We start from the raw sequence: 72,089 nt of genomic DNA on the forward strand, positions 1-72,089 counted from the left end.
AGGATCATGCATTGCATCCATGTGTTTGTGCTTTCTCAATTTCAGCTCTGTTAGTTTTAGTTGGTTGTTTTTCATTTCAGTTGGCTGATTATATCAGCTTTATGATTTTTCTTCTCTGTTTCAGTTTCTGTTTGTTGTATTATGTTCAAATATTAATGAAAGGATATGCAATGCTTGTTCTCTTTATGCATTTGTTCTGTTTGATGAATCCAAAGGGGGCAAAATTTGGAAAATGGATAATTGATCACAATAAACTAAACATTAAAATTGGAATCAATAATCAAATATGAATTTGAACCCATATTATTTATAAGGGGAGCATGTGTATATGTGTGTGCTTGCTTGTGTGCATTGCTAATGTAAATGTTTTTTTAGGTTCACAAGTTTCAAGCTAAGGTGTCACTTCATCAATTTTATGGTATCCAATAAATGGAAACACTTTGTAATGGAAGATAGAAGAAGATAGATGGAAGAAGATAAAGGTTGGCTTCATCAAATCAGGGGGAGATTGTTGACATGAGAAGCCAAGGTGGTTTGCTTCTTGAAGGTTTGATGAAGATTTAATGAAGCTCTTTTGAACTATCTTGAAGCCATTACCATTGGAATGAAGCCTACATTCATGAAGGAAAGGAGATTTGATGATATTCATGTTGATCAAGACTAGAGCTTGTGCTCTCCACATAGTTATATCATTAAAAAAAGTGTATTTGATGTTTGTAATTTATATTGTAGACCTTGTAGCATTAATTAGATGTATTTGGTCTTAGGTGTGTCTTTTAATCTCTTGAATGGTTTTCAACAGGTTAAAATGTTTCTTTTAGTCTGTTGAATGGTTATCAACATGTTAAAAGATTGACTGCAGTAGTCTTAAACTGCAACAAATTTAATCAATTGATTTAGATTTTAATCGACTGATTTCACTTAAGTCAAGTGAAATCAACCGATTGATTTGAAAATCAACCTGTTGAATTTCGTAACAGTTTGTCTATAAAAGTTGTGATTTTCGAAAGAGAGGTATGTTGATCATTTCAGAGCACAAATTTGTTCTAGAAACTTGTGAAAACTCTCTCCTTCGTGATCATACAGTTTGCAGCAGTTGAAGATTGATCTTGGATCAATTCTTGGAGCTTTTGGCTTGGTTTGAAGCTTCGAGAAAGGGGTTTGTGGTAGGTTGGGTTGTGCTACCACTGAGGTTTGATCTTTCTCAAGCTTTGTGTGTGTGTCTGGTGGTTTTCCAAGTCTATAAGAGGGTTCTTGTTGTGCTGGTGTGACTCTTGTGTGATTCAAGAGTCTTTTGTGTGGTTTTTGCATATTTTGAAAATGTAAGGGTGGATACTTTGTAAATCTTTTGAAATAGTGCAAAGTCAAGCACAAGTTGCCTTGACAAACTGGATGTAGCTCAGGTTTGAGTGAACCAGTATAAAAATCTCGTGGACTCCCCTCTTCTCTAACCTTTCTCTTTTGCATATTCATTTTAAAGTTTCAAGAACTTGTGTTTTAATCATCTTTTTCATGTTCTTGCATGCTTTCATGACATATGCAGTATTGAGCATGTTTGCATAATCATTTAGAACCTATCTTGATAATTCTTGAGCATTGGTACTAATTTAAAACTCGAATTTGCATTTATGCATTTTTCCCAGTATTTTAGTTGACTACTTTCCTGTTTTAATCGATTGATTATACCAGAACAGAATCTGTTTAGTAAAATCAATTTGTTAACTCTGTTTTTGATCGACTAAAAGTATATTGTCCAGCACCTTTTGCATCCTAACTTGGTGATCTAATTGATTCAATTAAAGGTGGTTTTCAGCTTCCAAAGATAGCCTAAATTTTTAACTAGCCAATTCAACCCCCCCCCATTCTTGGCATTTCAACCATTTCAAAACTAACATAAAATTCACTTCATCATCCCTTTTACCCTAATTCCATTGCGCAAATTGTATAAATTCTTCTACGCCTCGATCATACTCAACATTGATGTGTGGTGAAGTAATCCACTCTCGATCCACACATATATATACTGAAATTGTGTGAACGATCACTTCACTTTTGTATTCAAGGTTTGACCATATCCCATTCAACAAGATTTACTTTTTAGAGTTTATTGGTACATGCCAATTTTAAAAAATATCTTAAATTTGACGAAATTTTGCTAGCATTTCATATTGGTGTTTAGGTTACATGAAATCAAAATGATTATCAACCATAATCAAATATGCACCCAAAGATTAATACAAAACACAGTTGGCAAATATTAATGAATTTTAAGATATGTTTATTAGAATATTTATGCACTAATAAACTTCTAGATAATGATCAATCTTCTTAAACTATCAAACTAGACAATTCAAGATTTAATACATAATTAGTATTTCCTCCTTTTATATTTATTTCAAAAAAAATTATATTTATCCATAAAACTTGGAGATAATAAATAATTTTTGTATTAAATTTCAAACGGTAAACTAAGGCTAACTAAATAACAATTTCAGATAAAAAAATTTAAGCAAATATAGTTATGAATTATGAACCTGAGAGCACATAACAAGTTGCAATAAAGTTGGAATCCAAAGCAATTTTGAAATGGGAATAACATGGAGCTTCTGAGTTGTAGACATGGAATCAAAGGGAAGAGATCACAATGGAGGACTAATAACAGCGATGGTTGACGAAAACCTAATCCAATTTCATAAATATGTTGTTATCTTTATGAATTTTCATTTTTTTTTCAAATGAACTATGGTCGCAACTCCTCTATACTTTCATCAATTTTTCGTCGTCTCATCACGATTTGAGTTGTGATGGATGGCAACTCCACTAGGGACAACTAGAGAGTCAAACCTATTTAATTGTGTATGCAAGGTTGATGTGTCTTTTTTCTATTTGTATATTCTTGTCTCTTTTGATGTTTGGAATAATTGTATTGCTGGATATTGAATCCTAAGGTATACATCATTGTTATATATGTCAGGGACTTTTCTAGCTATTTTGTAGGTAGGGAGTTTGGGTATGCATCATTCTCCCTTCACACACACACCTTGTTCATATCATGAATGAAGCATCCTTGGGTTTAAGTAAATAGAATTAGAAGGGATTTCTTAGTGGTGACACTATGGATGTACTTTGTGTGTGATTGTAACACCCGGTCGGATATTATGAATTTAAATAATAAAATAAAGAAAACATAAATAAAATATCATTTATTATAACATCTTTTCCCAAAACACGGTAAAATTAAAATCTTTATCAAAAGCGCTAAAAGATAAAATCCATAAATGCGTTCAACGAGAGTCTGGTGGCCACTGCCACTATTTTAGTTCTCTATCGCCTACTAGTACCGCGTGTGCTACTGGTGTTTGGCATTTTCGACAGGTTCTAATGAATCTCAAGCACACAATACACTATACATAAGTCAATCTTAATTGCCCAGTCATAATCTTATGACTGAACCACAACTCCTCATATTCACCTACAAAATTTCACAATTAAGATCATGCATGCACCCAACAGACTATGGAATTTACCATACACTGATTGTTGGACCAATTGGAACATACCACACGTATTCTCAATCAAGCATATCAAATTGCACATCATAACAATTACCAGTAGGAAATATACCTTATCACAGTCAAGGAAATCATCACTTTGACACTTTATAATCTCAATCCTTACATAAACATACTTACATTTAATTCCATTTCATGCATATGCTTTATTCTCACACTCTACAACCAATTACTCAGTATTATGTACAAAATCACCAGATAAACTCCAACGAACATGAATCACAGAATAAAAATCAGAACATTTGAATGTCCTTATGTGCCACTTCGTGGCAGTTCATGTGCCGCCAGGCGGTGCATACAATTCTAGAAAAAATCCCAAATTTTTTGCACCTGCGTAAACCCTAAAGTCCAAAATCACAATTCCAACACTGATTCTGACATAATTTTTAATGTTCAAATATCATACAAGTTCATGCTTGTTCAATTTCAGATTATTTTTATGAACCATATCCTAAATCATAAACAAAGATCACGTTTATTCATCCCTCAATCCCAACATTAATTCCAACCCCTAATTAGATCACAATTCACACCAATTTCATATTGTCACCACTAAAATCGTGACGGGACAATGAACCAAAATAAAATATTAAAAAAGAGAGAGAGAGAGGTTTGGAGTCGCCACCATAGTTATTATAGGAAAATATAGAAAACCATAAAAAAACAAGGTCTACGAAAACAGATTTTGGGTACGGGAGTTGATCACGCATAGGGAAGGTGTTAGCATCCTACAACGTGCGTTCTAAAACGGTACCTTTAATTAAATATAAATATGGATGTGGTTTTCTTTAAAAGTTTATTTTCCAAAAAAAAAATAATAAATAAAGATGACAAAGAAAATTCAAAAGAAACAAAAAAAGATATTTGTTTTTTTGGGCCCAACAAGGATGACTCCTTGTTCCTACGTATCTCCATTCATAATGGAGAATCAGGATCACGTAGTTCTTTTGAAAAACTTTTAGGAAAAAAATTTGAAAACTTGATTTTTTTTTTTTGAGTGAAAATGTTGATATTTTAAATTTTCAGAAATATGTTGAATAAAAAAAACATTAAATACGAGACTAGTGCAGATGATCATTTAAAAAATATATTTTTTATTATAGTATTTCTTTTTAAAAGCAAATTTTAATTATTTACTTAGAAATGAAAGTCAAATTTTAATTTTTTATTATAGGCCATGAAAAACCATGTATGCACTAATAGCTGCTGTAAAAACATCGAATACCAAAATCAAATCATTCTCAACGCAAATAAAGATTAATACAATCTTATCAATACTCTTCCCCGGAAGAATCGCACCAAACGAAATTTGCCACAAAAACAAACGTCTTGATGATGTTGGCAACAAGGTGGGGTGGTTGAATGAGTAATTTCAGAAGTGAGGGAGTGGGTTTTTGGTGCTTAAGATTATGGAAAAGAACTCAAGAAAAAGATGAACTGTGGGTTTTGGGTTTTTTAAGAGAGGTCTCTCAAGGTAAGAAAAATTCCTCTATTCTTTTTTGCCTCATGGGTTTATATACACAACAATTTAAATATAAAATAACCTCATAAAAAGGTTCGCCTTAAATACAATGAATTTTAAAAGGCAAGAATTGGTCTTAATATTATCACATTATGGGAATCAAATCACAGAAAAATCAGAGCACAAAATCAAATATGATCTGGACAAATTAATTATAAAAAGATATTCTTGAGAAACATATTACTTTTTCCTCATCTGGAAAAAGAGTGTCACAAAATCAGAGCACAAAATCAATTACACTTGGGAAAAAATGATTCTAAATATTAAAACAGATTCTGCTTCTAAAAAAGAATCCCATCATTAACTTCTTGATTTGGAGCAAAAATGACAAAGCATAGAGCGGGGGTGAGAAAATAAAATTTTGGGCTGTTGTTAGTTGCAAGAAAAAACGGTGTGGGTGTATAGAGTATTTTGGGCTAAAATATAAACAAAGCCTCAAAAGAAAATACATAAAAGATTAAAATAGTCTTTTTTTTTCTTTTTATTTATTTATTTATTATTATTATTTATAAAAAGAAAAACCAAAGAAAAATTTTACTTACTTTTTATTTATTTATTATTTTTTAAAAAAACAAATTATTATTATTTATTCTATTATTTATTTAGCCGAACGAAATTGGGTGTTGACACATATAACAACATCAAATTTCCACACAATTGTACAAATATAATCAATTCACAAACATCAAAAGAACCACTAAAAACCTTGAACTGGGTAACCCAGCTCGCGTCGCCTGGCGGGAAGCATATAGCCGCCAGGCGGTTCATCCCCAAAACCTAGAAAATTAGGTTCAGACACATGTGTCGCCTGACGGATCATCATGACCGCTAGGCAGTTTCTGAGAAATTTCTAGAAACTCGCACAATTTAGAATTTTGGCTGAAGTAGAGGTATTCACAATTAACATACAACACCAAATCATATACATGTAAATTTAAAAACGAAAAGCAACTCGCCTAACCTAGTTCCTTGTTCAAATTGACAATTCAAGCGTCCTTTTGTGATCTCCAATGGTCTCTCCTTGCCTCTTCAATCAATAACATTCAACCTTCCAGCAAGGCAGCTCTAGTACCCTAGAAATCCTATGCCCAAGAATCACCAAAAAATGCAATGTTTCCCTCTCTTCTAATTCCCTTCTCTCTTAAAATTATTGCCCCTTAATTACCCTTTACTCCACCAAAACGAAAATTAATTAAAGATTTGGTTAATGACTATTCAATGGCTATAAATAAGTGGTTTCTCGGCTCTCTAAGATGGCTAGGGTTTCTCTGTTATTTCACCTTCATGCCCAAAAAGAAATTTAGCAAAAAGAAAATGGACTAGTTCACACAGGACAAGGTTCGAATACATAACCACACAATTCCAAAGCAACACACAACCAACCAACCAATTCATGTTTTTGTGAAAATATTACATTATCACTTATCACGCTCAAACATATTATTAAAAATTACACAATTAAAATAACACACAAATTGGCATACACAAGATTTAAGCCCAAGTCCTCTCAATCACAACTAAGTACTCTTAACCACTTGAGCTAGTACTTTTTCACATCATGAAAGTTAGCATTTAATGTCATAAAGGCTCCCACTACCCGCATTTATTAAATAATTATTTATTTAATTATTTAAATTCCTCTAGTCTTACAGTGATCATTTTGAGAACCCGAGCTAGAGTCTATTATCTTCATTTGTACTCCTACATCTAGTTGACTCCCAACTGTTGTGGGAAATGTTGTAACGAGGGTTATAGCTCTAGTGGGCTTGATCCAAATTTAGGGAACCATCCTTGTGAGAGTGGATGTACTTTGCCTTAGACCTTAAGTGTCAAACTACTATTAAGGCACAAAAGGGAGATTGTTTGCATTCTTTATCCTTCACATTTTCTTGTACTTATTGATAAATGTATCACATTCTTTACAAACACATCATGTGATTAAGTTCCCTTTGGGACACAAAAATGCATAGTATCCACATTCTATCTTCATTCATTCATGGTACCACGTTCATAGTTTTTCATATTCATAACATCTTGCCTTTGTATGGAACATTACATTGTATACATACCATGCATTTATATGTTGTTGTCATCTACATACGCATAGATTCCAAACTCATCATAATACCTTGCATTCTCATGTCACCTTGCATAATGTATAACATGCATCTATATGTTGTCATACACATCCATATAGGCGACTTTTCAAATTCATAGCATCTTACATTTTCATATCACTTTACATAATACACAACATGTATCAACATAAAATTCATAGTGTAACTTGTTTTGTGATGCATTTCAAATTAAGAAGTATCTTTAGTTGGTTGTAAAAGTATAAAAAAAACTTTTATTACATACACCTATATGTATATTAACATTTTATTCGCATAAATATTATGTATGTTTCACATACGATCATAAAAGTGATGTATTTTTATTTAGTCTGGTATGTGTTAAACAAATGCAAAATAATTTTCTTTACACAAATAAATGATACATTAGACAAATAGAGAACCTCTCATAGAACTAACTTTTGAGGTGTTACAAATTGAGTGATAAATATATTTTTCACTTGTTTGATCACTTTATATCTTGGAGGATTTTGTAAGACCCGGGAAATTTAATTAATTAAATAATTAATTAATTAATAAATGCGGGTAGTGGGAGCCTTTATGGCATTTAATTCTGACATGTATGATGTGGAAAAGTACTAGCTGAAGTGGTTGAGAGTACTTGATTGTGTGAGAGGAGTTTTCCAAGTCCTACATATGCTATTTATGTGATTATTTGATATATTATTATTTTAACAATATGCTTGATCATGTTGAGTGATAATATAATCATAGAATTATATGAATTATCACAAAACATGAATTGGTTGAATGGTTGTACATTGATTTCACATTGGTATGGTTATGGGTTTGAACCTTGGTAGACCCACATTAAACTTTCTTTTTGCTAAAATTAGTTGTGGAATGAATGTGAAAGGGCAGACAAGGGAGGCTGGAAAAATCGTCCATAATGACATATTGAATGGAAATTATCATCAACATTAAACCATTTTCGTTTTAGCACATTAACATATCATTAAGGCACCATTAAAAGGCAAATTTTGGGTGAGAAGAAAATTTTTTGTGGTTGCCATTGTTGCATAGTTAGAAGAGTACGAAATTGGAGAGTATATTGTGATAATTGAGTGAAAAGAGAGCTAAAGTGGATCAAAGAAGAAGCTAAGAACCTTCAAGTTTAGCAAGGAAAATCAAGATTAAGGGAGCTTTACGCGTTAATTTTATATTTAAGCATGAATTGTATGATATATATATATATATATATATATATATATATATATATATATATATACATATGTATATATATGTATATATATGTATATGTATATATATACATATATATATATATATATGTATATATACATATACATATATATACATATATATACATATGTATATATATATATATATATATACATATATATATATATGTATATGTATATATATGTGTATATATACACAAATATATACACATATATATATATGCATATGCATATGTATATATATATATATATGTATATATATATATATATATATATATATATATATATATATATATTTTGATAAAGTCCTGGCGATGAAGTCCTGTACCACTAGGCGACATAAGCCTACACTTAGTTTTTTATGTGTTTCTTTGAACTGCCTAGCGGTGATGAACACTCGTCAGGCGACGCGAACCAATTTTGGTTCGATTTTGGTGTTTTGCATATTTTGGAATGATTTTGATCGGAGGGAAAGTTTTAATTGTTAAGGGATGATTGGATGTCAAATTTCGGCGAAATACATATCATTGATAGCCAAATTGGATGGAACATGGTCAATAGGCTCTTAGGGTGTGGTAAGCTTGGGGTGTGATGCTGCGAGATGATTTGGTGGTAAAATTCTAATGGGAATCGGTAAGGAATGAGGGTGGTCAGTATTATAGTCCAAATGAAGGTGAATTTGTGTGAGGACTAGACGAACTGGGCAAGGAAAAGACAGGTTAGGGAGTCTTGGAAGATCTCGCAGAATGGAGAAGTTCAGGAATGCGCAAAACTAATAGGTCGCCTAGCGGCGTGGGGCCTGCTGCCAGGCGCCATCGCATAGGCAGCCATCAGTGCATGGCTACGGGAATTTTGGGTTGCTTTGAGATTCTGGAAAGTTAGGTGCTTACTAAATGCAGGGTTAGAGACAGTATTTAGATATAGGCCTTGGTGATGAACTGTACAAATGAGAAGAGGGAATTAATCCATTCTTTTGTGAAGTGAGGGATTTTTATAATGCAGTAGGTGCAGAGGAATATAGGGTGATATTCAGTGAAGTGTAAATTTTTATTACGAGTGACTAGTTAGATAATACAGGGAATTCATTGTAATGTGTTAGTGATATGAGAAGTAAGAACTCATATAAATATTTATAATAGATTGGATGGATCCACTTAAACTTGTTAAACCTGGAAAAGAGGTTAATATCTTGAGATAAAAGCTGAAGCAAAATGATTAAGACAGTAATAGTAGCGTTCCAATTTATTGGCGAGTTGTGTTCATATCGGTTTTAGAAGGCATAAAATGAAGATGAGATCAAGTGATAGTAAGGATGGCTAATAACATGATTTTAATTGAGAAGTACTTGACTTGGTTATTATGATGGTGATAGAGTATCGTAGGCACTCTTATTGTGCAAACATATAACAATTAAACTGGTTGGGTGAAAATGTTCGTGAAAAAGGGAGCCAAAACTTAAACCAAAATTCGTAATGTACAATTATTGATATGGCGTCTGGTGGTAATACGCAAACCGCCAGGCGATAGAGGAGATTCAGAGGGCAGCCTACACGCGTCCTGCCAGGAGATAGCTGCAGATCAGTGGGCACTAAGGTGTTTGGCGCTTGGCGGCACATGTCCCCCGCAGGCGGTCTGGAAGCCTGATGTGCCTGGTGCCTAGTGTGCTACGCTAGGCGATACCGTGAAGCAAAGGTGTTTTGCTTTCTTTGATGTGAGTGATCTACAAGGCTTCTAGGATATCTTAAAGTATCCCTTGAGTTGTGGCTCGGAACATATCCCTGGAGTTGTGGCTCGGGATAGGGGTTAAGCACGTGGTATTCCTTGAGTTGTGGCTTAGAATAGCATCTCTTGAGTTGTGGCTCGGGATGACGGATGAACATGAGGAACTCTTGAGTTGTGGCTTGGGTTGGCGAGTGTTGCCGGTGTGAGTGTGCACATTGTGGCGTGTACGGATTAGGTCCGGTAGATTGCCCTCCTCAGTAATAAGCTGACGAGTTTGGTAGTCTTAGAACATTACGAATGTTATTCATAATGACTAAATAATAAAGTTTTAAATTTCCCGCGTTTTTGGGAAATGATATTTATTAAATGGACGGTATTTATTATTTACTTATTTTTATTAATTAAATCCGTAATATCCGGTTGGGATATTACATATTTGATCTTTGTAGCATGTATCATTAGTTATGTTTAGTAACATTTGATTATTGTAACTAGTAGCATTTAATCAAATCTATCCATTCTAACTTTTCTTTGAATAAAATTACTAGCTTCTTATCCCAAAAATATGTAAAAGTAACTTTATTTAGTTGTTGCATAACACAAGACGGTGGCTAAAACAAAGTGCAGAAAAATATATTTCCAAAGTAGTAAAACTTAGTTTTTCATGTAGTAACCCTTTCAAAATAAAGGGCATTGTTTATTTACATTTTCCTTTAGAAACACTTTTCTTAGCTTTCTTTTAATAAAGAAACTTGTATCGCTTTTATTTGATGTTTATTGTACATTAATATCTCATCCTAAATGATTGGAAAAATCAATCAAAGAATCTTAGGAAAACTCATTTTATTTTCAACCAAATACTAGAGGAGAGGTTAATGTAGAATAGAAGTCCCATATCAAGTGGAATCGACCACTTTTAGTGTAAAATAGCAAGGGCCTTGTTTAGATGGATAGGGGGCTTCGAATTTTTCTTGGTTTAGCTTGGTTTTTTCTTTGATTTTTAGTCCCACATCTTCTACAATGTGAAATGCAATAGGCTTATGCATCTATAAATAACACCTTTTGCTCCCTCTTTTAACACACCTTTGAATGAACTTAAATTGATATGATATTTTTGTAATCTTCTTATTCTCTTAGGTCATTAAATGGGAGAGTTCTTCCCCTTCTTTTCTCTAGTTAACCTTTTATGAGAGAGGAAAATATGAGTTCCTCAAAGAACTTGGAAAGTTTAAGATTTTCGTCTTCCGCTATATGGAAGAGAATGTGCATTTTTCCAAGAAGAAGAAGAAAAGAGGAAAAGAACATGAATAGTAAAAATGCAACTTAAATTTTTGGGCCAAAATTAAAAGCTTAAAAAAATAACACCACTAGTGTTCAACTCAACAAGCTACAAGGAAGAGGTCTTCAATACCTCATATGTCAACAAATGGTTATCTTCTCTAGCAAGCAAAAGCGTGATTGAAGATCATTAAACCTTCATTCACTACATCTTAGCCAAGAGTGGTTGTTTGGTACAAAATACTTGATTGTTAACCAGGAGGGGTTTTTTGGTAAAGAATACTTGGTCATTAGCCAATAATGGTTGTTGTTTAGAGAATACTAGGTAAATATAAAGGAATGACCATTGTTCAGAGAATACTCACTTAAACCAGAAGTGACTAGTGAAAGAATTCTTGTTAAAGTAATAAGTGACCTGTTGAAAAGTACTTGAATAGAGTTAGTCAAGAGTGTCATGGGAAAAAAATTATTTGATTGAGTTAGGAGTGATTTGGTAAAAGAGTAGTCAATGAGTTAGCCAAGAGTTGGTGTGAGCCCAAACAATACTCAAGGGATTAGTTAAAGGAGAAACTACCAAAGAATATTCATTTTGTATCTCGCAATATTAATCTACTTAAAAGACTTCAATCAATTAATTGAGAATTGAATGTAGTTTGAGTGATAAAATCAAAGAATCTAGTGGCAAATGTTGACCAAGAGTTTTTTAGGGGCCAAAATAATAGACTTCTTTGATCATTTGATTGGATCATTAATATAATGCTTTAAAAAATGGCTCCTATATAAAACAATTGGATCATTAGTATAATGCTTTAAATGAATCTATTATTTTATTCTTAATCAATATACTTTTTTTAAATATATTAAAAAATAAGTTATCATAATCTAATAAAAATTTAAGAGACGTAATTACACTACAAAAAAAAATTGTATTTAACGGGGGTTATTTAGCGAAGGTTAATATAACCTTAGTAATGGATTAACTTAACCGAGGTTTTTAAAATCTCCATTAAATTCCAAAGGTTTAGTATTAAACCTCTATAAAATAGTGTAGGTTTTCAAAACCCCCGTTAAATTACAAAGGTTTAACTTTAAACCTTTAAAAAATAGTTTAGGTTTTTAAAACCTCCCTTAAATTACAAAGGTTTAGTGTTAAACCTCTATAAAATAGTGTAGGCTTTCAAAACCTCCGTTAAATTACAAAGGTTTAACTTTAAACCTCTAAAAAATAGTATAGGTTTTTAAAACCTCCCTTAAATTACAAAGGTTTAGTATTAAACCTCTAAAAAGTAGTATAGGTTTTTAAAATCTTTGTTAAATTACAAAGATTTAGTTTTAAACCTCTAGAAAATAGTCTAGGCTTCTTTCAAACTCCATAAAATGTATACAATTATTACTTATAATATTTTTGCTAATTTATTTCTATGAAAATATTTGTAATGTTCCTTAAAAATTATTTATTAAAAAAATACATGTAGATTATTTTCTTTTAAAAAAAGCCTTCCACAATTAATTCACGTGAATTTTGTTATATAAAATTATCCTAAAGTAATTATACTTATTATGATTTATTTTTTAATAATTAAATTAAGTATTATTATCAAATTAAAAAAAAGGTGTTTTATTTTTATGATAATATTTATTTTAAAAAATATGAAAGTAATTTTATAATAAATAAAATTAATTTGCAGCAAACTAATTTTATAAAGACCCATTTTTCAAATTATTAAATTATAAGACATTCTTCCTATTCTTCCTCTCACATCTGTCAAACATTGTTATCTTTCCTCTTCAACTACTTCACACGACCACGACACAGTAATTTACGCACTTCCTAACAACAGTCTTACGCATTTTGCTTTCTCCTTTGCTCTTGGCAACATTTTTCTCAGTCTTTCGCTCCTGGCACAGGTTTGAACTTTGATCTCAGTGGTTCACTCTCTTTTAGGTTTTTGTTTGCACTTTCATTTTCTCTTCTTGCTCTCTCTCCCCTCTCATATGCTCTCTCCGTGATTCACATTATTATTGTGATTTTCACATGTTATTGAAATGGTTCTATTGTTAATTGCTATTTTATTTTTTACAGGTTCTAGTGTTCTGTCTTCAGAGGTTCTACAATTTTCATAGGTAGGTTTTCTCACTTTTTCTTTAATTTTCATTTCCAGTTATGGTTTAATTGTATCTTTTTTGTGTAACTCTCTCACAGTAACGTAATCTGCAGAAAACATTGTAGTCATGTGGTGGTTAGAGTTGGAAGAGAAGGTGATGTTATATATTTTAGTGCTATAAGTAGAGGTGGCTAAGTGGATAGTAGAAAACTTTTGCAAATTAAAAGTTCAATACAAAATTTCTAAAATCTTGCAAAAGCACTCTGTGTTAAGGATCATCATAAGATTTTAGAAAGGATAATGGTTGATCTTGCCTTTATGAATAACTTTGAAAGTGGATAATTTTTCTAATCTAATGCATCGAGCTAGATAAAATTTTGAAAGTGGATAATTTAACTAACCTGATGCACTTTATTTGCTTTGGATCCTGCATTCCGTGGAAGTGCATCCTGCATCCCGTGGACCATTATCTTGTAGAACTAGTTCAAGTACAAGTCATTTTATTACACATAGATATCTTTCTTCTGTTACAGACTTTTATTGCACATAGATATCTTTCTTCTGTTACATAAGTCTGCATCTGCATGTATATGTGACAGTGATGAATTGTGTATCTCGTTTTTTCACAGTGAAAGTCAGCTATACGGGTAAATTCTGTTTTACAGGTACATGAACTATAAAATCAGATGTTATTGTACATATCTGAAGCATTGTAAGAGTTCAGCATTTAAGAGGTCATAGAGCATATTGTATCTTCTAAAGAGGTATTAAAAACTTATGCTTTAAGTCTTCTTGCTAGTGAATACTGAAAATTTGATATTTCCCACTCTCATGTTTGATGGAGTTAGATTTAAATTATTGATTACTCTTAGCAGTCTCATGTTTGATGGAGTTAGATTTAAATTATTGATTACTCTTAGCAGATGAAATATGACTGGGGAAAACATTGCAAGTATTTCACTGTCTAAAATTAAATTATTTCTCCTCTCAGAGAATAAAACACGGATTGTTTGGTAACACTTGACAAATAGACTAAGAGCAAATTAATAGTTTGGTAAACAATCACTAGGTGTAAGTGGATATAAGAGTTTTATATTCTCTATCATGGCAGCTACAGAGCCAAATTCTACTACTAAGTGACCGGTTAAAATGCCACTGTATAGTGAAGTAGCTGACAGAAGGTCACGGTAGTTGGGATTGTTTTGTGGCCTAGTTATAAAAATAGATCCATGGTGATGGTATGGTGAAGGACGGGAAAACTTGTACATGAAGATGGGGATGAAGTTGGATTATTTTGTTTGTTTCTTTGGTTGAAGAGATGGGTTTGGGTTAGGGTTGTTAAATACTTCTTTATTTTTTATTCAATTTCTTCTCAGTTGAAAATCGTGGCCCCTGATTTGTTGAACCAAATATCTTTGTGGTTGAATATTTGAATCCACGGTTACATCCCAACCACATACAACACAAAAATAAAGCCCAATAATATGAACACGCTAAAGAGTTCTTCTAAACATGCGTAATCACTCACATTCTTGGAGGCCATACCAGTAGTTGAATCTAAAAAAAATGTCCATACTTGCCTCTAAATCTTGTCGTTGGCATGTTCTTCTTGCAAGGGTGAATTCCTTTTCCCATAGGTATTGTTTTGGATCATATTCAACCCTGTATATTTGACCAAGTGATACCCTGATACTGTAATTCAATTAGCTGGAGAAAAGAAAACCACGGGTTGAGCATTGGACGTAGGGGCATTTAGGTAGTTGAACACTAAAAAAAATAGATGAACTAAAACATGGCAGAAACGAACATTGTTATGTTTTTTTTTTCCTCTACTTTCTGAGAGAGAAGAAGTATCACGTAAGTTGCACTTGGTGAAAATATCTTTGAAAAGATGTACCACCTGATATAGCAGTCACCATGAGAAAAGAAACAATAAAACATTACATGTACAAGATCAAAAGTCAAAAGTAATAACCGTACGTTAAAAAAGAAAAATAAAGATATTTAACTATATTACTGAATTACCTATTTCCAAGAACTGCATGGAGTTCAATGATCATGTTCTCCTCCTCTTGTGAGAATTCTCCTCTCTTCAAATCAGGCCTCAGGTAATTTATCCACCTCAACCTGCAACTCTACCCACACCTCTGCAAACCTGGCATGCAGAATTAAGATTAGAATGAAGTGACTCCACTCCTTCATTGTGCACGCTGCATCAATGAAACGATATAGTATGTGTATGTGTATATATATAGATAATAGATATAGATATACTAACAAGTTTGGGGACTGAGCTCCAACATCCATGACCATGTTTGGTGATGTAATCCAGAAGCTTCTCATCTTCCTCTGGAGACCAAAGGTCTTTCCGTAACTTCTGTTTGTAGCAACAAGAGTGTCTTCCCATGTGTAGGTGATTAAGAAAGTGTTGAATCCAACAATGGTTTTTGTGGAAACCTACATGGAGGAAGAATGAATGGCGAGGAAAGTAAAGGGTGTTTTGGTGGAGTGAGGGGAAGAGTTATGAAGGTTTGAGTTAAACATAAGAGGGTTATTATTATGGTGAGAGAAGCAAAATGAGAAAATAAAATGGCAGCATGACAGGGAATGAAATAAATAGGAGGAGCCTTAGAGAGGAGAAAGTTGTAGCAAGAGGTGATTGGACACTGCCATTTTTATTTATTTTTAATTCATTTCTTACTTTCCTCAACTGGGCACCTCACGGGACAATCTCTGGCCCCACCATCCAGGTCATCATGTTTGGACGGTCTTCATTCTCCCACGGTTTCTATCCACTGATGTATATGTAGATGTATATATATATATATATATATATATATATATATATATATATACTACATGCACTTATATACCACAACAGAGTATCCACTGAAGTTTCGTTTTTACCTATGTATGTACTATATGTCCCATTGCCATTTTCTCAAGATTTTAACACACAAAAGTTCTGATCTTCGTGTCACTGTATGTACCAACTTTTGGTAATTGCCATATGCTACAAAGCTAGCTAAGAGGGTTCTTACTTTTCACCGACCTAGGTGGTTATGGACCATGCTGCTAGAGCTTCGAGAAAAGAGAGTGATGAATAAAAGAAAAAGTATGTGTGGAAATTGAAGGAGGGTGTTGTAATGTGTACACCTTTGATTCTGTGGGGGTTGTTGTGGTTGGAGTCGGAAGAGGAGGAGTCGGAGGAAGAAGAGGTGGTGGTGGAAGAGGTTGTGTTGATAGCTTCCATGTTGCCAAGGGAGAAATGAGGGGGTGTTGTTGTTGTGTTGGTTGTGCTTATATAGTGAGAGAGTGAAAAGATGCATGCAGCAGCGTGAGTTATAACGGAAGATGTAGAATGTAGAGGGAAAGGGTACTTCTAGGAAAGTGGGGTTTTGTATAGTTGGTGGGTGTGAGGGTCTAACTACTATGACTCTTGAGATGCGATTTGTTTTCATATCTATACTCATTCTTTGACCATTTTCTCCTCTTTGAAATTTCCTCACCACCTTCATTTTCCATTTCTTTATTACTACTCCATCTCATCTCATCCACCTTTTTAATTATTCTGTCAATTTCTCCTTACTCATTTGGCGCTTTCTTATTCATAACAGTTAGCCTCTATTTAGGCATCCTCAGGTTACAATAACAAACATATTCTATATTCCATTTCACACACCCTATCATTTTTTATTCCTACCATAAACACTCAAAATATATATACTTGAATTTAAAAGATAAAAAAAGGGGTTGAATTTAAAAGTGATTATCATACTGAAAAATTGAAGTGTGATAGAATATTAGGTTTAGGGGTGGAAGTAGTTGTTGATTGGAGTTTAGGGGTAGAAGTAGTTGTTAATTGGGTGCGTTTAAAACATGAGATGACAGAAAAAGTTGAGCTGTTTAGCACATAAGAAACGTTTTTTTTTAATTTTTTTTAATGTAAAGAAATGGTAGTAGTAAAATAGAAAGATTACTAAAAAGGAGAGAGGAAGTGGGGTCCAAAACCCTTTTTGACTACTTTTTGTTTGGGTGAGGGACATACAGATACATCTGTAATGTAAAACACAAAATTCATCTCTATCTATAACCAACCAAGTAAATCACTCAAAGTGGTGTGCACCAATGAGTGACTGTATATAATAAAATCTTGGTTCTCATATTTTTAACCAAAATCATATAAAACTATTTTAAATAAAAAATAGAGATAACTAAAATGAAACATAGCAATAAAAATCACCCTATCTCATATTGTGCTTTCCTAATACTAAGAGCACCATTTTCATTGAAAATGAAGATAAGCCATATATATAACAATACATATTCACTGTGTCTGAAAATTGTTTTCTGAAGCCAACATCCCTAAAAAATCATAATGACACTGTATTGATAAAAAAATCGCATATATCTTAGTCTTGGTTATTTTAGTTCACATAAATATTGTTTCTTTATTAATGAAAATCAACAAATTCAACTGCATTTCAATTCAAATAATCATATAATAATTACAAGTAATTATTTAATTATATTATTGGAGATTACTTTAATTTTATCAATTCAAATATGAATTTTGGCCTCAGTTAATTTAACTAATTTAATTCAAAGTATATGTTGACTGTAGTTAATTAAATTAATATAGTCACATGTTTTCATCTCTGAAGAATAAAATAAGTAGTTATTTTTGAATGGAAGTAATTGATTATATAATAACTCCAGATGGTTAAAATAATTATTAGAAATTGATATTTTCATTAATTCTAATTACGTATTTTAAAATAAACTAAAATAACTACCTCAATTTAAAGTGGTCTGAATTAATTTAATCTCAATATATAATCTTAATTGTTTGTGAGTCATTTTGTATAATTGCAACAATATTGTTTAAATTTACAGCACAAACTACTATAAAGTGTGGTAAATGTTGTAGAAAAGTATGAAGTTATATTTTTCTGTCCCAGAACCTACTAAAATACAATCTACAACAAATCCTAAGCAACATCAATCAACGATAGATAATCAAAATCTGCAATAGATAATGATATCATCTATACCTTATGACAATACTTTTTTCCCTTCACATTTGTCCTCTGACTAGAATTGATACAAGTCTTGGATTTGGATTTTTCTTTATTAAATTTTTCTATTCTTATATCATTAGTTACATTTTTTTTCTTTATTAAATTTATTTTTGTTATCATTAACAGACTATTCTTAATGGATTTGGATAAGTCTTGGATTGATTTGCCTCAAAATACACAACAATACATGGATGGATTGAATAAATTTTTGGACTTTGCATTTGCTAATAAGAGCGTGGAGGGTAAGATAATTTGTCCATGTCCGAAATGCAATCTTAACAAATGGCAAACTCGAGGAGCAACATATGAACACTTAATTCTTCATCCTTTTCCAAAAGGGTATACATTTTGGCTTCTACATGGTGAGACAAATTATGTACAACATACGATTTCAACACCTCCAATTTTCCAATCGAATGAGGATACAAGTTTTGCTAATGATCCCATATGTGGCATGGTTAATGATGCATTCGGGAATTTTGTAAATAATCATGAGAATATGCGACTTGAATCAAGCCACATGATGCCTGATGAAATTGCTCAGTATATGAAGTTTATGCATGAGGGACAACAAAGTTTGTATGAAGGATGTGACAAATATTCTAAACTTTCTTTCTTGCTCAAATTGTACCATATCAAATGTCTATGCAGAATGACTGACAAAGCAATGTCAATGATACTGGAGTTGTTAGCAGATGCTTTTGATTATGCTAAAATCCCATCTTCATTCTATGAAGCTAAGAAAATCATTAATAAGCTTGGCCTTCATTACACCAAAATTGATGCTTGCCCAAATGATTGCATGTTATACTATGGAGAAGATAAAGATAGGGAATTTTGTATGAAATGCAATGAATCTAGATGGAAGAAAACAAAGAAGAGCAATAGTATTGTTGGTGTTACTAAAAGACAAAAGAAAGTTCCAGCTAAAGTTTTGAGGTATTTTCCATTGAAGCCACGCTTACAACGAATGTTTATGTCTTCTAAAATAGCTGAGCATATGCAATGGCATGCATCAAGAAGTACACATGAAGGCATATTAAGGCATCCAAGTGATTCTGAAGCATGGAAGAACTTTGATCTAATGAATCCTCAATTTGCTTCAGACCCTCGAAATGTCAGACTTGGTTTGGCTACTGATGGGTTCAATCCATTTGGTGATTTGAGTACATGTCATAGCACTTGGCCTATTGTACTTATACCTTACAATCTTCCTCCTTGGATGTGTATGAAGCAAAGTTCGTTCATTCTTTCCATGATCATTCCTGGTAAAAGAGCACCAGGAAATGATATTGATGTATATTTAAGGCCATTAATAGAAGAATTAAAAGAGCTATGGAACACTGGGATTGAAACTTTTGATTCACATAAGAAAGAAGTGTTTCATATGCATGCAGCTATATTATGGACTATTAGTGATTTTCCCGGTCTTGGAACCTTATCTGGGTGGAACACACATACTGGGTTGGCTTGCCCTAGGTGTAATTTTGACACAACTCCTAAGAAGATTCAGGGTAAATTTTGTTTCATGAATCATTGACGTTGGTTAAATGCAGGGCACAAATTTAGATTATGCCGCAATCGTTTTGATGGAAGTGTGGAAACTAGAAATCCTCCTTTGAGAATATCAGGAACAAATGTCTTACAACAAATTCAGAATCTTAATATTGTATTTGGGAAAGAACCAGAAATTGATGAACGGGGGAAAAGACAACGGAAAGGTCACCACCCTATTGATGGCCCTCTACAATGGAGAAAAAAGAGTATATTTTTTGAACTTCCTTATTGGGTGAACAATTTATTGCACCACAATCTAGATGTTATGCACATTGAAAAAAATGTATGTGATAATGTAGTCTATACATTGTTGAACCAAGGTAAAAAGTCAAAGGACAACCTAAAGGCACGAAATGACTTAAAAGATTGGGGTGTTAGACCTGATCTTTGGCCTGATGCAAATAACAGATATCTTCCGGCTATATATACATTGACAAAAGAAAATAAACATATATTTCTGAAAACATTGAAGAACATCACTGTTCCAGATGGCTACTCAAGTAACATTAGTAGATGTGTTGATGTCAAACAATCTAAGCTTGCAGGATTGAAAAGTCATGATTCTCATGTTTTAATGGAGCAACTTTTACCTTTGGCAATGAGGAAGACGCTCCCTAAAGAAGTGTGCTCTGTTTTAATTGATCTGTGTTCCTTTTTTAAGCACTTATGCAATAAAGTTTTAAAAGTGGATGAACTTAACCAATTGCAAAATAGAGTTGTTCTTACATTATGTCACATGGAGATGTTGTTTCCTCCTGCATTTTTTACAGTCATGGTTCATTTGATTGTGCATTTGGTGGAAGATGCCAAGATTGGAGGACCTGTCCAATATAGGTGGATGTATCCCATTGAGAGATATTTGGGAAAATTGAAGTCTTATGTGCGCAACAAGGCTCAACCAGAAGGCTCAATAACTGAAGGCTACCTAGCTGAAGAGTCCTTAACCTTTTGTTCTAGATATTTAGATGGAATTGAGACTATATTTAATCGAATAAGGCGTGTTGATGACGAACCTGACACCATGGCATCTAGTGTAAGTGGTTTGTTTCCACCAGTTGGAAAACCAGTTGGGGGTTTCACTTACTTCTCTTTATCAACAAAGGAAAAGTTACAAGCACATCGTCATGTATTGACTAATTGTGCCCAAGTTAACCCTTTTCTTCAGTAAGTACTTTATCTTTACAACTTTTTATAATTCATCTACATTGAGGACTAACCATGTAATTATTTCATTTATTTAAATTAGAGAATTTAGAGAAATTGTACGAAGACAATTAAGAAGTCGTACACGATCATCCTCTATGATAGATAAGAGGGTTCATAGAGAATTTGTGGAATGGTTTTCTCGTCGGGTATGTCTAATTTACATTCTTAAATTTGATAATATTAAAGATATCCAATTATGTTGATCATATTTTTCTTTTTTTTTAGATAAAGAATGACTTAAATGGACCTTACTCAGATGATTTAAAGTTCTTAGCTATGGGCCCAATTGATTGTGCAAAACGCTACAATGCTTACAATGTTAATGGCTTCAAGTTTCGTACGTTAGAGAGAGATCATGGACTTAAAACACAAAATAGTGGAATATTTGGTACTTTTGGGACAAGGAGCTATGCAAGTAGCATTGACAATCAAATGCAATTTGGGGATGTGCCTTATTATGGAAAATTGGTAGATATAATTGAGATCAACTATAATGGTCGATTCTCTGTTACTTTGTTCAAATGTATGTGGGCTGATACAACTACTTCTAGAGGGATTATAACAGATGACTTGGGATTTAGATTAGTAAACTTTACACGTTTAATACACATTGGTGATAATGATGATGACGAACCATACATTCAGGCTGCAGAAGCTCAAATGGTTTATTATGTAGTGGATGAATCAGATAAAAATTGGAGCATTCCTGTGCATCTAAAGCCACGAGACTTATATGACATTGGTGGAGATAATGATGTCACTTTCCATGAATGTGAACCATTTGAACAACAAAATTTGGAAACTTTATTTCCAGATGGAGAAGGGAATATACCATTAACAAGGTCATAGAGAAATTGAACAATTCTATATTAGTTTTTGTTTAAATTATCATCCATATTACTTATACATGCATTATATTAGATAATCATAATTTAATGAATGTGAATTGACTTGTATTAATGTTATTGTTTATAGAATTCTTGATGATGAAGAAAATATGCATGAAGAAGACTAATGACCAAGTTTCAATCCCTACCCAAAATAGAAGTGGCCAACCATCATCTACAATGTGTCCACCTGTGCCTCATCCATCTTGCCCAAGTAAGTTGACTAAGTTTCACCACGGGTTTCACCTACAGTAAGAATTGAAAAATTTCACCTACTCATACTCCAGGGCCTAGTAATCCACCTCAACTTTCGTTTCCGCCACAGTCCAGCATAACACCTCAATTTGCATCTCAATTCGGTATGATGATTATATTTCTATGTTAAAAAGTATCTTTCTTTTTCTTGTGTATTAATCTAATTATTATGCAGCAGGTCACATGAATTCTCATCCTATAGAGAATAATAATGAGCAACCTCCTCCCCCACCTCACATGAATTCAATGCTTTCAACATCTAAATCTAGTAAGATGTCTCATTTGCATATCATTTTGGTACTTTTAAATTTCATGTATTATCTATGTATTTAGTGACTTGAGTTAATTTGTAGAATGTTTGAAGAAGAGGTTGTTCTCCACTAGCAAGACCAATTCTGCACATGAATTTGAATTTGAATTTAACAATCAACTCAGAAATGAGTTTGTGCATGATTCTACATCTAAATCAACACCAAGGTTACAATCTGATAGTGAAGGGGAAGAAAATGTGGATATTGAGATGCAAAGTAATCAATCAAAGCATGTATCACGTAAAAGGTCATGGCTTGTTGATGTCATTGGTAAGATTGTTAATTTATTGATTTTTATGTGTAATTGTCCAAGCCATATAGTATTTGTGTTTTATGTTTATCTTAAACCAACAATATATTTCATATGTATTTTGACAGATGATAAAGGCACACAAGTTAGAAAACAATTAACATTGAATGATGTTTGGTTTTTATCTTCCAATGAAAGGATTCTTGTGAAATGGAATAGTGACAACCAACCAATTGATGATAGCGGAGCGTTGTTGAATAGATTTTTAGGTCGTGTTGCAAGAAATGTTAATGCCTTTCCAATCAGCTATCAAAGTTGGAGGAAGATTCCCAATGATTACAAAGAAGATATACTTAAGAAAACCATTCAAGTAATTGACCTATAATTTCTTTTATATGTTTTGATTCTTGTTATATGTCAATTGTTGTTAAACTAGTTGTGTAATAATTTTGAAGGCTAAGTTTCTAGTGGAATCTGATGCTCATGTGACATATATATTCAAATCACTTAACATAAAATGGAGTGAGTATAGACAACAACTATGGCAACAAAGAGATGATGGAACACGCAATAGAGATGAAATTATTACAATGTGTCCAGAAGGAATGAATAGAGACCAATGGGCTTCTTTTGTTGACTACCGTTTAAATTCAAGGACTAAGGTAATAAAAACTATCTTTTCTATTCTTTTAAGTGTTACTTTACTTATTTTTAGTAATTTTCTACATATATGCTTAGGAAATTGCCCAAAAAAATAAGGATAATAGAAAGAAGCAAACAGTTCCTCACACAGGTGGATCGAAGAGCATTGCACGGAAGAAGAATGAGATGGTAACTTTATTCATCAATCATTTTAATTATATCATATATGATTCATGATTTTCTTAAGTTTTATAGGAGCAAGAGCTTGGTCGCAAAGTTAGTAGGGGAGAAGTTTGGATAGCAACACATAAACATGCTAATGGGGAATTTGTGAATGATGGAGCAAGAGAGATTGGAGTAAGTATAAGTTTTCTAAAGACAAATACTGAATCAAATTGAATGTTACCTTCATTGATAACATTTTGTATTATTTGTAGGAAAAAATTAAAGCATATGAGACAAATACATCTTCCCTTTCACAAGATATATCAATTAAAGATTCACTAGCTCATGTTCTAGGAAGTAAAGAACATTGTGGTCGTGTCCGAGGAATGGGATTGGGACCTTGCCCTTCTCGTGTGTTTGGATATACTAGGAATTTTCATTTTGGGAGATCCTCATCTTGTCCTTCTTATTCAGAATTGCAAAATCAGGTTATTGATTTGGATTGTCATGTGTAGCAATATGATGTTGTTTGCTTTGGATTGTCATGCCAAGGTTGTAAATGTTGTTATGTTGAATATTATTGGACACTGTTAATGTTGTTGTTGTGTTGCTTTGGATTGTTTTCTATAAGTAGGAGTAAGAAATGTAGTATATTTTTGGTTGATAGGTTGAGTGTTTTATAATGTTTATGTGTTTTTTACGATTTTAATAATAGATTGTGTTCTAATATAGGTCACTGCATTAAAGTCACAATTGGATGAACAAAATAAACGAAATGAAGAACGTGACAAAAGACTTGATGCAATCATGAACTTCTTTTCTCAAAATTATCAAGGTCAATTGCCTCCTGAGTTGACTATGTTCAATCCTGCACCGGTAATGTTTAAGATTGCATAACTTCTTTTATTTTTCAGAGTTTACATTTGTAATTATGATTCACATTTATATTGTAGGTTTCTGATCAAGGAAGTGTGCCAACTAATACAACAAGTTCTGGACATGAGGAAAATCATATGTGATAGTTGAAGAATATAATATAATGTGGAAGTTAATTGAATCATTTTATGTTTTGAGAACTATTGTAGTACTTCATGATAGTTTTTGCTGACTAATATTGTACTTGAATTTGAATTTGAATTCGTATATTTGTTATATATCTTTAGCACATTATTTGAAGTTAATTCGTACATTTAGCACATTATTCCCTGATATATCAATATGCTAGTAAATATATCTTTCGTCAGTTTGATCTAGTGATTCAGTTGCCCAGTGTTTTTAAACTTCGCATCCATAAAGTCACAATATGCTCATACACTTCACCTTGGTGCCCTCCCATATGCCATGAAGCATCTTGGACTCTCTGCTCCCGTTTATTCAACTGAGCCTGTCTACAGATTAGGCCTTCTCACTGTGTATGACCAGTACCTTTCAAGAAAGGTGAAATTACGCACTGGTTTGTTTGGTTTTGCTGTTGAGAAGAAGATTTTTTGTGCTTCTTGGTTTGTAGGATGTTGGATCTCTCATGTTCTTATATGTTCACTTGTCTTTTTAATCACTAGACAGAATTTGGAAAATGTGTGTTTCATAGCTGGATGGTTATATTAAAATATTTTGCTCTTTTGTAGCAAGTGTCGGAGTTCGATCTGTTCACATTGGATGATATTGATTCTGCTTTCCAGAGTGTAACGAGGCTAACATATTCTCAGAATCATCATCTGTCAGGTAGGTGTTTCAACTTTTGTTAGAATGTCATGCATTGAAGTGGTGGCATGTATTTTGTTTCTCTTCTTCCACCCCACCATTCTATTTGTATATAATATAGGTTAGTATCTGGACTATAATCCCATTCAAACCTTTATTTATTGCATGAAATTAAAGACCATTAGGAAATCCAAAGTTCCCTCCAAACTGGAACCCTTTGTCTTGGCAACAGATCTCTTGAAGCTAAGGATATTTCTCACAAAGGAGTCAAAGATGAAAATCGCTTTGTTTTGGGCCAAGTTAAAAAGATATATTTGCCTCATGTTGAAATATTTAGTGGGGCTAAATGGCCAAAGTTTATGTCACGTAGTATAGCCTTTTAAAGGATCAATGGTCAATGCTAAAGGTGTTCACCTAATTTTTTATGTTTGTCATGCTATACAGTGAAAATATATTTTTATGTGACTCATGGTTATTTGGCAAATAGAAGAGGCCTGAATGATAACAAGTTCACATGTTTCCAGTCTCTAGTCTCTACAATTATTTGCATGAGCAATGGAAGATTTTTGTTAACTAGAAAAATTTGATTTGAAAGTTTAGTTTATCTGTGAATACACCTTATTTTCAGAAGTTAATACTTTTTTTGTGGTAACACTTTACATATTTTCACCATGTGAAATATTTGTCCGTGCTGTAGAAGTTATGATATAAAAGTGTACATTAATTAGTGATGTGAAATTAAAGCATGCATTATCAATTCATAAAAATAAAGCTTTTGGTGTGAGACAAAAAGTTGTCCACACTTGAAAGAAATCTGTAGTCTCCCAAACCTTGCATATAACCTTCTCGACCAGTATTGTTTAATATTTTTTACAGTTCCTCTCTGATTCTGATATACCTTTTATACCTTTAGAGAGCAACAAGGAATCTTCTCATCAATATATTTTTTTTTCTAGGCATTTGAATGGAACTGCTCTTGGTTCTTTTGTGCCACCTACTGTTCTAATAATTGATGCTTACAATGCTTTGAACAATCAGCCTTACAGACGGCAAAAGGACAAAGAATTTGGAGGTAACCATCTTTTTAATCCTGTAACTTCTGCAATGTGACTGAGCTAAGCAGGGTTTTTCCATTTTTTTTGTTTTTGCAATAGCCATTAAGAGTAAGCTGTAATATTTTATGTCTGGTACATTCACTTATGAGGCAAGCATGTACTTTTAATCTTGACCAAGAAGTGAAAAACAAGAAGTGAAACCATTTATAATGTTTATGTGTTTTTTACGATTTTAATAATAGATTGTGTTCTAATATAGGTCACTGCATTAAAGTCACAATTGGATAAACAAAATAAACGAAATGAAGAACGTGACAAAAGACTTGATGCAATCATGAACTTCTTTTCTCAAAATTATCAAGGTCAATTGCCTCCTGAGTTGACTATGTTTAATCCTGCACCGGTAATTTTTAAGACTGCATAACTTCTTTTATTTTTCAGAGTTTATATTTGTAATTATGATTCACATTTATATTGTAGGTTTCTGATCAAGGAAGTGTGCCAACTAATACAACAAGTTCTGGACATGACGAAAATCATATGTGATAGTTAAAGAATATAATATAATGTGGAAGTTAATTGAATCATTTAATGTTTTGAGAACCATTACAATACTTCATGATAGTTTTTGCTGACTAATATTGTACTTGAATTTGAATTTGAATTCGTATATTTGTTGTGCTTTGATATACATTTAGTCATTTATAAATAATTTGTCAATTTGATGAGTTTATATCTATTTAGGTATAATTTCATTAAATATAGATTAAAAAAATAGAATAAATGTAAATAATTGTGATTGAAAAAATATATATGAATATATAAATGATAAATGATTAAAAAAATATAATAATAATAATTTAAAAATCTATGGTACTTTACGGAGGTTTTGGAACCTATAGTATTTTACGGAGGTTTTGAAAACCCAGAGTATTTTATGGGGGTTCTGAAACCTATGTTATTTTATGGAGGTTCTAAAACCCATAGTATTTTATGGAGGTTTCAAAATCCACGATATTTTATGAAGGTTTCAAAATTCATGGTAATTAACCGGGGTTTTAAACCCACAAAACTTAACTAAGGTTTTAAAACCTATGTTAAATACAAGAGGATAAAAAACCTCCGTTATTGATTGGTGCTTCCTGGGGTTCATAAAAACCCCTACTAACACATTCTCCAGGGATGGTTTAGCGAGGGAAATCGAAACCCCGGGTAAAGAACTTAGTAGAGGTTTTAACCCTGGATAATGTAAAAATAAACCTCCGTTAAAAATATTTTTTCTTGTAGTGTTATTAGAAGGAAAATATATTATAGTCAAGTCACAATAAAAAATTGGTTATGAAAAAACACATAATACATTATTTTTTGTCTTCTTTAATCGTAAAAAATGAATATAAAAAAGCCTCATGCGATAAAAAATAATCTTAATAACTATTAAACTAATATTTCATTATCAAGTTAGGCAACAAAGAGTTAAATTTTTTGGTTCTTCGAGCAAGGAAGGAAACAAATGAGAAATGAGAGCAAAAATAATGAGTATGTGTCTAACTTCATTTTTTCTTCCAAAAGAAAAAGAAAACATATGAGAGTGAGAGATGAGTACAATTTTGTATAACTAAAAGCAATGAGAAAGAAAATAAAAAATATCTTAGTAAATATTTGATTTAATTACTCTTTTGGTTACTGTTTCCAAAAATGTCAAGTTAGTCCTCCAGTATTTTTAGTTTCAATTTGATCCCAAATTTTTAGTCGCAATTTGATATATTTAAACAAAAACAAAGACCATGAAAGTAATTAAACATAAATATTTTTATTCTTTGTTATATTTGATTTTGTATTTTATTATTTATTAACATGAAATGTTGTATTTTGTAAATAAAAAATAAAAAAAATGCACAATTTAATTTCCATCGATTTCTAAAAGATATTAAATGTAATCTTAAAATTTTCAATATATACGATACGTGTATCAGATATGACACATATCTGATATGTCTATACGTTTATTTTGAAAATAATATGATATGATAAGTGATGAATACATGATATATTAATATTGAAAACTATACAATAATTCTTCAAAACATAATAAATATACGATTGTTATTGTGTGAATCCAAATTAAAACTATATTACTAAAGTTGTCAACACAAAAAATATAAATTACTGTCATCATAAAAGTACTACTACAAGAAAACTCTTAAATAATAACCAATGGTAGCTAATGTTTAGTAAGCAATTTTGAAACCAATTATTTTGGTAATCAAAACCTTGATAGCTAATGTTAGTAACAAATTTAGAAACCAATTCATAATAAAAACTATTTTCATTATCAATTTAGAGACCAATTATAATTTTTTAGAACTACTTTAGTTGTCAATAATTTTTAATTTTTAAATTGGTACCTAAATTAGTCACTATATAGTGACTAATTATTTGTTGTTACTAAAATTTATCATTATTGAAATATTTTCTTGTAGTTTACTACAACTTTATAAATTGAATACTTCATTAATAAATATCGATAAAATATCTTAAAGTATCGGACAGAAAAACAAGTCAAATATGAATACATGACTCAATTGCAGTATCAATACATTATACATATATATAATTTAAAAAAGATAAAAATATTTAGGATGCCATGACCATCCCGCTCCGCCGGTGAAAGAATAGTTAAACACCATTTAAAAAAAAGTTGTTAAAAGAAATTAAAAGCATAATTAAACTTTTCTTCTTTTCTTTTATGTATCTACTTATTTTTCACGATATATTATCTATGTAAATATTTGAAAAAATGTGATATTAAAGAAAAGAAAATGGAATATGTGCTATCTAGATAAAAATATCGATTTTGAACCTTTTGTCCCTGATTTTATCATCTATATATTTTATATATTTTCTTATGTTACCGAATCCTCTGTTAAAGTACAAATATGGGCGTTGAGTCTATGATACCAATAAATACTTTCTAGCTCCTAAAAGCATCTTTTTATGGTATCTCTTGTATCGAACCTAGAGTTCATAAAATTCGTTTTGCTTACAATAAAAAGTCTTGCCATACTAATGAAAATTGGAGTAACATAAATTGGGATCTGTATAATATTAGACCAAATGTTGCAAATCTGATCAGACACAACGTTCAATGTGTACCCATCCCAACCCCCGTTATTGGGCATAAAGTGGGTGTGTGCCCTCCTAAATTAAGCTTACATAGAAAACAGAGGAAAAATTAAAACAAATATTTTAACAGTTTTTTCCTTTTCAAAAACAATTTTGAATCACTTCAAATTTATGAGAAGTAGGTGTGACGAAATGGACTAATTTGTTCCACTTTAGCCCATTCTGTGAATAATATGGTGAGTGGGTTTTCATACTAAAATAATACTGAAATGAGTTCAAAATGTTAACCCATTTTGTTTAAGTTTCTATACTAAAACGATACTAAAATAGTTAAAAATCTTAATTCATTCTGTCGATGGATTGCTGGACCAGTTCACCAACTTTTTTCTAATTTTTTAACTTGTTTATTTATGTATTTATATATAACATATTTAATAATATAAATATTTTATAAACTCTTAATTAATTAATTAATTAATGTATCTAATTAAATAAATGAAAATAATTATTATAGTTATATGTTAAATTATTTTATTATAATTTAATTTATAAGAGTAGATAATTTAAATTACAAAACTATTCATATTTACATTCTTGAAGTAATATAATGTATAAAAATTAATCTTTTTTAAAATATTTTCAATTTAAAAAATTCGTTGGAATGGACCAAAATGGATTGACATATTAAAAAGTAACCCATCAAATTTTAACATATGAGTCCATGAACCATGATCACTTTATCACCCTATAAAAAAATGGTTACAAAAATCATTATATTTAATTTTGTTAGCTTCATACCTCTTTTAATAAATTGTAATCAGTATTCCATCAATTTCAAACCATCAACTTTCAAGACTCTGACAAGGTTATTAAAATTATTTAATTAGTATAAATGTAAAAAGAAAATATTCGTAACTTTTCAATTATTCCGGTGTCTCCTTTTAAGATAAATTATTTTGAACTAAAATAACTTAAAAAAAGAAACCAATATGACTATCATTTTAAACACAAACTAAAAGGTTATTGTTTTAGAAAGTAAAAAAAAAAAAATTAACCTGTAAAATAGTGTGGTGGTAACATTTTGTTGGAGAAAGTTAGAGTTTCATTTGCATTCACATTCACAGTAGGAAAAAGAAAAAAAGAGAAGAAAATAGGTAAAAGCTTTGGTGTAGATATTAATTATTGCAAGTGGTGAAGTATCGTCATTATCTTTGCCCCTTCAATATCCAACCAACAAATTTAGCCTTAACTACGCCCAACCTGTTTCTTGTGTTTGAACCTACTTACCAACTACCTCTTCTTATTTTCGGAGCAAACTCTTAAATGATTCAGCAACTGCCTCTACTATGCCGGCTCATGAAAAGTCTCCAATACTTTTCTCAAACCCTCCTAACCATACATACTCTACTTCAGACACTTTTTTCACCCAAAACAAACAAACACACAGTAAAGACCAAGTGCAAAAACTACAATAATTCCGAATACTGCATTTCTACCTTTTTATACTCTTCAATTTTCAAAACATCTTCTCAAATTTATAATTGGAACTATGCACTTTTATTCTATTAATCTTAACATCTTCTCAAATTTATAATTGGGACTATGCACTTTTATTCTATTAAAAGATTAATGGATGATCTAATAACAAATCAACGGTGGATGAAATAATAGATCTAACCAAAATCAAAATTTTCTTGAATAGACTTTAACTATGATTTTGATACGATATTAAAAAATAAATTTTAAATTTAATTAAATCTTATAAAATTATTGGCGTGTAAAATGTGTTTGCACCACCCACTTATTTATATATATATATATATATATATATATATATATATATATATATATATATATATATATATATATAAATTAATCTTATACGAGACTTCTAAAATAGTCTTTTATTTTAAGTAGGTTCAATAGATTTATTAACCACTTTAAGCTAGAAAATACTATTCTTAGTTTTCAATATCATTATTGTGAACATCATAGTATTTAAGAATTTTTTTTAGTAACAAAGGAGTTATATTAACTAATAAGAGGTGGAACACTATTTTAATTTTACTAATGACATATAAGAGGTGGAACAATATATAAATTTGAGTTAAATATATTTTTATCCTTTAACTTTCAGTGAATTATGCAATTAGTTCATTTCTAAACTTTGGACCAATTTAGTCTTTTATCTTTCAGAATACGTGAATTTAGTCCTTTTAATCAAATTTTTTTAGGTTTATTTGATGTTTCATATGCATTTTAAGATTGTGTTTGAGTTGTTTATACTATGACACATCTTTGCTTTAATGTTAAGTTATATACCATTATGAAACGTTCTTGAAATGTCAAATAAACTTAACAAAATTTGATTAAAATGACTAAATTCACGTATTTCGAAAGATGAATGACTAAATTGGTCTAAAGTTTCGAAATGTACTAATTCTAAAATTTACTGAAAGTTAAGGGGTTAAAAACATATTTAACCCTATCAATTTCATAACTCATACAAAGTTATATATATATATATATATATATATATATATATATATATATATATATATATTGTGTGACGGATTTAAAACCTTAAGCCAGTCGGAATAATTAGAAATGATTTGGATCTCAATCACATACTTTTTCAAATAAAAATAAATAATTAGAAGATAAAATTAAAAAAAAAATTCAAATTTTTGATAATAATTTTAATCAAATGAATCTAAAAATTGTCCGCCACTAAATATATATTATACAAAGTCTGATATATAAATATTAACAAATCTGTCCTATGGATAACGTTCAACCTATAATAACGTGTTATTTATTTTCCTGTATTTCAAATGTTAAATAATATGACATGGAAAATAAAATGCACAGAAAAAAAATATTTCACTACTATTATGATTAGACGTATAAAAGTTGTGTACAAATACCATTCTTGTTTCCCAAATTCATGTTGTTTTTTAGCACTTGATTGTTGACACGTGCGTACTACAAATAGGATGAATTTTCTAATCTTATAATTCACACTGTACCACATTTACTCATTTGCTTCCATTTTCTTTTTCTTTTTTTCTTTTATATCTTTACATGTTTTCATGTCACAATCTTAGCCTCTACTTGTGTACCTAAACACCGAGTACATGGAACAACGTGCATGGAATCGCTATATATTACAACACACCCATTTTATTTGAAACACAAACAAATAGCCAAAAACTTTAGGCACAGACACAAAAATGGGAGCTGCTTATGACCACGATTCTCCTCCTCTACTTGAAGACCTTAAGGTGACCATACACAACTCCTCCATGATTTTCCCATCGAAAGAGATCGAGAGAAAGTCCTTGTTCTTGTCCAACATAGACAAGGTCCTCACCTTCGATGTCGAAACGGTTCACTTTTTCGGTGCCAACAAAGATTTTCCTCCGCATGTTGTCACTGAGAGGCTGAAGAACGCCGTAGAGGATGCCCTTGTTGTTTATGACTTCTTGGGTGGAAGATTGAAGGTAAACCCTGAAACCAAAAGGTTAGAGATGGATTGTACTCCAGAAGGGGCAGGGTTTGTGGAAGCTTCCAGTGAGTACAAACTGGAGCAGATAGGGGATTTGGATTATCCAAACACAGCCTTTGCACAGTTGGTGCACAAGAACAAGAACTTTCTTAAAGAGGGTGATGTTCCACTCTGTGTTGCCCAGGTACACAGATACATTGTCCATTATTACCTTATCATTCTCGTCTTCTTATTTTAACTGTCTTGTTACTCATATATACAATGATATACAATGTGACCACATTCTTCTAAACATAATTTATTACTGAGAAAGTTGCAAAATGTTTTGGATCTCACTTTTATTTTAAAAATTGTATTCACCAGTTTTAATTTTTTTTTACTGATAATAAAATTATGTTAAAAACATATGTGCTAAATAGTTATCAGTGACCCTCGTTGTTATTTAAATATTATATATCTATATATAATTATTGCCATTTCTTACTTGTCTTATATATATATATATATATATATATATATATATATATATATATATATATATATATATATATATATAATGTATGTATGTATATTCTATGAACATATAGTTAATAAAACATTTTTTATGTATTGTTTGATAGAAGATCAACTCTTACAAAATTATGTTTGGTTTTGGTTGAAAAGTTTCTGGAATTATTTATATAAGTTTTTTAAAAGGAAAAAGATAATGTATTAATTTTATTATATCATTTATGTGTTTTTTGGTATATTAAGTTTGTAGTAAGAGTAATATTTTTATTTTATTTTTTTTTCATTTCAATGTGTTTCGGTGTCATCTCCCATTTCGAATTATAATATTTGTCATTTTCCATTTGACGGCATAGATTTAATATTTTGAATTGATCATTAGAAAGTTCAAAATCGTATGTGTTGACATGAAAATAATTAAAATTTTAAAAGGACATTACTAATTAAAATTTGAGAGATAAATGTTGTAAATGAACCTTTTGCAAAAAGAAAGGAGCAAATTAATTTTCGTGCAAGTCTCAAGCTACAAAATGTGGTTTAGTTTTAGGGTAAGGTATCCTAGTTAAATAATTATTGAAACAAAATATTTCAATTTTTTCAAAAAATATAAAAACTGTTATTACGTGGTTCCATCATGTGATTTCTTTGTCAGGCTATTTTGTCTTTTTTTAGTTACAATAATAGTAGTGGAAAATTAAAGCCTTCAAATACAGTTCGCCCACTACGCTGTCACATTATGAAGTTGCTTCAATTAAATGAATCTCTATCACCCACAACTTTTTATTCAATTTACAACATCCACTCTTCCAACTCAATATCTATAATGCATATTTTTACATATTTGATCTCATATAAATTCTTATTTATCTTTCTATTTTTTAAAAAATTATGCCTTGCTCTTCTTTAATACTGCACATCTAGACTCAATTGTAGATAAAATTAAATACTTTTACATTGATGTTATCATTTGCTACTTTTTGTTTTCATACAGAAATAAAAACATAATTTTCTTAAATTATCTTTAATTATATTTATTGAGAAAGATGGTGGTAAGCTTTAATTATAAATATATTTTAAAATAGTTACAGGATTTAAAGAATTGAGATTTATTCATATTTAAATTTATTAAACATATTATTTCTTAAATTTGATTTCAATAGAAAATATAAAATTACAGAAATTTACATTTTTCTTATGGAGAAAAAGAAAAAGAGAGAAACATACCTTCGGTTGTCTCATTTAATTTAATTGTCCACTGATATTGACATCACATATTCCTTGATTACAACGTCACAACCATTCAATCGGTTCTTTTATGTTAATCAGACAACCGAAAATTTGGATAAACTTTTAAGAACAAATAACTCAATTCTGGACAAGATTAATGTGATAGTTACTCACTAACTGCTTTGTATAATTCACTTTCTTTCTATAGGACTTTGCTGATAAAGAAAGAAAATTTTCTTTTTATATGAAAAAAGAAAAGATATTATGAACGACAAAGTTAAGGTGCAGTACATATTTTTAGCTTGATAGTGCTACTTAATATTTTTATTATTATTGGATAAAGTTAATCTCAGTTTTATTCAGTGATAGAATTTAGCTGAAAATCTCTCAACGAAAGTTTTGCATATGATCTTTTAACTAAAAATAAAGCTCTCTTATATTTGGATGTTTCAGAATTAGTATATTTGAACATTATTCCTCCTTAGAATTTTACAGGCATTAATTTAATTAAGTTTACATCACCAACCATTTTTTTCTTCTAACTTTTAACATAGATATTACAAAAGTGATTAAAACTATTATCCGTTTCTATTTATAACTAGATGATATACTTTGTCTCTATAACTTTAATAAGAAAACTTTTTTCTCGAAATATTAAAAATAAACTAATTTTAATTGTATTAATTATTTTTATCAACTACAAGTATTTTTTTTTTTTTGTGGAATGAGACCTTGTAACTCTCAAGTGTTAGTCAACAGAGTTGAACCATATTCTCTTTCCAACTTTGCCATTGATCTATCTTATAAGTCCCAATTGTATTAATTGTTAAGCATATTATTTATTTATTATAAAGTTTATAATTAAACTCCCAATCATTCTCCACAAAAGTGAACGCACTGCTAGACTATTAACAACAATTACACTTCGAAATACGAGGGGTGTAGGAAATACATGTAACCACCATTTTAAAGCAATTGAATTTATGAGTATTTCTATAAGAATAAATTTATAATAATTATTAAATATAGCTGCTATAACCAAAAAAAATAAATGTGTCGGTGATGATTTTGACTGATGTTCTTTTAGTTGTTGTATTTCTTTCCTCCATGTTATATATAAAAGTGTGCTATTTAGACCCATCAGGTTTTATCTAGAGAAAACCAATTAGTTACTTTTATTTTATTTTCACTTATTTTTAGAGGGCTCACTTTAAATTATTTTATATATTTTTTTCCCGGGGAATATATATTATAGAAAATTTGTGAAAAATATACACTATGGGTTTGTTTATACATATTTTTCTATAAACACTTTTTATAAGTTAAATTTGTTTATAAACAGGCTAAAAATTAAAATTTAGGAACCAAATAAGAAATTTTACTTCTTTTTCTCTAGAACAAACATGTTAAAGAAAAAGCAATAAAAAATGTTGTAACAAACTTATGTTGTCTCTGACACAGGTGACATCGTTCAAGTGCGGTGGCTTTGCAATTGGCTTTTCAACAAGCCACACGACCTTCGACGGTCTCAGCTTCAAGACCTTCCTCGACAACATCGCTTCCATAGCCGCTAAAAAGCCCTTGGCCGTGACGCCGTGCCACGACAGGCACCTGCTGGCCGCCCGATCCCCGCCACGTGTGACCTTCCCACACCCGGAGATGCTGAAGCTGAACGACCTCCCCACCAAGTCCAACATCTTCGACGCCTCAACCGAGCAGCTTCAATTCAAGGTCTTCAAACTAACCTCAAACGACATCACGAAGCTGAAGGAAGAGGCGCGAAATTCAGTTGGCGGTGACAAAACCACACGCGTCACAGGCTTTAACGCTATCACGGCCCACATATGGAGATGCAAGGCACTGTCAAGCGACGACGACGATAGTAACCGTAATAGGTCATCGACGATTCTGTACGCTGTGGATATACGTTCGAGGTTGGAGCCTCCGTTGCCGAAATCTTACACCGGCAACGCAGTGTTAACGGCATATGCGACTGCCACGTGTCGGGAGGTGGAAGAATGGCCGTTCATGAGGTTGGTGGAAACGGTGCGTGAGGGTGCGACTAGGATGACGAATGAGTACGCAAGGTCGATCATTGACTGGGGAGAGATGAACGAAGGGTTTCCTAATGGGGAGGTTTTGGTGTCGTCGTGGTGGAGATTAGGGTTTGAGGAGGTGGAGTATCCATGGGGGAAGCCTAAGTATTGTTGCCCTGTGGTGTATCATCGGAAGGATATTGTTCTGTTGTTTCCTCCGGTTGACGGAGGAGGTGATGGGGTCAGTATTATCGTGGCTCTTCCTCCCAAGGAGATGAACAAATTCGATGGACTCTTCAATAAGTTTTTGGGTGTTTGAGATCATTATGGAGATTATCAATGTCATATCTTACTAGTTCTTATGTAATAAAGTATGTTTTTTTTTTCTTTTTATGTGAATGATGCTGTTTTATATATATATTTGAAATTATAGTTAAATAGTATTTCAATTTTCGAAATTTTATCCAATATTAACGCTTATAGGATGTTTATTTAAGTTGTGAAAGTTAATAATGTTTATATTTCATTGGACATGTTCATGTGTGGTAAAATGCCATACAATTTCATTCCATTTGTACTTCTTAACTATGTTGATCAGATTTGAAATAGGCAGGAGTTTGAAGTAGTTTTTTTTTTTTTTCTTTACGTGGGCACTTTGTTCCTGCAGCTCCATAATTTTTTTCAGTACTCTCATAATCTTTTATCATTTTGTTCTTTCCCAAGTTATAATCTCAAAGTTGTTTTTTACTTTCACATTTATAAGTTAAAAGCTATTAATAGCTTTCGAAAGGTACAATTAAGAAATTACTTCTAAAAGCACAATTCAAAATTCAATAATAACTTTCGAATTATGTTATGTAATTTAGAAGTAAAAAACTTTAGAATTGTACAGTCTGGAATCATTTTCGAATTATGTATTTCATAAGTCATTTTATTTTTGAAAAAAAAAATTGAATTTGGAATTTAATTTTAATTTTCAGATTGTACAATATAAATATAAGAAAGGAAAAGTGAAATAAAAAATATGGGAGTGCAAGTAGAAATTTCCTTTTGAATGTTTACCAAAATAAAAGTAGGTTTTATAGGTGCAATATGTTCTTCTTTTTTTTTTCGGAACTAGGATTCTTAGGTCCAATAAATGTGTTACTGAAGTGGGTATTTTAGGTGTCTATGAATATGGTAAATGGACCAGACCTTGGTCCAAAGCCGGTAAGTTAGGCCAACAACTGTGTGAAAAATGTTGAACTTTGGTCTACGATATAAAACATAGCAGACATAAGACCACTTTAATGCGACTAGGTACACCGGAACTCAATATTTTCGTTCGAAGTAGAGCCTTACTTTAATTTACTTTAAACTACTAATATTGTCCTTTCATTATATCTCTGGAATTATACATCCACCCAAAATCAACTCTCACTAAGAAAATAATTCAATAGTTTGTAAACACAATTCAGTTTATTAATGGTAAAATAAAATGTGAATAAATTTCATTTGTAAATATCAAACAAAATCACACAGTACAAGAAATATGTTAAAAAGTGTATAATAAATGATTTGGCAATTGTGCTTGATCAATTTTTAGCAAAATATAAATAATAATAAAAACAATAAGAATAAGACAAAGATATGAACAAAAGAAGATTGATTAAACCAAACAATTTTTATAACAGAATAACAATATAGAAAAAAATTATATACAAGTAAATGATTAATGACTAATTTCTCAAGAGATGTGAAACCTTAGTCTCCTTCTCCTTGGTACCATGTGGCTCTTTGGTGCAGGGTTGATGATGGGATGGTTCGGTGCAGGGTTGGGTGTGTTTGGTGCAGACAACCTTGGGTTAACATATTTCTTCAAGTCGTGGAGCGGCTAACTCGTGGTTCTTGATTGCGTGCTGAAGGAACGCTTTGGTTGTGCGTTTCTTGTAGTGGTGTAGGCTTTGGCAACGTCAAGGGAGGTTTGCCGGCTTTTGATTGTTGGTTGCACAAATATGGTCTTCCTTTGAAATATTAGTAGTCAAAGACGATTTTCTCAATTGTGCATGCCATTAGCACACCTTTATTATATGGTAACACTAAGAATGAGGCTGAAGTTTTTTTTTTTTTCACGTTTCTTGATTGATGTTTATTTGTTATATATTTGATTTGCCTAATCAAATTTTGGTGGAAAGGTCATAATTTGCATTTGTTGCTGATGTGGAATATGAGAAATTACCTCTTTTTTATTCAAGTTGTAAAATAATTGGCCATGATCTATCTAATTGTAGACGGTTACAACAAGACACTAATGTAGCTTATGGTGGGGAGAAAACAGTTGGCGTAGAAATACAACAACTTTATCGTCCTAAGGTGGCTAGTGTTAAGATGGGAGTAAGAGCTCTTTAGGTTCGAGTTTAAAGCCCGTGGAGACTGTTGTGGACAATGTTATTGAGCTTGTGGTGGAGCCTATGTGGATTTTGTCATGGAGCTTGTGTTGCCTATGGTGGATCTTGTGAGTCCTATGGTGGATCATGTGGGGGAACCTATGCTTGAGCCTATTGTTAATCCTACTATAGTGCAATCCATTGTGGTACCGATTGTTGCTCAGTCATAGCCTAAGCCAAATCATAATATTTGTGTTATGCATGACTCTTTTGTTATTTGAATCTAGATGTTTCTATTAGTGGTGGTGTTCTAGTGGATCCTAATTCGTTTGCCGATGTCTTCTTTGGAGGATTTCACTCACATTATCGATAGTTTGCAGGGTTTACAACATTTAGATTCACATCATTGTAGTTCTGAGGTGGTTCCTAAGTCTAAGGAAGCTCATTATGCAGAGTAGTTGAAAAGAGCTTCTAATTGGACTAATATACCTGATGAGGGGGAATATTCTAATTCTGAGGAAGATGATAAGCCATTTATTTATATAAATAAAAATAAAAATAAGAGAAAGAGTAAGATAATTTATTTATTTATAAATTATACTAAATATTTCCCACATTCCCTCACTTAATTTAAAAAATAAAATGAAATGAAATATATTAGCTTTTAAACAAAATGATGTATTTTAGGATAAGAAACCTTCTGAATTTGAGTATTAGACCTAGATCTTATACATTTCCACTCGAGAAAAAGTAGACTTAATTGTCTTGAACTACATCTTTTGTAATCAGATTTCATTAAATAACACATACAATATAGTTCTTTATTTTATGTTCTAATCAGTGGTTGCACTTTACGACCTTATGCATGTACCTTGTTTCATGATTGTCACTTAAAGACTTGTCCGACACCACACTCACTAGGTAGATCTTGTGAGTCTTGTTATGAACTCAATTGTGGATCTGTGGGGCAGCCTATCCTTGAGCCTATTGTTTAGCCTATTATAGTCCAATTTGTTGTTGTTCCGTTTGTTGCTTAGTCAACACCTAAGCTAAATCATGAAAATGTTTTTGTTATGCATGACTCTTTTGTTGTTCAAAATCTAGATGTTTCTATTGGTTGTGGTGTGCCAATGGATTTTGATTCATTGGCTAATTTGCCTTCTTTAGAGGATGTCCCTCCCATTATTGATGGTTTGCAGGCTTTACAACACTTAGATTCACCTCATTGTAGTTCTGAGGCAGTTCTTAATCTTTTGACGTCTAAGAAAGCTTATTTCGTGGATGAATTGAAAATAACTTTAAATGGGCTAATAAGCTTTGTAAAAGGGAAGATTCTATTTCTAAAGAAGAGGATGAGCCAATTCAAACTACAATGAAATATAGTTGGGGTAGGCTAAAGAAAGTTAATACCAAATCTGTCAAAGCAATGATTTCTAAAAAGCACTAATGAGTTTGAAAGGTCTTTTCTGGATTGTGAGCGAGTTATTTCCTTAATTGACATAACTCAAACAACAAACTGTGAACAAGCTGCTACAATTTAGCAAGACTGGGATAACCTAACTAAACATGAAGAAGATATAGAGTCTATGAGTAGAAGGGTAGAGATGATAAAGACTATGAGTCTCACATTCGGTGTCAATCACCCATCTCGAACTCTGGTTGTGTAAACAAACAAAATCTTTGGTAAAAGAAATAACACAATCAAGAGAATGAGTTAGACAACTGATGGATAAGAAGTTAAAAGGAGACCAAGGGATATAAAGAACATTATTAATGGATAAAAAAGGAAAAAGATTAACAATCCCAATACCATGAGCTAAAACTCTAGATCCACCAGCCATTATAACAGAAGGTAAGGGATCTGGAGAGGATAAAGAGGAAAATAAATATTTATTACCAATAATGTGATTTGTGGCTCTTGAGAAAATAATCCAAGGACCTAGAAAAGAAGATGGAGTTAGAGCAACACAAGATGTACTTGTGTGTGGTACATATGCAACAAAACTAGAAGGTTGTTGATCCTTATACTATTTTAGAAATTTAATGAAAATAACAAAGTCATCGGTGATATATGATGAAGGAGGATCCCTAGTAGGTGTTGTGAGGGAGGATCAGTCTAAAAAATAATAGCAGATCGAGGAATACGACCATGTAATGTATAACACTTATAATCTTGTAGCCTAACAGTCACACTTGTTACACCTTTTTCTTGGCCTACAACAGCGATTGCGATCATCATGAGAGGCTTGTGTAGAGGAACCATCAACAAAAATAGGTGTATCATTAATGGGTTTACTTGGTACACGTAGAAGAGTGAAAAAACTAGAAGTCAAAGGGGGTACAATAGGTGAACCCAAAATCTAGTCATAAACATGGGAATATTTATTAGCAAGTTCGTGTAATGCCAATATCATGAAGAACTATGATCGTTGCCATATTTCTTGGGCAGGAATAGAGACCAGAGGCATTAACTCATTAAACTCATGAAAAAGAGCATGAATTTTACCCATATACTTAGCCATAGAGTCTTGATGCTGAGGAGTAACAACATTGAACAGATCCATGCAAACACCATAAAGACGTTGAGTATCATTGGTGTATAACATTTTGGCATGTTCCTTGATTTTAAAACATGTTTTGTAGGATCGGAAATTTTGTTTTAACAAAGAGTGAAGGGTAACCTTGAGGACAATGCATAACTAAGCATCAATTTTAAGCCAATGGGTATCCTTAGCAAAATTAGTAGCAATCACTTTTTGTGTGATCTGATTAACATACCCTTGACTTTTAAGCCAAAGTTTAACATCTGAAGCCCAAATCGCATAATTAGTGTCATCTAACTTATCAATAGATAAATGCACATTGATATAGTTAGTATATATGGATGGGTTAGATGCACTAGTGGCAAAAGAGAGGTTAGAAGACAGACCAAAAGAGGCAACAGCGAAAGAAGTCATGGACGAGTAGGAGAAAGAAAACTTATAAAAATTGAAAGAGGCCCAATCAACGCAACAAGGAAAGATCAAGAGAGAGGGGGCCACGACGAGTCCAACGAAGGTGATCGACACCAGAGATAATGACTCACGCGCAACCACATACGATTTGAAAGGACAATGACTACCAGCTTCGATCGACGCGTGTGAGCATGTATGGACTTTGATGGCGACAATGTCAACGACATTGCGATCGCATGGTCAAGACAATTTGAACCGTGTGGTCGATGGTCGAAACTGATGCTTAGATGACGGTGACAGTGACAAACACTATAATGGTTACAGTAGTAGTGGATAGGGCTAACAAAAGTTTTTCAAAAGAACCTTATGCTCTAGATACCTACAAATTTAAATATAGTGAAAAGCTATATATGAGATTAATCTCCCTGGTGTAGAGTATAATAAAGATGTTATGGGCTAACCCCAAATTACAAATAATGATAGAAAAGAAATAATAACAAATAAATAGAACATAAAAGATAAAATATAAGATATCTATTACATTTAATATATCTAATAAATGCTAACCCATGCCCGTATATAATTCTTATACACTTTGCATAAATATTAACAAATGCCCATGTAACATTAAGGCTAGAAAAGACTCATCCTAACATTCACACTCTACCAAATCAGGAGCTACCACGTGTCATAATCCTCTGCTCTCATATCTGACTAACCAAGAGATGCCATATGGCATAATCTTCTATTCGCAAATCTAAACAACCATGAGTTTCCATGTCATCTTCTCATTCCTCAAGCAGGTCCAACACTCACAACCAACAGTCTTCCCTAGAGATCACTGAGAATCATTAGCCACCTTCGAACCTCCACACAGTCACCGTGCACACTCACCATTAACGTAAATGTCCATCACATTAGCCACACGAAACACCATTGCTAGAGATTTCAAGCTCTATCCCAATGTAGATGAAAAAGCTTCGTTCAATGTTAGTCTTAGTAGACTCCATTATCGAATAATTTCATCAACAATCGCACTTCAAGATCACAAACTCCACTGTTATGCAGATCCACGAGTTTTCCTCCACACGTGAACCACTGCATTCTCAACTTTATGCACTCGCCATAGTAAATATGAAATCGCATGCACTTGTTTGAGATCACGCTCCACCATGCAAAATGACTACCAACCATCACCGGAACAACCCCTCCTCACATTGGTAGCAGATCGTGTAATCATTGTTAGCCTTCACCATCATCGTGCGAGCTTCACGCATCTCTCTCGAGAACAACACATTCAATAGATCTTTATATAACATGTCGAAAAATCACTAGTAACGAACTCTTATCACCACAAATAGTCAGGAAAAATCACAACAATCGGCATCGAACCTCCATGCTCATCATCGAAAATTTCTACAAAATGAGACTTAGATCCAAGAGCAACATCATGAGAACACTAAAGAAAATATGCAAACTATAGAGCACATTTTCCATGCACCTACCGTAAATTGTGACTCATGTAGATTATATCTCCATTGCACCTAACTCGTTGTACCACGCGACCATCAACCACAACCTCCTTTGTAGATCTAGAAAACGCGAGCGCCATTGTAGATACAATGTGATTCACCATCCTTGCACTTCTTCGGACCTCCACGAACCCCAAATGTAGATTCACCGTGCTAAAATGATGACATCTTTGTCGACTGTGATCCTTCCATCGAATTTCTTTGTCACATTTGACAACACTTACAAATGTCATTGCAACCTCAATCAAGGATTATTCTCCAACAACAAGGATTTAATATTTTCTGACACTAACACAAAAATGACTTTTATTGTCCGGTATTTTCGACCTTTAACATATGTCCAAACTCTGACATTGTATCCAGTGACATCAAAATTGACGTCGGAGTGCAAACCCGGCATCCAAGAACATTAGTTATACAGGTGGCCGACATCCCTTAACGATAGATTGTGGAAGGCCCGACGTTGAGATAACACCAATTTAAACTAAAAAAAGTAGCTTTTAACGTCTGGTGCTGTTTTTTTTAAGTTTTAACTATATTTACAATTTTCCCACACTTGAAAAACAAAAAATTTCCATCACAGTTTAGAATTATTCCAGTACAGTTTTATATTTACAGTTTTAAATAATAACACTAAAGTTGTCTAAATTGTTACAATGAAGACCAAATTCTAAAAGTTTCATAATAAAAATATTGTCCTACAAAGTTTCCAAAAAAAGTCCTAATGCTATTGTGGGTCCTAATTCCATCAGTACAATAGATATGTTGTCGACTCCTATCTTAGGGTCTGGATAATGTAGTCCAATAGAGGTGATGGATTCTTGAACCACTGAAAAAATAATACAAGTTCATTAGGTATGAATATCATTGTTTAAAGTTTGATATGATTTATAATATGTGAAAAGTATATATTATTACCTTTATCCAATCATCTTTAACTGCAACTCAAATGATTATTCTTATCCGAGACATGACATAATAGCTACATTCCCATGAATCTTCTTGCTTCTTACATTAAACATGACAAAAACTAATTGCATATCAAGGTCATACGTTAACATGCCAAAATTAATAACTTTAAAATAAATGAGTTCCAACCTTTGGATATAATACTTTAATTTGTTATGCTTTGGGCTTACCCAAAACTCTAATGAAATTTTGGAAACACAAAACACATGTTAGTTTTAGGTTTAATCATGCCTTTGGTCCCCATTTTCGTAGCAAAATCTCAATTTGGTCCCTCTATTTTTTTTTTCGTCTCAATTTGGTCCCTTCCATTAGTGGTACATTAACACTGTTAAAGGGGGTGCCACGTGCCAGTTCTTGGTTTTTTTTACTTATTTTTGAATTATTTCTATTTTTTCTTTTTGAATTTTTTTTAAAAAAATAAAAAAATTGCCACATGTCAAGTTGTCATCTTGTCACGTGACAGTGACAAAGTGATGTGGCAGTGACAATGACACGTGTCACTTATATGTCAAGTGTCATTTCCACTTTCTCAATTGGGTCCCTTTATTTTAATTTTTGTCTCAATTTAGTCTCAATTTTTGTAAAAATTGAGCAATTTTATTCCTCTACAAATTGAAATCTAATTTAATTTCTGTATAAATGTACACAAATATTTATAGCAAAATTGATATTTCAAGTAAATATTTTTAACAAAATTAAGTTTATTTAATTAATATTTTACATTGAACTTTATTTAAAATTGTTTTAAAGTTGTTAATAAAAAATAATGTTAATAGAAAAAAAATCATAAATTATATTGATATTTTATTACATCGTACTTCAATATTGTTTTTTTATTTGAATTTATATTTCAAATAATTGTATATTTTTAAAATGTGTAAAGTTCAATAATTTGTACACAAATGTTTGAATTGGTGTAAAAATAAAAATTTTAAAAATTTTAAAAATAATTTTAACTAGTTCATGTAATAATAAAAAACATATAAATTTAAAATTTGAAAACAATTTTAAGTAAAGTTGAATGTCAAACACAAATTTAAATTACTTAGTTATGTTAAAAATATATAATAAAAATATCAATTGGAATAAAAATATCAAATTAATAAAAATATTTGTATAACATTTATATAAAAAATAATTTTTGTTTCAATTTGGAGAGGGACAAAATTGCACTATTTTTACAAAAATAGGGACTAAATCTATATCTATATACAAATGTGAACTAACAAATGACAAAATTTTCAATATTTTAATATTTCTGAAACAATTGAATTTAAATTTTTCTTTCTACAATAGGAAAATATGTTTACGCGTCATCTTCTCAGAATTTTGAAGATTAAAAAATAAATCAAAAACAAGCATTTTCATCTCTCCGTATCCCACACACTATCATCTCTTTCAAACTTCTCTCTCTTTCTCAAACCCCTTCATTTTCTTCTCTCTCTTCCTCAAACTTTTTCATCGTCTTCTCTCTCTTTCTCAAACCTCTTCAGAGCTTCTTCTCTCTCTTTCTCAAACCTTTCAACTTCTTCATCTGTCACTGGATCACCCACACACCACACCATGGCGAACACCAAATCTTCAGCTTCATCTCTCTCTTTCTCACTCACACAGAATACCACACCATGGCGAGACTTCATCTCTATCTTTTCTGACTCAAACATTCAGATCTACTCAAAAAATAATCTTTTTGGTTCTTTTCTGTTGGATCTCGAGTTTTGATCTCGATTTTGCTCTTAGATCTACTTTGTATTTGTTTTACGATACTTCATCTTTGTCTTTCTAACTCAAACATTCAGATCTACTCAAAAAATAATCTTTTTGGTTCTTTTCTATTGGATCTCGAGTTTTGATCTCGATTTTGCTCTTAGATCTACTTTGTATTTGTTTTATTTTTGTGTTGCATTGATGTTTTGCTCTCAGAATCATGAGCAACGTGAAGAACACAAAAAAGGTAACAACTTTTTTGCGATTTTTTGTTCTTCTACCATATTTAACTAATCTTCTTTGTTGTATCGATGTTTTTGTCTCAGATCTACTGTTGGATGAATTTGTTCTTCTCAGATCTACTTTTCTTTTGGTTCATTTTTTCCTCTTATATTCTTGAGCACCTTCACAAGACTTAAAAAAAGGTAACCACTTCTCATTTTTGTTATTCTTCTACCTTCTTATGTTTCTTTCTATTATTTTTTTGTTTGATGCATATTTTTCTCTGATATCTACTTATTTTTGTTTTATTTTTTTGGTGGATCAATGTTTTTCTTTCAGATCTACTTTTCTTTTGTTATTCTTTTGGTTGATGTTTTGCTCTGAGAGCCTTGAGCAACTTGACGAAGACAAAAAAGGTAACAAGAATTTTTTTTCGTTCTTCTACCATCTTCTCAGATCTATTTTGTTTTCTATTATTTTTGTTTTTCGTGGATATTTTTCTATAAGATCTACTTATTTTTGTTTGGTGTTTTTTTTTCAGATTTTCTTTTCTTTGTTGACAAATGTGTTGGGTCGAGGTTTTTTTCTCAGATCTATTGTTTAATGGATTTTTTCTTCTCAGATCTTTTTTGTTGATGTTTTCCTCTGAGATTTTTTAGGACCTTCACCGTACTAAAAATAAGGTAACAACTTCTAATTTTTTTTCTCAGATCTACTACCATCTTCTCATATCTACTTTGTTTTCTATTATTTTTGTTTTTCATGGATATTTTTAAGCAAGATCTACTTATTTTTGTTCGGTGGATTTTTTCATATTTACTTTTCTTTGTTGACAAAATGTGTTGGGTTGAGGTTTTTTCTCAGATCTACTATTGAATGAATTTGTTCTTCTCAGATATACTTTTTTTTTGTTGATGTTTTCCTCTGAGATGTTTTAGGACCTTCACCGTACTAAAAACAAGGTAACAACTTCTAATTTTTGTTGTTTTTCTACCATCTTCTCATATCTTATTTTTTTCTATTATTTTTCTTTTTTATGGATATTTTTGTCTGAGATCTACTTATTTTTGTTCTATTTTTTGTTGGATAAATGTTTTGTTTTCAAATCTACTTTACTTTGTTGTAGTTATCTGTTTGATTGATATTTTTTTTTTTCAGATTTACTTTGTTGTTCGTATTTTCGTTCTTCTACACAGTAAAGGTTGAATCTTTTAACCTTTCACTCTTTGACGACGACAATAAAGGTAAGCAAGTTTCATACTTTGGCTGATATTCTCTTCTTCTCTAAGATTTGGTTGTTTGTTTTTTTACGTTTTTATTCTTCAATTTTAATTTTTAATTCCTCAACATATTTTTAAATCTGGTGGATCGTTCATCTGTTTAAGACTACTTATTATCATTGAAGGTAATTAATTATAACTAAGTGTACCTTTTGTATATTTAATAAGTTTAAATGTAATTATTTAATTCTTCATTTTTCATTTCTTTAATAATATTGGATTTATTTTACATTTATAATTATATATTTGTTACATAGTCTTCTTTACTAAATCTCTTGCAGACATATAGATATATCAATGGACACTCACTACACCAAGTTTACTAGCTGCAAAGTTTAAAGATGGTTTCATTACAGTTCATTTACAAGAAAATGTATGTATTTGACTATAATAATCTTTTTTGGTCAAATAAGTACTTTAATATTTTTTTCCTTATGCATTAACGAAGATACTTTAAAATTGAAATTAAAGTATAAAGTATTTTTTTTATGACTGATTCAAATACGTGGATTGTTGAAAAACATTTTTTTTTATGTTTTAGGTAACTTAAGTGTGAAAAGATAACAACATATTTCTTGTCGCACACCTTTTGGTTGCAGCATGCAACAATTAATCATTTCCAAAACATTCAATGCTCTCTCTTGGTGTCTTCTCACACCAATTTTTTTATTATTTAGGATTATTATTTTATGAGTTGTATTTTGCTATTTTAATTTTAATATAAGAAATATAATTATTAATATTTGACATTTGTTATTTACTATTTAATAATAATGTATAATAATATATTACATTATTCAATTTAACTTAATTTAATTCAATTATATGTAAACACTTTTTTTTATGCAATAATGATATATGCAAAGTAATAATGTATGCAATAGAGATGTATATCCGAAATAATGTTCAATCTTTTAGAATCCTACAAAATATTTGAGATTAGAAATTATCACTATAAATAGCGTAAAGTAAATATTTTTTTCAATAATATTTTTTGTATACTAATAATCATAATAATAATAGTAACGATTAATAACAATAACCAGTAGTACTTGATAACAAACATTTTAAGATTAACAAATAAACATATATTTATACTTATCAATGCCATTGGTGATTGAAGATTTATTTTTATTATATAATCAGTTAATCTTTATTATATAATTATTTAAATATAAATATTGAGCTTCAAATTATATAGTGATATTTATTTTTTTAATTGATTTTGGCAAAATTCAAAACTCAGTTTTTGATAGTTTAATAAACTAAAAAGTTTGTTTTTAGGATTTGAAATTAGCATTTTGTATTATTTGGTGACATTTTAATCTTTTATTTATTTTTAGGTATAAATACACATTTGGTACCCAAACTTTTTCGAAAAGTTCAATGTAATACCCGAACTTTAGGAATGTTCAATTTGGTACCCCAATTTTCTAAAGAGGTTCAATTTGGTCCTCTCCGTTAAGTTGGAGTTAACACCGTGTCCGTACAGGACACGTGTCAAGCCATGAAATTTTTATTTTTTTTTAATTTTTTTTCAAAAAATTATTTTTTTTTCAAAAAATTAAATTTTTTTTTCAAAAAATTTAAAAAACTGCCACATGTCAGTTTATCATCGTGCCACGTGGCAGCTTACAAGCATGACACGTGGCAGTGTAATAGTTGTTTTCAATTTAGTACCCCAATTTAAATTTTTGGTTCAATTTAGTAAATAAGCTTAATTAGTAAATAAGCTTAATTATAATTTAGGTTTAATTACCCTTTTGGTCCCTCTATTTGTCATGAAATTTCATTTTGGTCCTCACGTTTTTCTTAAAAATGACTCAATTTGGTCCTCACCGTTAACTTTGATCAGACGGTGTTAAAGTCAATGCCACGTGTCAATTTCTGGTTTTTTTGAATTTTTTTAATATTTTTTGAATTTTTTTTTTGAATTTTTTTTTGAATTTTTAATTTTTTTTGAATTTTTTTTTCTTTTTGACACGTGTCAGTTCACAATTTTGCCACGTGTCAAAGTGACTCAATTTGGTCCCTATATTTGTTTTTAGTTTCAATTTAGTCCCAATTTTTGTAAAAGTGAAGCAATATTGTCCCTCCTTAGATTGAGACTCAATTTAATCTTTGTATACAACTTATGATGATATTCTTAATAAAATTGAAATTTTTATTAAATATTTATAGAAATATTTTTAAATAATTTTTTTTTTAGTTTTATTATTAAACAAAGTTAAATCCCAAACTTAATTTCAAAAATTAACAATTTTGTCATCATATATAAAGGCATCAAGTGTATCATATTATACAAACTTGGTAAAGATTAAAAATAAAAATTTGTAAGAATATCACCATAAAATTTATAAAAAAGTAAATTTAGTGTCAATTCGAGGAAGGACAATATTGCTTCACTTTTACAAAATTTGGGACTAAATTGAAACTAAAAACAAATATAGGGACCAAATTGAGTCACTTTGACACGTGGTAAAATTGTGAACTGACACGTGTCAAAAATTTAAAAAATTCAAAAAAAAAATAAAAAAAATTCAAAAAATTCAAAAAAAATATTAAAAAAATATTAAAAAATTAAAAAAAACCAGAAATTGACACGTGGCGTTGACTTTAACACCGCCTGGTCAAAGTTAACGGTGAGGACCAAATTGAGTCATTTTTAAGAAAATGAGGACCAAATTATTTTATTTTTTACAAGTGTAAAAAATTTCATGTATAAAAAATTACAAAGGTTAAAATGAAAAAAATAAAATAATTTAAGTATTTAGGTGAAATGATTTGATGTATATATATTATAAAAAGTTATTGTAACATGTATATATAGGTTGTAATTAAGCTTATTTACTAATTTGGTCTCAAATGGAAGATGACGAAATTGAATGATTTTAAAAAATTGGGGTACTAAATTGAACCAAAAATTTAAATTGGGGTACTAAATTGAAAACAACTATTACACTGCCACGTGTCATGCTTGTAAGCTGTCACGTGGCACGATGATAAACTGACACGTGGTAGTTTTTTAAATTTTTTGAAAAAAAATATTAATTTTTTGAAAAAAAATTAAAAAAAATAAAAATTTCATGGCTTGACACGTGTCCTGTACGGACACAGTGTTAACTCCAACTTAACAGAGATGACCAAATTGAACCTCTTTAGAAAATTGGGGTACCAAATTGAACATTCCTAAAGTTCGGGTACCACATTGAACTTTCCGAAAAAGTTTGGGTACCAAATGTGTATTTATACCTTATTTTTATTTAGGCATTTTTATTTTTATTTTTTTATTAAAATTATTAATTGAATTTGTATTTGAATAATTCAAAAGTCCAATTTCAATTTATATTGGTAACTGAAAAGTCCAACTACATGTCAAACCCTCACATCTTGGTAAGTTTAGTCCGCATTTAATTGTTATGTTAATTCATTCCTTCTTCATGCTTTGGAGGAAGGCATAGATTTTCTCTTTTCAAAGTTGAGTGTAACGAAATTAACATCCACATCAAAGTTCTTTACAATAAGTTGTAATTGGAAAATGTGATATTTTTTTTTTAATTTTCCAGATTATGAAAATATGTGTTTGAAATACTTTGCGTAATGATTAATGCTCAACCATTGTCAATGAAAGTAATATAATGAAAATTAATTAATAATTGGAACTTTAATTTTATTCTCACCAAGCATTAATTCACACAACATTAATTGTCACTTGAAGCAATTTATTTTTTTATGGTCTTAATGCATTGAAGCATATCAACGGGCAGATCCACAATAAATAAGAAAATTTTGCGTATTTATAATGCATTATTATTATTATTTATCATGAAGACCAACAGTTTTATGGGACCAAATGCCGATTTTAAAATTCTCAAATCATAAAGTTTGTTGTCAAAGTGTCAATGAAAAAGTTTTCACATTGTAAAACTTCTTTGTCTTAGCACTAGAATGCAATGAACAATAAAAATTTTCTTTCTACAAAATATTTGTATTGGATGGACATCCCTAAAATTTATTATTTTTGGTAGATCTATCATCTTAGCATTTATTTTTTTATCTTTCACAAATCCACAAATACATAATGTGCCATTTTCGTTGTATTTTTGTCTTTCAACATTTCTTCTTCCTCATTTGTGTAAGATCCAAAATACTATATGCGACAATGATGTTAGTAAAAGTTTAGTTGATGTTGCCAACTTTCAAAATAAAAAATCAAGTTTCAATGATGTGATCCAATTAATGTGCCATTTTCATCTTCTTCTTTGAACAAAGCAATTAATATTTTGGGTTTTGATGTCATAATGCATTGCAAACACACATCTTTCAATTATGTGAGCATCAATTATCAACGTGAGCAATTATGCTTTGTGGGACTCAATGCACTGTCAAATACTAATACGTCGCCAAGTTTGAAGTTTTAATTGAATTTGTCTTATATTTAATAAAAGTTTTGGAAACTGAAACAATAGTATTGTGTAATTAATTTCACTTCAAAAAAATTTCTTTTTTGATTGTTAACAATGAGGTATGGTATGTGGAAGAAATTCTAGAGGAGAATTTACAATCATTTTTGTTTCCTATTTTTGTTTCATTTCATTATTTCTTATAAAAAAATAACTTTTCTCTACAATTTTTTGTTATATATTCAAAGAGATGGACTTTAAAATTAAAGCATAAAGAAATTGACAAAAAAATGAATAATTATGATTTTAAGCCAACAAATATTTTGTGGGGAGATTTTCGGAGAAATTTTGTCTTTGGGTGAAATGTAGCTACATTCAAGCAACACTTAAGATAGTTCTCTAAAATTTTGAACAAAAAATTAAATTTATATTAAATTAGGATTTAAGAAATACATTAATAGCTTTTTTTTATGACTTCAAATATATATTTTTTTGACATCAAATAAATTTTTAGAAACTATGTCACCTATATAATGCTCCGTTAATGATTTAAACGGCGTCACAGAAAATGACCAAATAAAACACGAATTGCGAAAATGAAGACCATTTTAAATATTCGGTAAAAATGAGGACCATTTTAAACATTTTGTCAAAATGAGGACCATCTGCAACAAACACTGCGAAAATGAGGACTAAAAAGGTATTTAAGCCTAACTTTTTAATACTCAAATCAAACACATACTTAAACATGTAAAACAATTCATCTAAACATTATTAAATTCAAAACAATTATGTTTACAATCATTCTCATTGTTCCGCTGACAATCATTATATTTATAATAAGACCAATCCTTCTATCACTACTAACATTCATGAAACAAACCAAGAGATCAAAAATCGATTCAAAAAAAATTATAAAATAAAAAAAAATATTATAAAGGGGTTACTAGAAACTCAACTGATCAAATCATGGAACCCAACTAAAAATCTACTTATTTTATCTGTATTAGTAAAGAGACACAATTTTAGATTTTTTTAAAACTATAACGCCTAGATGAACACTTCTTCCTCGAAAACATCAAAATACTGTACTGATGAATTATATATATATAAAAAATCTGGAAGAAAAAAAGGTAGGAAATAAATGTTTTTCCAAATATAATAATAATTATATTAAACGTAAAATCTGGAAGAAAAAAAGTAGGAAATAAATGTTTTTCCAAATATAATAATAATTATATTAAACGTAACTTTAAAAGACGTAGCTTTCAATATAATTTATGTTTATAAATTTAGTTCAGTATTAATTGATATATTATATTATTAATAATATAATTCATTATTATATTTAATATTACTATAAAATAATATTATCTATTTTTAATTAATTTGTTATAAAAAATAACTGCAATTAATTATTAATTTTTTTCATATTATTAAACTTTTTATTAAATATTCTATTTGTAAGTATACATGATTATATATTTAAAGAAAATTATATAAAGAAATTAATTATATTGAAATAATAATAATAATTTGTATTATTATTAGTATTTTATTAAAATTAGTAGTTATTAATTAACTTATATATTTTTTACAGTATTTTTTTAAATGGATAAATAAATTTATGTAAGTAAAAAGTAAAATTTAGATTTAGTTTAACAAACAAAGTATATCACTTAAGCACAAATATCATAATTATTTTCATAATAACATTTAATTGTTAAATATTTTTGTGAGTAAAAGTTAAACGAATATTTATGCAATTAATATATAATACTGCATGTTTTATTGTCTATTGGAGGAAAATAATTGTTTTTTAAAGAAATCATATTTTCAGCATAATTTAACATTTCTATCAGTAATCTTTTTTGTGTTTGTTATTGCAGATAAAAAAATAGACAACCAAAGACAAAATGAAATACAACAACAATGCTTCTCAAAGCAAACAACAATATGTTTTTTATTATTTGTTTAATTCATTTCTACACTTCACGATTTTTTAAAGACATTATATTTTCATATATAGATTATTGCATAACACTCATTGTTCATTGCCATTTACAGAAAAATAAGATCTAAAAAACCCCGTGCATTGCACTGGTACAAAAACTAGTTAGAATACAAAGACCAAATTGAGAATGAGGAAATGACACCTGGCATAATACTGACATGTGGCATTATCCCTGTCACGTCACTTTGTCATTGCCACGTGGCATGACGACAGCTTGACACATGGCATATTTCTTATTCTTTTAAAAAAAATTCAAAAAAATAATAAAAAAATTCAAAAAAATTAAAAAAAATCCAGGAACTGACACGTGGAACCCCATTTAGCGTTGTTACTATACCACTAACAGAAATGACTAAATTGAGATCAAATTTCCCAAAACAATGAACAAATTGAGATGAAAAAAAATAGAGGGACCAAATTGAGATTTTGTTACGAAAATAGGGACCAAAGGCATGATTAAACCTTAGTTTTAATATAACTAAGTAGATTATATGAAAAAAATAACACTTACTCTTGTAACATGTTTTTGAAAGCATGTTTAATCTTCCAATGCAATGAACAAAACCATATAATCATGCATTGTGTTGGAATGATGACCAATAGTTGCCAATGGGCCTTACCATCAATCACATGTAATTATTTGAATAATTAGCAATACTTCATAAAATATTACAGGCAATGCCACCTACGCATCAATGTAGAGTGTAAAGTAGATCTCTCTTTTCGACTTAGGCATGTATGTTTGTAAATAAGTTTTCATGTGCTCAAGTGTGTTTCCAGAAGCTTGAATGATTTGAGGTTCAATCATGGAAGCTCGACTTTGGTCCACAATGACTTTGTCCATGTACCTATAAGAAGAAAGTTAGGTATAAATTAAAAAGTACCAATTTGAAGTTTTAAATATGGAATACAATTAAAAATCTTACATATGCACCATAGTTGTATGATTGAAATATTCAACATCTTTTCTCCCACAATGATTTGTAGTGCATCATTCAGATTAATGTACAATGGGACAAATAGTGGAGGCCAAATACTCTTAACTCCCACTCTAGCACTACCGAACCTCTCTTCAACATGTGTAATTTTATCAACAACTTTCTTAGAGGATCATCTTTTGCTTTTGCCATGTCATCATCTTCAAGTATAACACGTTGAATAAGGACTTGCTTTTCAGAATGAAAGAACTGAAATAAAGATTTTGAAAGGTTTGACATCAAAATCTTTATAAACTATAAGACTGAACTACTCATTATGATGCCATAATACATTTTTGTGGGCCAAAGTATAGCATGATCAATGCTTTAGGTCAAGCTATAAATATGCCTAAGGCCTGCCAAATGAATTGGTTTTCTGAAGTTGGCACAAAGACTTAAGCATGGGGATGTCAAACTTCATCAATCATCACACATGCATATTAGGGCAATAGAGGAACACCATGGATAGTCTTCCCACTTTGAAGTTAATGTCCTATGTGGCCGCTACACGTAGGGATCTTCATCAACCAATAGCTTATACTTACTTGTGTAGTCAATATGATCTAAAGTAAAGCATGAGCCTTTTGTGCTCAAATGATGTCCTATTGGAGCTTGAGTGGGTAGCTCTAAATTCTGTTGCTACATAGACTGAAGCTTTTCTTTAAGTGCTCTTTGTATTTGTTATTGTTGAAGTTGTTTGATGAAGTGTTGCTCCATAACTACCTTGCATTGGTTGGTTCTTTCCTCCATTTGTTGATCCATCTTCCTCAAGACCCCTTGACTCAATGATTTGTTACTTCTTTGTGGAGGACCAAAGTACAATAATCTCGAAGACCAAATGCACCTCCAACACCACACACACGACCTGAGTGCTTTGACTTTCTAATGGTTGTTGTGAGTATATCGTCTTGACCATGACCAACAAAATGAACCCTGATTCTATAACTCATTCTACATCACATAAACAAGTTTAATCATAAAGGGGAAACATATGAACTATGGATGTCGAATAGGGTTTGTACTTATTATTTGTTCAAATATGATTTGAGCTAATTGTGATGTCATGTGCCCATTAGACTTAGTTCGCGCAACCTTCCATATCTCATACCTAGGAATTACAGCTACTAGGTTAGAAGACTCAAATCCTAAAGACTTTGCATGAAACATTTTCAATTTTTTGTCCAATAATGCATAGCCACCTCGAAAGAGTATGTGCAATTCATCATTAGGACTTTGTCTTTCCTAGGCCACAATCATTTTTTCCTGTCACACATAACATTATTTAATAACTTTAATTCACAAATGTATGACTAGTGTCACTATAAATAAATCTTAGAAACAAACCTACCAATCCCTAAACTCTCTAGATGCGCGAAATTGCATACACTACTCCTCAAAGATTTTTTACTTATTACAAGGAGTGTCATGTTGTCTGTCTCTGAATACATATAAACATGTGAGCCTTGCCTTGAAGTCCTTCAATTTGGTGGCTATGTGAGATAACACTTTCCTAATACACACAATATTCGAAATGTCAAAATTTTGCTATTAAAAATAGAAAATATGTTATGTATTAAGTAACACAATAAACACTATAGTTGTTTTAAGTAAACATACCAAAATATCCTACCATATAGACATGTGAGCCTTGCCTTGAAGTCCTTCAATTTGGTGGCTATGTGAGATAACACCTTCCTAATTCACACAATGTTCGAAATGTCAAAATTTTGCTATTAAAAAGAGAAAATATGTTATGTATTAAGTAACACACAATAAACACTATAGTTTTTTTAAGTAAACATACCAAAATATCCTACCATAGGAGGTTCTTCTCGACCTCCACGACATCATCCCAAGATGTAATCACAATAGAGAATTTCATTTTGGCCAACATTCTTATATAACTACAGTACTTTTCTACTCATGGGCCACTGGATTCACCTAATCGAGGATCAATCTCGACCGGCAACCTCTCTAAGGCAATCCGTTGGTTTGTGACATTCGGCAACCAAGTCACAAATCTACCAAATTCGCTCTTACTTGATCCAGAACTCGTCATACTTGAAAACACATATTTAGAAAATGTTAATAAGAGAAATATACTCAATTACCTCTACTACATTAGAATAGGACAAATAAAAAGTTGTAAATGTGACAATACTAATAAATAAACAACTATTAAGGTATTGTTTTCTCTTATATGCCTTCATTGTGATAACTTCGAATATCATGAATGTCGTTGGTTACGTCATTAACCTTGTCTTCAATGGTTCTTGATGAGAAAGACGTTGTCTCAAGTATGCTTCTTCCTTCTAATATAACTGACCAATTTTGATTGGCTGGATCAATGACATAAAAATTATCTTGCTTGATTAGTCATAATAAATGGTTCATTCGTATAACTCATCTTTTTAAGATCCACCAAAGTAAAGCAAAGGTCATATGTTCCCACACCCAAATTGCTATCAATCCATTTCCACTTGAAAACTAGCATTCTAAAAATTACATAGTCAACTTCCCATATTTCTTGTATTATTTTGAAGTAACTCATAAATGCTGTAATTGGATTTTTGTCCTTAGAACTGACAAAATGTACAATTTCAGCTTGAAGTGTAGCCCTACTATTTTGAACTCTACTTTTGTCATCTTCCGTTTTTTATGACATTAGTGTTCGGTCATGGAGGTAGCCTCAATTAGAGATGGCAAATAAACTCACCCCGTGGGTATTGCCAGAATTCGCTCCTGTTTTGACGGGGAATCCCCGCATTGACTGGGTATGGGTATGGGTATAGGGAATCCCCGACTTTTTCAACTGGGTATGGGGATGTACATATCCCCCCATAATACCCGTCCCCTGTTTAAGTTATTAAAATATTCACAATTAATTAAGTAACCATATATATATATGAACTATTTTTTATTTCTTATAATTATTTGATTTGTCATGAAACTCATTCGCATCTCATTTATATTTTTCATCCTATCATAACCTTTATGTAATTATGTTCAAAATATGTATGTCAATTAAATTTTTGTATTTCTCACATTTGAATATTTCTATTATTTTTTAATATTTTTATTTATTGTATATTTTCCTTTCACATGAGAATGTTTAATACTCTCAATTTAAGCATTTAATAGCACAAACACTTCGTTTACTAGGTAAAATAAAAAAAAAATCCTTTACTTATTATTATTATTATTATTAGTTTTTGTTTTATTTGAAGAACTCTTTTGTTTCGCTAAAACAATTTTTGTTATTTCTCAATAATTTAGTATATATGTTGACATTTGATAAGTTTTCTTAGATCTCTAAGGTATTTTTCATCTTATCATACTCTTAATTATACATTTGTTTTTCTTTGTGCGATTTCTTTCAATAGTCTCTCAATTTTTTTATAAACATTTGTTAATTTGTTAATATTTTTATTTGTTGTTTATTTTCATTATGTAGAATACTATTTCGATATATTTTATCTAATTATTTTTTTATTTTCCAACTCATTATCAATCATACTATAATTTTTTCATTATAATTGAATAAATAACTTTTATTTACTACAACATAACAATTTAGTGTAATTGTCATGAATATTTTTTATCACCATCTAACATAATTGAAGTTCAAAAGATACAAGATCTATGTTAAAATTTTATTATTATGATTATTATTTGTTCTTTGTATCATTTTGATCAAGTGATGTAGTATAACTTTTATTAGTGTATAAAAAAGAGATTCATTAGAATTTAAAAGATTGAAATTGTAACGTCCCATTTAATAAATAAGCTTAATTAAATGAAACATCACATAGAATAATATAAAGAGTAATGTCATGGAGTATAAGTGTCACTCCTTACAGTTATCCAAAATGCTTATAGAGAAAACTAAGGCACACCACAATGCCATTAACAAAACACAATAAAAGTTTGACAGTATCCAAAATACATGCTCATAGAGCAAGATAGTACATAGACCACAATGCCTTAAAAGAGTACTTGGAGTAAGGGGATCCATCCCAAATTTGCTACGCTGTAGAGTTTTCATCACCCTGGTGACCACTAGGGGTTCCCACATCTGCTCACATCAATAAATTGATAATTATTGCAAAAGGGAAAAACCACACACAAGACAGACACAAGCAAACAGAAAGGGTAAGCTAAAGTATGAATCAGTTTAACATGTTATGGCACACAAACACTTAAAACAGATCATAGACATGTAACAAGAAAATCAAACAATCATGTGATAGTAAACAAGTAAGACTTTACGACTCAATTATCCTGATACATATAATCAATCAGATTTACTAGATGCTTGCACTTGTGGTGGCCTCTACTGCTCTGCACAACCATTGTCAATGGGTTTCATCCTACCACGCACAAGGTTAGCCTTTAAACATCTAAGGTCATTATCCTGCCAAAGACTAGGGCCTCCTACTAGTCTCACCACTTGAGTTAGTACGCTCTACTTGAGACTAACTGACTCTTTAGAGCTTTAGAATGAAATCCTTACTTGAATCCTTACTTAATTATATACACTAAGCCACCACCACAAAACCTTACTAAGAGGTTTGTGGAATCACGTCTATTACATGAGGCACCACCATGCTCTCACCAAGAGGGTCATGAAATTACGTCCATTACATGAGGCATCACCATGAGCTCTCATCAAGAGGTCTATGGAATAATGTCCATCACACAAGGCACCACTATGAGATCTCACCAAGAGATTCATGGAATTACGTCCAACTCATACCATAGTCATGCTTCACCAACCAACTATAGAGTTATCATACATATCAATCTCATGCCCATATTCAACCAACCATCCAATCATGTTTCATATGCATAATCATACCAAACTCATCAATTCCACCCCATAAACCATTTAATACATGCATATTCACACAATCCATGCTTTAAATAGAGCAATTCAATTAATCATGTGACCATCACCCAAAAACAGAGAAGAAAACAACACTTGAGCACATCCTTGCCCAGTTCTTGCTTAGGCTAGAAGCCCTCGCTTAGGCGAGAGAGGTTCTCTCGCTCATACAAGAGAGGTTCTTTCGCTCAGACGAGCTCCTTTCGCCTAGGCGAGAACTCGAGCAGTGGAACAATGGCGTTTTCGCGTGTTCTCTCTTAGGCGAGACATCCTCGCTTGAGCGAGATGACCCCTCGCTCAAAACGTGAGCTCGTCGCCTAAGCGTCAACGCGAGCTAAAACCTGGGAGGGTTTCTGATACTCTCGCTTAGTCGAGATCCACTCGTTTGGGCGAGAATACCAGATCCTCTCCATTGTTCACACATGCAAAAATAGGAGTTCATCCAACACAATACACAATGTATTTTCATACTATCACAAGCACCATACAATCATCAAAAACACAAAACCCAACTGAAAAACAAGCAAGATACATTAAAACATGAAACTCTAGCTTCTCTTACCTGAACAAAGGCTAGTAAACAACGATAAACACCCAACAATGAGCACCACTACTCCAAGAACAACTTTCGGAGCTGAAAATACTAACACTAGAACAAAGACTAGGTTACTACGATGAACCCTAGTTGGAACCACGAAAGACAAGCGAAAGAATAAAAAGCATGAGTCAAGAACCAACTTACTTGGATTAGAAATGGAGTTTACTAGCTTGAAGAGGAATGGGGCCAAACCCTAGTAGAGCTCGTTGTTGTTGTTCTACGAGGGAGGAGAGGAGCAGTTTTCTGAAAATGGGGCAGAATGAGAGGGTTAAGGCTAGTTTAGGGGTTTTGGGCACCCTATGGGCCAACCTTAAGCCCAACAGATTAGGGTAGGCCCTTAAACATTAGGGTAGAAAATAAGTGGGCCTTACGGAAATAAACAAACATTTTAAATATATTTTAATTTGAATATTTGTTTTCCTTTTATATTTTTTAAAAAATATTTTTGAATTTTATCAACCAGGTTCCATTAATGTCTAGAAATTTAATAAATGTGTTGGTTCTCATGAAATTTTATTTGGTATTATAATCTAAAATATAAAGAATTGTAATTTATTTTAAACTTTTATTATGATTATTATTTGTTCTTTGTATCGTTTTGATCAAATGATGTATTATAACTTTTATTAGTGTACAAAAAAGAGATTCATTAGAATTTAAAAGATTGAATTAAGCAAATATTTACAATATATTTTAATTTGAATATTTGTTTTCCTTTTATATTTTTAAAAAATATTTTTAAATTTTATCAACTAGGTTTTATTAATGTTTACAAATTTAATAAATGTGTTGGTTCTCATGAAATTTTATTTGGTATTATGATCTAAAATGTAAACAATTATAATTTATTTTAAACTTTTATTATGATTATTATTTGTTCTTTGTATCATTTTGATCAAATGATGTATTATAACTTTTATTAGTGTATAAAAAAGAGATTCATTAGAATTTAAAAGATTGAAGTAAACAAACATTTAAAATATATTTTAATTTGAATATTTGTTTTACTTTTATATATTTTTAAAAATATTTTTAAATTTTATCAACTATGTTTCATTAATTTTTGCAAATTTAATAAATGTTTTGGTTCTCATAAAATTTTATTTGGTATTATAATTAAAATGTAAACAATTATAATTTATTTTAAAGTATTTGGTATCGAAGAAACAACCATCCTTCTAATATTGAATATTTGATAATATTATGTTTTCTTTACTATAATTTTTTATTAGTTTACAAAAAATAATTAAAATTAATATTGAAGTAGTAAGAAAACGGGTATAGGTATGGGTACGAGATTATACCTGTTACCCGGTGGGGATGGGATGGGACAAAAGTTTGATACGCGTTGGGTTTGGTTATGGGGATGAGGATGAATGTTTTGTACAAAGATGGGTATGGGATAGCGAAACCCGTGCCCGCCCCACCCCGTTGCTATCCCTAGCCTCAATAGAGTTTCAGAAACATTTGAATTCGCATAAACATTTTTCTTAAACCATGATAAGAAAGTTTTGTTATGTTCATTAAGTGGCCATTTTTCACTCATGTGTTGGTGTGTATACTTGATTTCATCAATGTGTTGCGAAATGTAAGGAATCAATTCTACGGTGTTGTTTAAGCCTACAAATGGGCTTCATCAACTTCTTTTCTACAAACACTTTCAATCTTCACTCCTCGAACACCCTTACCTTCACATTTTCAACTTGTTCACAACTTTGCATATAACTTGAGCAAAATTCAATGACCTCTTCTGATTGGTACAACTCTATAATTGAAGCTTCCAATCGATACTTGGCATACCCCTTTAAGATCTTCATGTATCTCTCAAATTGGTACATCCATCTCAAGAAAACCGACTCACATAATTGAATTTTCCGCACTATATGAACTATTAAATCAACCATGATATTGAAAAATGAGGGTGGAAAATACATTTTCAATTGACACAATAGTCTAATGACATCATTTTCCAAATCATCTAACACTCTCGAGGGTCAATAACTTTCTTGCATCTTGCATTACAGAACACACACAAACGTGTTAGAATACCTCTAATAGAAGGAGGTAAGATGACTCAAATAACTACTACTAAAAGTTGTTATATCAACACATGACAATTGTGGGACTTTAAACCAACTAACTTTAACTCTTGCATAGAATAATGCTACTAATATTTAAAGAGTAACTTTGGGGAACCTTCACACTTCTTAAACATTGACAAAAAAATGTTTCTCTTTTCTAGAAAGTGGGTGACACGTGAGGGCAAATAGGTGTGTCTTCAATTGATTGTGCATGTAACTCATAACAAATGCCCATGTCAGCCAAATCTTTTTGTACTTTTACTCCATCCTTTTTCTTTCGTTTTACGTTTAGTAATTTCCTAATGATGTTATCACATACATTTTTTTCAACGTGCATCACGTCTATAAAATGTCGTATCTCAAGTTTACACCAATATGGAAGTTTAAAAAATACTGATCGTTTCTTCTAAATATTTTTCTTCATGGTCTTTGTCTTTTGATGTTTTCCGAAGACAATGTCAATGTTGTTCACCTAGTTGAATACTTCTTCACCATTGAGGGGTCTCACCATAACTTCATCCTCAAGACTTCCATTTAATCCTTTTTTCATTTTATTGTAAGAATGATTTCGAGGAAGGAATTTTCAATGTCTTGTATACACAATTTTCTGACAATGCTTCACTCAAGTTTCCATATGTTGTGAAATCATTTATGGTGCAAAACAACATTGCATGCAAATAAAAAGTTTCTTAACAATATGAATCATACACATAGATGCCTTCTTCCCATTATAGTTTCAAATAAACAATCAATGAGTTTAGGCACACATCAATGTCATTTGCAGGTTGTCTTGGACCCGATATCATCATAGACAACATCATATATTTCTCTTCATGCACAACAAATGAGATAAATTTGTAAATCATTAACAAAATTGACCATGAACTATGTTTTCTACTTAAGTTCCCATAGAAATTCATACCATATGTAGCAAGTCCAAGTCTTAATTTTCTCTACACCAAATTTTGGAAATGTTTCATCAATATTCGTCCATTATGGAGAATCAACTGGGTGTCGAAGAAGATTATCACACTTTCTTCCATCAACGTCCCATTTCATGTTCTTTGCATCTCTTTTAAAGGAAAACAATCGTTTGATCCTAGGTATTATAGGGTAATACCACATCACCTTAGTAGGTGGACCATCTTTGTCTTCATCACCACTATTTTCATCAATTTTCATTTTAAACTACGATAATACACATGTTAAACACGCCTTTAGTGAAGGAAATTGGTCTCTATACAATACATAATCATTGGGACATGAATGTATCTTTTGGTATTCCAAACCCATTGGACATAAAATTTTCCTCGCCTCGTAATTACTGATAGGTAACTTGTTATTTTCTGGAAGCATCTCCTTCAGCAACTCCAATAATTTTGTGAAACTTTTGTCGGTCCATCCATTCCTTGTTTTTAAACTGAACAATTTCAAAGTTACTGATAGTCGTGTATAGATAATGCATCTTGGGTAAATCTCTGCCTCTGTGTTGCAATCGAAATCACAATAGGATAACGAACCATTTTTTTAGAAAAACAGAGTTTGAAGTCGTCACCATAGTTTATTCTGGAAAAATACAAAAAAACCAACAAGAAAAGACAAGGTTTGCATAAAAAACCAGATTTTGGGTCTGGAAGTCGGTTACACGTGGAGAAAGTGTTAGCACCCCACAACGCTCGTCCTAAGACGATACCTTAAATTAAACATGCAAAAAATATGTGGTTATTTTCAAAATGTTTATTTTCCACAAAAAATAATAATAAAAGAATGTACAAAAGAAATAAAAATAATTTTTTGTTCTTTGGGCCCAACAAGGATTAATCATTGCTCTTACGTATCTCAATTCACAATGGAGAATCAGGGTTTCGTAGTTCTTTAAGAAAGACTATTCGAAAAACTATTTGAAAACGACTTGATTTTGTTGGAAGTGAACCTAACAAGGATTGACCTTACTCCTACGTATCTCCATTCATAATGAAAAATTAAGGATCACTTAGTTCTAATTATAAAAAGGTTTAATCATGCCCTTGCTCCCCATTTTGGAGGCAAAATCTCAATTTGGTCTCCTTTTTTGTTAAAATGTCTCAAATTTGCCCTTTCTGTTAAGTTTGGCTAAACACCGTTTGTGGTTGTTGAGGTGGATTTTTGTTACTAAAATGTGTCAATAACACATGGAATGGTGTGCAAAAATATTTTTATTTAAGCCAACAAAAAGGTGTGGTTGTGAATCCCTAAATTTCTTTTCTTCTTCTCCTATCTTCCATCATGAATCCATCCCATTGTGGGTCCTGTTCAAGTTCAAATGTTGGAGGTAAGCACAAGCGTAGGGTCAAATTTTGTAGTAGTGGTGGGTGTAGAAGCATCAATGTAACGTCAATTGCTATTGTGGTGATAAGGTTGTGTTGAGAACTGCGAAAACAGCCAAGAACAAAAGGAAAATATTTTCGGACTGTCCAAACTTCAAGGTAATGTTCATTTGTAATTTGTGTATGGTTTTTGTGTAAGGTTTTTGTGTTTGTTGATAAAGACGTGAATGGTATATTTGCAATAGAGGGGAGGTACAGAGTGTGGTGGGTGCAGTTACTTCAGCTAGTTTGCTGAGCATGGGATCGGAGAAGGGGGTTTTATAAGCACGGTTGTGATTCAAAATAAATGTTGTGGGGATGTGAAGAATGAAGAAAAGGTTGGTTGCAATGTGAGGATTGAAGAAAATGCTATTGGTAGTGGCACGAATGAAGCGTTAGTCGGTGGCAATTTCAATTCCTAAGAAATGAGAAGGAATGTCGTAATGGCCCAAGAAGTGATTGTTGATATCAAAATATGTATTAATTCATTAGAAAAAAGGATTAAGGTGTTGATTGGAGTGGTCTGTGTTTGCGTTCTAGTGAACATGATTAGTGTGTTTTTTTTGTTGAATTAGAATTAGTGTGTGACCTGCCAGAGGTGTTATTATAGTGCAATGGGTAGATTCTATTGCAGCACACCTTTAATGCAGTAGATTTTGGTATTTATGTAAGGTTTCGAAAATGAATGAATGGTATCAGTATTAGTTTTACAAATTTTGCACCACACCTTTAATGCACTGGTTTAATGCATTTGTACAGAAACTTAAATTCCATATGGAAAAAATTAAATTAAATTGGACCAGCACATGACAATTGGATATTAATACAAAATTGGATATCTAAATAAAGTGTTTTAGCAGTAAATGTTTAAGATGTGTGAAGGAAGTGGTCCACTACTACAGAACTGAAATGCACAAAAAAGTGGTCCCCCAATAACCAATTACACATAATGGTCCCCCAATAGCTAATTATAGACCAAAGCTACAAATGTTTATAATAAGGAAAACAGATGTAGTCATGGTTTCCATATGTATCCCCTCCTTGCATTTAGTTTTGGCCTCATCATTACTCTTCCACGCCCACATATTGCATGTTGAGAATGTTCAGCAAAAGCCCTTGGTGTTGTAGTAGTTTGCACACTTGATTGCATAGAAGGACCACGAGCTATGCCTTGGTGTGATGGTTCAAAATGTGGCTGTGATGCTGGAGTAGAAGGTTGTGCAGCTTGTGAATGTGGTTGTGATGCTGCAGGGGTTGGTTGTTGTGATGGTGGCTGGGATGACTGAGTAGAAGCCTGAGGTCCAGGGGTTGGTTTTTGTGATGGTGCCTAGGTTGACTGAGTAGAAGGCTGAGGTGCAGGGGTTGGTTGATGTGATGGTGCCTAGGGGCAATGTCTCTTGTTGGTTGTTGTTCCAATATTATATTCCAACATTTCTATTATGTCTAGTTCATCACACATCTTATGCACCAAAAAAAGATGAACCTGACCATTTAGCTTAGCAATGTTTACCATATGCATGACACCACGATCATCACTTAAAAGCTCTAACCTATCCTCCAAAATTATACCACCTCCCACACAATACCACAAATAATTAATTCAACATATCTCATCTCCCTCAAGTTACTTAGCACCTCAAAATAACTCCAGCGATTCGGGTCACAAGATAGGATGGAAGTTTCCCCATTATCATATATAAGTTTCCCCGCATTCACAAACTTCCCTCCGTGATGGAACATTACATCAAACTTTTTGTCCTCCATTTATAATATTCACAAACTACACCTATATAATATTCAAATACCGACAAAGATTAAACAATTTTTAAAATACAAATACACTAACACATAATATCACTTTCAAATGGGGGGACCATAACAAAAAAAGAAAGGAGCACATGGCATGACACAAACCCATACTGAAATAAGCACAATATTCCATAATACACTATTATTGACCGACAAAACTAACATTTGCTTTCCAAAAAGCACATTTTGCAACAACATCACCAAAAGGCACAAAACATAAGCACTGAACCAAAATAGGGAAAGCGACTCACCTAAGAATGATCGACTGATTGAAATCAATGACCAATCCAATCATAGAGCAATCCAATAAGTGACCACAATGGCAACCAAACAGAGGAGCGTACTAAAAAAAGCTTCCAATCACACAATCCCGAAATTTTCCCAACGTTTCTAATTTTAAAACCCTAAACCTAATTTCAGTAATCTATTATTTTTTTAAAAAAATTTCCCTAGGTAATTTAAAAACCCTAAACCTAAATTATCTTACCTATTATTTAAAAAAAATTCCCCTTCCATTCCAATCTCCCTACCTCGTCATTGTTCAAACACTGGTCAACCTTGCCATGTCATTGTTCATCTAACATCGTCTAGCCATACTTAACAGAAAAGGCAAATTTGAGACTTTTTAACAAAAAAGGAAACCAAATTGAGACTTTTAGAAATATGGGTACCAAATTGAGATTTTGCCTCCAAAATGGGAACCAAGGGCATGATTAAACCTTATAAAAACTATTCAGAAAACTATTTGGAAAATGATTTAAATTTTTTGATAATTTTGAAAAACCTTTATATTTAAATTTTTTGTATTTTGAATAATTTGGAAATAGGTGTCATGCGACACAAATGACCAAACAAACACAAAAAATAAACAAAAAATATTTTTTATTTTTTGTTTATATATATATATATATATATTAGTAAAAAAACAAAATTTCAACAGAAAATGAAATAAGGAAAAATATTTTTTATGATTTTTAGAGTAAAATATTTGTAAATAGTATAAATAATGTACCTAGCAGAAAATGCCAAAGTTATGTGTAAAAAAGAAAAACAAAATACATAAAAATTGAGAATCCACAAATCAAAAGAAAAAAGAAAAAAAAATTAGGAGTGGCATACCTTCCAAAGTCTTCAATTCCTTTTCCTCTCTATTAATCTCACTCTCTTTTTCTTTACATTACAACTACCTTTTTTCTTCTTTTTTCTTTTTTTTACCTCCTTTAATATGTTTTTTTTAAAGAGAGATAAAAATGAGGTGTGTATGTGTGAGTGGTAACACGAAAGAACAAGAGAAGTGGAAAGAATATTTTTTTCGATCATTTTTCATATGACAAACTATGTATTTATATCCACACATTGCAATATTAATGCAATCCTAGCTTGATTGTAATTAACAATATAAGGAAGGAATTGGTCATCATAATATCACACTACAGGAATCAAATAACAGCAAATTAGAGCACAATATCAATCATCATTAGTAATATTGATTCTAATAATTAGAAGAGATATTACTTCTAATTATTATAATCATATCACTATTTTCTTTATCAGGAACAAAGGGTAGAAAAACAAAGGGTGAGGACGAAAATATGTTGGGTGGTAGGCTCATGTGAAAGAGTGTGATAATTAAAAACAAATTGGTTCTTCCTTCTTCTTTTTTGCTTTTATTCTTTTTTTCATCTTTTTTTTATTTACCATTAACTAAATAACATTTTTTATTTTATTTTATTTGTTAACCCGAATGAAATTGGGTATTGACACTCTAAATCGGACTTAAGAGAATCATATACATGAGTTTTTCCAAAATTTTCTTATCCACCCTCACGTACCATGTCTTCTAAATGATTACTCATCCATTCGTCTATATAATCAGTTCCTCGTGATGTCGTAGACTTGTGTAATACTTCTCCATGGCAAATCCAAATTGTATAACTTCTCCTTATGCCGAAGAGGAATAGATGATAATGTGTTATGCCCAAGTCCTAACGTATTTGATTAAGACAACGAACACAAGGACAAAAATATGTCCCGATAACAGAGATTGTGTGTTCTTGAGCATATTGCAAAAACTCATATACCACCTTTTCATACCCTTCACTAATGCAATAGTTGTAACATCTCGGTAGGATATTACTTAAAACAAAAAAAATTAAACAAATTTGAAATAAATACCTTATTTATTATCAATCCATTTTCCAAAAACGCGAGAAATTTTAAAACCTTAAAGTTTAATAACTAACCACTATAATTAGTCAAATATACTCAAAATTCACTTTTACAATTTGGAAATCCAAAGCAGCAATTAAATTACATGAAAATTAAATAAAAGTATTTATAAAAGTTCCATGTAACTGCTCCCCATTCTCCGCCACTATGAAGCTCCTGGCTCACCTATAACATCATCTGCTCCCGGATAACAAGTTACCCACTCATCGCCACATACAAACAAATAGGGTGAGCTATGCAGAAAGATATAAATAAATATGAAGTAATCCCACCCGACAATTCATAATTATTCAACCATTTATAATAAAATACCCATTTTCCCTACTCATAACCATTATGAGTTTATGCATGCACTCTTAATCTTGGGACTTCATGTGCTTCCACGACCCTCCTCACTCGTCGTCCAACCTACGAGCCTATCCCGCTCGTAGTCCTGCTTCACGGACTCCCTCGCCCGTCATTCAAACTCCTCGCTCGGACCCGGACCTTCACACCCGGCTTTCCTACTATGAACTCCCTCGCTCATAGCATTCTCAAGTTGAGCATGAGATGAACTCCCTTGCTGACTCATCCCAATAAGAGTACCTCCGGTGAACTAAGCCCTTCACGTTCCACATGCGGTCCACCCATCACGAACTCCTCGCTTGCGACTCAAGCCAAGCACATACCAGATCCTATGGACTTAGTCCTTCCAACCCAAACATTACAAACCTATGCACATAATTCCGACAATTTAGGAAATATCAATTAAACTAGCTCAAAATGTACCCACAAGCATGAATGCTAACCCTTCTCGCTTAACCTAGGAGCTTTCCCTAACTAAGCACCTCTATCTTGCTCAAGCTAGACTTCCTCACTTGAACGAGTGCGTAAGAGTGGGTCCCCACGATCTCTTGCCTAGGCGAGACCTTCTTGCCTGAGCGAGACCCTTGCTCACTCAAACACACAACCCCTCGCCTGGACGAGGATTCAAACGAAAGATGTGACCTATTTTTTGTCGCGATCTCGCTTGGGCAAGGCATTCTCGCCTGAGCGAGAGGACATGTCGCTCAACATGAACTTTGGTCACCTGAGCGAATGCTCGAACCAAAACCAAGAACGAGATTCTGCAATTTTTGCTTAGGCGAGAGTTACTCGCTTGGGCGAAATTTGCAGAGGTACTCTTTTATTCACACCCGAAATCGACCAAAACCAATCCAATATACAATTCAACCAGTACCATTCAATCTATATCAACGATCATACCATATGAACATGTTTTAATCATATTTGAATCACCAAAAACTTAGAACTTAACCCTAAACAATCATCATCCACACAAAGTTGCGAACTCCCATCCTTCTTTTTCACCAATAAGACTAGAGCTCCCCATAGTGATGCAGTTGGTCGGATAAACTGCTTTTCTAATAACTCCTCAATTTGCTTCTTGAGCTCTGCCAGCTCTATAGGTGCAATTCTGTATGGAGCCATAGACACTAGACTTGCACCAGGAATTAGATCAATGGTGAAGTCGATGTCTCGACTCGGCGGCAATCCTAGCACTTGATCCAGAAAAACATTCGCATATTCACTGGCCACCTGTATGGATTGGATCATCTCTGAAGCAGTTTTCTTCTCTGGTTTGGCCACCACCGTAAAACATGTGGCCCCTCCTTGTAGTTCCTTCAATACCTCCTAAGTTGAGATTAACTCTAACCTTACATGTTCTGAGAATACCAAACTGTGTTGTCCACAGTCGATCATGATGTGGTTATTAAACAGTCAGTCCATCCCCAATATAACGTCCAATCCCTTTAGAGGCAAGCACACCAGGTTCACCTTGTATCTGCGACCTGCCACTTTAATCGAACACCCAACACAGACCGAACTGGTAGTCACTTGACCCGAAGATGAAGTTGAAACCAGCAACTCACAGTCCAAGTCACATTTCTCCAAGCACAGTTTCACCACACATGCATCAGAAATAAAAGAATGTGTTGCTCTAGAGTGAAATAATACAAGCACCTCATGTCCCACAAGTAAACAAGGTTGTAGTATTAGATTACCTGATTAAGTAGCTTTTGTAGTGGTCATAGCAAAGATCCTTCCAACAGCTCTAGGTCTCTCTGATCTAGGGGCTGATGGTTTCTTCGTCACACTAATCTTCTTATCTAGGCACATATGAAGCATCGACGACTGCTCCCTTGTCCACTGGTTTGAATCTTCAACTAAGGTCAATTCCTCTTCAAGTGTGCTCCCCCACATTGGAAACATTTAAAATTTCCAGAGCTGGTAGGGGGACGGCTGTAAGGCTTCTTCATCTGCCTAGCTCTACGACATTGCTCTAATGTTGAATAACTAGACCAGGGCCCTTCTCCAGGTGCTCAACACTCTTGGCATGTTCCACCAAGACTGGGAATCTTTTCTCCCTCAAAGGCGTTATCACCTTCTTCAGCTCATATTTGAGTCCTCGCTCAAACTTTAGGCATCTCCATTCCTCGGTATTGGCTTGCGAGTAGTATCTCGCCAGATGCTCAAATTTGTTCACATACTCCTGCATTGTCATGTCCCCTTGTTGCAGTGCGAGTAATTCAGCTTCCCTGTCCTATCTAGCCATGTCAGGGAAGTATTTCTCTAGGAAACAAGTCCTGAAGTTGGTCCAGTCCACCTGTTTTTCTCGGGTCTGCATTTGCTG

General features: G+C 31.7%; 2 protein-coding genes and 3 long non-coding RNA genes across 6 annotated transcripts; all 5 read left to right on the forward strand.

Moving 5' to 3' along the window:
- Nucleotides 1-19,068: 19,068 nt before the first annotated feature.
- Nucleotides 19,069-22,226, forward strand: LOC114180659. Its single transcript, XM_028066961.1, has 3 exons — nt 19,069-20,128; nt 20,171-21,297; nt 21,603-22,226. The coding sequence occupies exons 1-3, from the start codon at nt 19,069-19,071 to the stop codon at nt 22,224-22,226; spliced, it is 2,811 nt and encodes a 936-aa protein (XP_027922762.1).
- Nucleotides 22,227-23,890: 1,664 nt separating this feature from the next.
- Nucleotides 23,891-24,198, forward strand: LOC114181051. Of its 2 annotated transcripts, XR_003603740.1 has the most exons (3): nt 23,891-23,911; nt 23,978-24,079; nt 24,160-24,198. It is a non-coding gene; the product is annotated as an uncharacterized LOC114181051 (long non-coding RNA). The 2 variants fall into 2 exon arrangements; XR_003603739.1 differs by lacking the exon at nt 24,160-24,198 and having other exon boundaries at nt 23,978-24,080.
- A 137-nt stretch (nt 24,199-24,335) lies between these two features.
- LOC114180263 lies at nt 24,336-24,958 on the forward strand. The gene is made up of 3 exons (XR_003603654.1): nt 24,336-24,375; nt 24,620-24,763; nt 24,841-24,958. It is a non-coding gene; the product is annotated as an uncharacterized LOC114180263 (long non-coding RNA).
- A 7,984-nt stretch (nt 24,959-32,942) lies between these two features.
- LOC114181608 (fatty alcohol:caffeoyl-CoA acyltransferase) lies at nt 32,943-37,610 on the forward strand. Its single transcript, XM_028068109.1, has 2 exons — nt 32,943-33,458; nt 36,470-37,610. Exons 1-2 carry the CDS (start codon nt 33,000-33,002, stop codon nt 37,361-37,363), a joined length of 1,353 nt encoding a protein of 450 aa, XP_027923910.1. The 5' UTR covers nt 32,943-32,999; the 3' UTR covers nt 37,364-37,610.
- An 8,714-nt stretch (nt 37,611-46,324) lies between these two features.
- On the forward strand, nt 46,325-48,720 carry LOC114180294. Its single transcript, XR_003603662.1, has 6 exons — nt 46,325-46,819; nt 46,899-46,997; nt 47,134-47,210; nt 47,336-47,756; nt 47,953-48,038; nt 48,356-48,720. It is a non-coding gene; the product is annotated as an uncharacterized LOC114180294 (long non-coding RNA).
- The last annotated feature ends 23,369 nt before the right edge of the window (nt 48,721-72,089 follow it).

Source organism: Vigna unguiculata, chromosome 4 (genome assembly GCF_004118075.2).
Source record: "Vigna unguiculata cultivar IT97K-499-35 chromosome 4, ASM411807v1, whole genome shotgun sequence".
Taxonomy (NCBI): domain Eukaryota; kingdom Viridiplantae; phylum Streptophyta; class Magnoliopsida; order Fabales; family Fabaceae; genus Vigna; species Vigna unguiculata.

What these genes read in the sequence shown, in the direction of transcription:
- LOC114180659 (XM_028066961.1), top strand. Translation starts at nt 19,069, where the DNA reads ATGGTTAATGATGCATTCGGGAATTTTGTAAATAATCATGAGAATATG. An exon ending in AACTCCTAAGAAGATTCAGG is followed by an intron (nt 20,129 to 20,170) that starts GTAAATTTTGTT and finishes GGTTAAATGCAG; the next exon opens with GGCACAAATTTAGATTATGC. An exon ending in AGTTACAAGCACATCGTCAT is followed by an intron (nt 21,298 to 21,602) that starts GTATTGACTAAT and finishes CTTTTTTTTTAG; the next exon opens with ATAAAGAATGACTTAAATGG.
- LOC114181608 (XM_028068109.1), top strand. Translation starts at nt 33,000, where the DNA reads ATGGGAGCTGCTTATGACCACGATTCTCCTCCTCTACTTGAAGACCTT. An exon ending in TTCCACTCTGTGTTGCCCAG is followed by an intron (nt 33,459 to 36,469) that starts GTACACAGATAC and finishes TCTCTGACACAG; the next exon opens with GTGACATCGTTCAAGTGCGG.